The sequence below is a fragment of the Carassius gibelio genome, chromosome B14 (genome assembly GCF_023724105.1).
Source record: "Carassius gibelio isolate Cgi1373 ecotype wild population from Czech Republic chromosome B14, carGib1.2-hapl.c, whole genome shotgun sequence".
Lineage (NCBI taxonomy): Eukaryota > Metazoa > Chordata > Actinopteri > Cypriniformes > Cyprinidae > Carassius > Carassius gibelio.
The window spans coordinates 1463872-1535960 of record NC_068409.1 but is presented as its reverse complement, the minus strand read 5'-3'; the positions used below and the strand labels follow the sequence as shown (position 1 = coordinate 1535960).

The 72089-nt window shown below is 36.8% G+C and overlaps 1 long non-coding RNA gene across 2 annotated transcripts; it reads left to right on the top strand.

Moving 5' to 3' along the window:
• Nucleotides 1-36123: 36123 nt before the first annotated feature.
• On the top strand, nucleotides 36124-41337 carry LOC127971122 (uncharacterized). Of its 2 annotated transcripts, XR_008156749.1 has the most exons (4): nucleotides 36124-36947; nucleotides 37941-38376; nucleotides 40377-40497; nucleotides 41040-41337. It is a non-coding gene; the product is annotated as an uncharacterized LOC127971122 (long non-coding RNA). The 2 variants fall into 2 exon arrangements; XR_008156748.1 differs by having other exon boundaries at nucleotides 36145-38376; nucleotides 41040-41304.
• Nucleotides 41338-72089: the final 30752 nt, after the last annotated feature.

Sequence of the window (72089 nt, the reverse complement as noted above, 5' to 3'; positions counted from 1 at the left end):
CTGTGCCCTGCAGCTTTCAGAAGCAAACTTAGGATCCAGCATGCTAATGTGTGCTATTAATTTAATGCTGTCTTATAATTCTATACAAAATCACTTTGAGATTATGAAATTTAGTCAGTTCTCCATGTATATCTATATAGTGTAGCTGTTTCATTAACTATTTACATTTTGTAGCTTGTATCTTGACAAGGTACTGTAGGCTATAGTTTCTGCTTGGAGTGTGACAAAGGGGTGAAGTAAACCCACCCGCTCTGTGAAACTGATAAGCACAGCCAGGCATCCATACATCTGCATGTGTACGATACAGTCGGAGCTGTGAAAGTGCAGCATTATGGATTGAGGCCATTTGTCAGGTAAAGAGAATCATCCGTCCAACTGCTGTCTTTGAAGCGAGACAGGGAGAAGGATTAGATGTATCCCTGTCTACTGCAAAACCCACTTATTTCATGCTCCCTTACAGCCACCTTGAACACATTGCTGCATAACAAATGGCCAAGTCACTGGGTAAATGTGAAGAGGATTTAATGGTTTTTATGAGTATTTACTGAAGGGCAAACAGGAAACAATGTGAAAAGTTCAAGGTAATGTTGCAAATTCAAGTGTGGACTTGTGACAGATGGGGTGTGATTGCCTATTAAACAGACTTGCATGTCCACTGATAACTTTTAACTCAGTGGAAATATATGTGCAACATATAAACATAAACATATAAAGGGTATGTATTACTTATTTTCACTGAGGTAAAAGCTTAGCATATATAATATGGTATAATATTGTGATTCCAGTGTCACATGATTCTTCATCAATCATTCTAATATGATGATTCACTGCTCAATTCCTGTTTTCAGTTGAAAACAATTGTGCTGCTTCATATTTTTGTAGAAAGCATTTAGACAGACAAAGTCACAGATACTATCACAGGGTACGTTTACATGGACACTTTTTGCTTCCTTTCAAACGTAGCATTTACATGAACGCTGAATAAGTGATCGGGTCAATATGTTTGTTTATGTATCTTCTGATTGAATTTAAACTTTTGACGTTATTGATGAATATGCAGTTTCCTTCTGTTGTCGCATACTGTTTTAAAAAGCACACGTGATATTCATCTACATCAGGTTATAATTAGGTGACGGCAAGCACATTAACTGTTGTGCAGAGCTACTTACATTATAAAACTGTAAAAGTGCCCCTTCCTGCACCCAAAACCAGTCTGTTGATGAGAGTCTTAAACAAGGACTGGTGGGATGTTGTCCTGCTCCACTTCACAGACGCTGATTGAAAGAAGAGTTTTATGATGATAAAATACTTATGACACTTTATTCACCAGGACGAAACAGCTTGTTCCACCCGACCTACGCATTGTGGCATAGAAACTTTAAAACTAACCAAACCCATAGCAGGCTAAGACATGTGGGTTTACACTGAAGACGTGTCACACTGAACCATTGCACATGATGGGACATCTATATTGTTCCATTTCACAAGCTTAGCAAGAACCAAAATTTTCATAAGGTGTGCAAAGATACATCAGACAGTGCTGTAACAGAAGATGATGGCAACGGTCAACAGAAAGTTTCTCAACACGCTCACCCTGCAGCCACAATCCAAACACCCGTCCCCACACAGGTGTGCACACATGCGTTAATACAGACACCACACCCCAGTGACACCCACAGTAACCAATAATGTCACTATGTGCAATACTTTCTAGTTTTGGTTTCCAATCCGATCAAGTGTTTACATGCCCTCTGACTCAGATTACAAAAGAAATAAACCAACCCTTACAATCCAATCTAAAATTTTGTCGGATCTGGCCAATTCAAAACGATTGACAGGTTTACATGTGACTTTTTTATCTGATTGTGTTTCTAGTCCTATTACAATCAGATTAGTAGGGTCCATGTAAACACAGCTACAGACAGATAGATAGATAGATAGATAGATAGATAGATAGATAGATAGATAGATAGATAGATAGATAGATAGATAGATAGATAGATAGAAAGAATATGTATTAGAATACTTTTAGATTATTACAGTATGACTTTACATAATATTGTCAGAGTGATAAAATATTATGCAAATTATTACACCTCAGGTGCAAATACACAGTCAGTGACCAAATAGTGAGCAGATTGTTTGGAATAATTCCCAGATATTTACAATGAGAAACACTATTGGAGTTTTTACATACTATATCACTCTCTCTTATTACATCTTGTAAGAACAGTGTTGGTAAGTAACATTTAATTTTCTTATGAATGATTGAACATCACCAAGTGATCCCCCTAACATCCCGAATTAGTGCCTCAAGGTATATTTGCAGGCACGTCCAACATATTGTGTTGACCCTGGAACAACATTTTACTCAAAAAATGTAGTCTTGACCATATCCCTACACCTAAACCTAACCTTAACCATGAGTCATCCTTAAAGTCAGAGGAATTGATAGATGAATGACACTGATGTACAAGCACCTAACAGTGATGGTAAGCATAAACTTCACAAAATCTATAAACGTGTTCTTCAAACTGATTGGTTATTCACAATGTTGTTCCAGGGTCAACAAAGATGTTGTCCCAGGAACATGTCTCACTTGGTAAAATCAGGTTCTGCATATTTGCAGATTTGGCACATCCATCACAGTTAAGTATAAACTATTATTTTTTTTCATGATAATTTGGCAATCGTGCTCCCACGTCTTCTGTCCATTCCTTCCTTTTGTTTTCTACTATCCTTATTAATGAAAGTGTTAGAAAAGGCTCAATTAAATGAGTTGAATTTGCTCTGTGAAAGTTGGCGAAAGAAATACCCCACCCCCACCTATTTTCCAGAGGTCAGGTTCCCCTCTGAACTGACATGAGATATACTGATAGAGGACTATTTCCCTGGTCGTGCAAATGTCATCACATGCCCATCATTGTTTTTCAAGCAGCTTCAGCCACCTGAACCTACAGTGACATTTGGCAGCGGCTCAGATCGCCCTGCTGTCTTTTGCCAGGCTTATCGGCATGCTTCACTCGCCGCAACCAATTATAGTGACACAAGTGACTTTCACGACCTAGTGCGCCCAGCATGTTGAACACTAAATTTAAATTATTCACCCAGTAAGAGCTTGATTGACTCGTCTTTGGCCGTATGCCTTGCAGAGTAATGTTCCTCCCACTGCTCTTGCTTTCGGGCTGGGATTAGCTTTTCAGATGTGTCTGTTAGCTGTTGTCACCCACTTGTTGATTTTGTTGTGCATGTTTTACTTGCTCTTCAAGTGGGGCCAACGCATAGCAGCATGGGAACCCAGCAAGAAATTGGCCAAACTTCGGCCTGCTCATGGGATTCACTGTGACATTAACCACTAATTAGAGTCCGTCCTGGTAATTACAGACAGCTTTTAGCCTAACTGAAAATATATATATATATATATATATATATATATATATATATATATATATATATATATATATATATATACACACACACACACACACACACACAAACCCGATTCCAAAATGTTTGGACACTACAAATTATGATAAAAGAGGAATGGAATAATTTACAAATCTCATAAACTTTTATTTTATCCACATTAGAATATATAAATAACATATCAAATGTTGAAAGTGAGACATTTTGAAATGTCATGCCAAATATTGGCTCATTTTGGATTTCTTGAGAGGTTTTTTTTTTTTTTTTTTTTTTTTTTTTTGACAGGTCACAATTAGAGGCCGAAAAAGTTAAATGTACATCAATGGAACATTAGGAGGACCCATTTGCAACTTATTAGGTCAATTGGCAACATGATTGGTTATAAAAAGAGCCTCTCAGAGTGGCATTGTCTCTCAGAAGTCATGATGGGCAGAGGATCACCAATTTCCCCAATGCTGCGGTAAAAAATAGTGGAGCCATATCAGAAAGGAGTTTCTCAGAGAAAAACTGCATCTACAGTACATAATATCTTCCAAAGATTCAGAGAATCTGGAGCAATCTCTGTGCGCAAGGGTCAAGGACGGAAAACCATACTGGATGACCGTGATCTTCGGGCCCTTAGATGGCACTGCATCACATACAGGAATGATACTGTAATGGAAATCACAACATGGGCTCAGGAATACTTCCAGAAAACATTGTCGATGTACACAATCCACCATGCCATTTGCCGTTGCTGGCTCAAAAATAGGTAAAAAAAGAAGCCATATTCAAACATGATCCAGAAGTACGGTGTTTTCTCTGGGCCAAGGGTCATTTAAAATGGACTGTGGCAAAGTGGAAAACTGTTCTGTGATCGGATGAATCAAAATTTGAAGTTCTTTTTGAGAAGCTGGGGACGCCATGTCATCCGGACTAAAGAGGACAAGGACAACCCAAGTTGTTATCAGCGCTCAGTTCAGAAGCCTGCATCTCTGATGGTAAGGGGTTGCATGAGTGTGTGTGTGGCATTTAATGCTTGCACATCTGGAAAGGCGCCATCAATGTTGAAAGGTATATCCAAGTTCTAGAACAACATATGCTCTCATCCATACGTCGTCTCTTTCAGGGAAGACCTTGCATTTTCCAACATGACAATGCCAGACCACATACTGCATCAATTACAACATCATAGCTGCGTAGAAGAAGGATCCCGGTACTGAAATGGCCAGCCTGCAGTCCAGATCTTATATATATGTATATAAAGTCTCGAAAGTCTCCTCGCATAAAAAATGGTTTAAAGTTTAGCATGGCATTTTATAATATTACATACATATTACAAATACAGTTGATGCATGTACACAGGCATCTTGAAGAAAGGGGGGGAAAAAAAGTGTATTCATGCATTTGGCAGATGCTATAACCTTGGCATCGGTAGCAACATGCTCTGCTGTCTAACCCCTTCAGACCTGAATTGTTTCAAGTTTCTGAAAAATATAAAAGGAAATTTCCCCAGCTCATGAGGCTTCTATAAATGAGACCGAATACAAATATTACAAATTTCAATACTCTTTAATTGTAATTTCTTTTTTGTCCATTTCTATGGATGTCAGGTCAAAACAGGGGTACTCTAAATGTACAAAAATGTACCATTATGAATTACAATTATAAACATACAAATTGTTGGTCTATACTTTAAGCTTCTTCTCAAGGTCAAAAACTTTCAGTATAACATTTCAACCTTCATTTTGAGGTTTTTGTTCCTAATGAACCTAGGAATAAATCAAGTCACGTTACAGTCATTTCCTGTGTGCATCTTTGAAACAATTTCTCTGTGACACAAATCAGTAGTGCACCTTGCACTTATCACAGAAGACGTGTGTTTAAAAAAAAAAAAAAAAAAAAAAGATCTCAAGACATGGTTTCCTTGAAAACTCCAACACTGATACTGGAGGACCAGGACATTCTCACTCTTGGAAGACCAAGAACTCCCATTGGTCATTGACTCCCATTGGTCTTTGTGCTCCTCAGCTCAAACATCTGACTTGAAACGTACTGCTTGAAGTAGCCGTATGGTGTTAGTGGCTCAGGGGCGTCAGTGGTGGGAGTTTCCCATGTTGTTTTTTACTGGAATAAAGCAGGTGTGACGACGCCACTGAATATCACTCTTTTTTGTGATATTTGTAAAAGGATCATCACCACGTACTGGTTCTACATCTGCCTCATGATCACAATCTTCACTGTCTTCTTGATTCTGACTTTCCTCTGCCTCAATCTCAATTTCTTCCCGTACTACTGATGGTGGCTCATCTCTGCCCTCCCCTGAAATTATTACCAAAACTGTCCCTTACAAAACAACTTCATACAAGTGTATATCCAGTAAAATTATATTCAATACATTTAACGACATCTAATTGTATGACAAGTTTTAACTAACTATCCCTAATTTTCACTCTACACTCACCAATTGTTGGCGATCTAGTATCATCTGCATTTGCCATCTCCATCTTCCTCATCACTCCACATAAAATCAACATCTGAGATATTTCCATCAGCTATATGTTCAAGCACTTCAAGAACTGTATATTCTGCTTATGAAATAGTAAAAAAATGTATTAGTACTGTGATATATATAAGTCCTGCCATGCTTCTCTTTAATGTAGTGTTTTTTTTTTTTTTTTTTTATTACTAAATGTAGAGCTTTACTGCCATTTGATTGGAAGACAAACTTCCAATCTCATGTACTGTAGGCTTTAAACTAAGTAAAGTAATTTATGCCTGTCTTGGCAAATCAAAATTTTCAGCAGCCGTTACTTCAGCTTTCAGTGTCACATGTCCTTCAGAAATCTGTTTCAGGTACTGTATGCTGATCTGCTGCTCAATAAATGTGTATTTATTATTATTATTATTATTATTATCATTATTATTATTATTATTATTATTATTATTATTATTATTATGTTAAAACTGTTTTTTTTTTTCAGTATTCCTTAATGAATATAAAGTTCAAAAGAACATTTGTTTGACCAAATTTATATTTTTCTTTTATTAATTGCCTTTATACTTTTAAACAATTGCACCCTGAATAATATTGCTGATGTTCATGATGCAACTACACTATACCAAAAGATTGTAGCATGCAGTGATTTGCTCAACATTACAGTATGTCAGTGATATTAGCAGTGGAATTGCTATAGGAATTATGGGCCCTGTGTACTGAATTTGCTATGGGGCCCTGACAAAGTAACATTCAGTGGGGTGAGGTAGTCAACCTCTGGCCCTGTGCACTCTATCACCCTTTCACCCCACTAACAGCACCCCTGTATTACATTATTTCATGACATTTCTTTCATCTCATTAATTATTTACTGACTTATTTAATTAATAAAATATGCAAAGTTCAGTCTGGTGCACATGTCCGTATGTGTGATTCCACAGACATCTCTCATCATCTTGTTGCTGGATTGCTTGAAAGAAGACTGCAGTAAACACAAGCTTTTTTTATTCATATGGCTAGCGAAGCGTAACACCTTTTTTTTTTTTTTTTTTTTTTTTTTTTTTTTTTTTTTTATGAAAAACAAAACTTTTTGATCTGAATCTATCCGAAAGTCCCTCAATTTATTATTTCAGAAAAAAAAAAGTCAGTTTTATTCTGATAGAAAAATGCATAAACCGTGCAATGCTTTCCGCTCGGCTCGTTCCATCACATTCAGTAATCGGCATGCATTTTAGTTGTTTTGTATGAAAAAGAGCAGCTTTGATATTTTATGTTTTACAGGAAAGTCAAAGTTTGGAACTTGGAGCCACATGTCAAGGTTGTAATGAAGACAGCATTTTCCATTTAAAGAAACTTAATCTATAGAAGGCGTGATTCAACTGTACTTACACAATCAGCTTCTAAATGAGCCTTTTAGAAAATGCTAAAATGACAAGAACTTGTCAATGAAAAGATGACCCTGTTATTTATTACACATTTCAACTCTGGCTTATTGAATCATCCTGTTCGTGGCTGTCATTATGTAATCCTGGCGAGTGATGAGACAACCTGTGCAAATAAGAACTGTCTGACCTGAATATGTTCAGCAGGAGTCTGCCAAACTCTGGAAAGCCTGATTCATGCTCACAGCTGACAGAGCATACAGCTGCACAGGTGGAGCAAGCTGGGGCATACAGTTCTGTTTATTTTAGGAGCTCCAGCCCAAACAAAATGATCGCCAGCTGCATGCAATCTCAGACACATTTACTTAGATTGTAAAAACAGGCAGTGTAAGGGCTAAATTCAGGCTGTCTGGTGGTTATTATTACATTACTTATGCTGATCCTGAATGAAGGTACAGATCTGATTTGGATCACTGATGCTTAAGTAGCTACATTATTAATAGCAGAGAATCATAAGATAAAATGACAAATGATTAAAACACAAAGTATTTAATCATTAAACAGAGGTGAAGGATGGCTATAAATACAGGCCTTTGGGGGGGGAGGGGGGTGGTGTTTCCATTACATTGATGTAACTCACTGCTTAACCACCATACTGTAGTGCAATGCATCATTGTAGAAACTAAATAGCTAGTCATGGCTTTTTTTTTTTTTCTGAATATGGTCATATCTCCTCCGTTTGAACCACAGTGGTTCAACAATATACATACAGTTGTTAATGATGTCATGTAGAGGTGGAATAACAACGTCTACCAATTAATTGATTTGAGATATCCGGTATGCTGCTGTAATGAACATGGTACCTGATGACTATGGTTTGTTTTGTTCCTTGCCATTTTGCTTTATTCTATGTTTGAATAATCATGGTTCCCTATATATATATATATATATAATGCAACCTAAAAACTGAACTGAATCTTATACGGGGGGTGAAATGCTCATTTTCACTCAATATCCTGTTAATCTTGAGTACCTATAGAGTAGTACTGCATCCTTCATATCACCAAAATGTCATTAGTTCTATTATATTTATAAGAGAAAAATAGTCTTTGCCGATTTTTTTCGGAAAAACACGAGCGTCTGGAGGCGTGACGTGTGGGCGGAGCTAAAGAATCACGAGCGCGCGTAAGCTTTTGCGTTGAGAGCGTTTGGAAGTTGTGACATTACCGTGAGAAAAAAAAAAAAAAAAACATTATCCATGGCTAACATTCAGATTCAGCCGTTTATTTATGATCCAGAATAAGATCCCAAGGCTGAAACTGAACGAGAGCAGCAGCAGCAACGACTACAGCAGGACATCTCTATGTGGTATGTATTGAAACTGTATATATTTGCTTAGCGGTTTTGGAAAATGACTAAGTTCCACTTTATGTCGTCTTTTTTTTTTTTCTTTAAAGGTGTACAAGGTTTACTTGATGTGCTTACGCGTCGATAGCTAAGTTAACAACACAGAGATATTTGAAGCAGTTTTACTCACCGCCTGCGGTTCCAACACACGATCGTGACCCTTTTTCGTTTGGACTGCATCATCCTTAACAAATAAACGATACGCAAATGCGGCGTCAAACTGGGCCTTGTTAGTAAAACAAGCATCTTCGAAATGCAGGGGAACAAACACAAACACTTGCACAACTCCGTCGATACTCTGTAAAAATACACTCCGTCCACTGGTCCCTTAATGTTTTTTTTTTTTTTTTTTGGTAATCTGTGCAGGGTTGTCTTGCCCTCGCAACCAAAAACACACTTCTTTTGTGACATTTCGCAATGCTCTCGCTCTGCTCAGTGAATGTCTCTGCTCTCAGTGCTCTGCTATATATGGTAAAGGGAAGAAGAGGTAACTAAAACAGGTATGATCATAAAATAAATATAAAAAAAAAAAAAAAAAAAATTAATTTCTACTGGCAGATTATTAATTCCTATTCATAATCAGTTTATATATATATATATATATATATATATATATATATATATATATATATATATATATATATATATATACACATTTGATATTTTTTTGTAGGTCTCACCAATAGCATTATGACAATTTGACAACACTATGACAACTATCACAGGTATGACAGCAAAAGCAACAGACAGAGAAAAATCAATTTCACGCTTTAAAGAGCTCTCCTAAATATTGGACACTGGCAAAACATCTACAATATTATAATGAATATTTGCATTTTTGGAATAGTTACAGAGGTAGAGGCAAACTGGACCAAGCTAAATAGCCAAACCCTGACCTAGCGCTGCTCTGATTCATTTAGTCTCAAAACAGACTTACAGTTTAGCATATCTTAGAATAGCATGTAGCATATTTGTGGGTAGGCCCAACCGATGACATGCCCCTTCACTGACCTCACTTGAATGCTATTCACTTTTGTTACAGTCAGCCACCGAAGCCGTCACATGTGTCATAACGGCCAAACTGAGAAAACAGTGACAGAAAATCTGAGTCAGTGCATGTAAACTGAACTTTTTTTCTTTTTTTAAGTAAATGTTTTACCCAAACTATCACAAACTATGCACACTACAGTAAACTATTATGCTGATTCTAAGGCATGATATAAAGGCATATATGAAATGCCTGTTTTATTCCATCTGATATATTGACCTTTACAGTCGTAATGAGAGTGTGCATCATCTCACTGACTCAGGAAAGCAAATATTATTGAGAAACTTGGTTTGGCTTGTTAGCAAAAGTGGGTTTGGGGTGAAATACTCATCCATCAGTGTTGGGGTTGACACATGACTCCAGCTAACTGAGAAACGTGCACACAAGATCCACTTAAGAGATATTAATAAATATTTTAATAAATAGCTTTTTTTTACATTTGGAGCACATCTGCTCCATAAGAATGCATAATACACATGCACCATAAAAGGTACCCAAATGGGTGTGATAAGAACACAAAGTCATTCCGATTCTTCCATAATGGTTCAAGAGGGATGCATTTGGACAGTTTGAGTGGCAGCTACAAATAACTTGGTTAAGTCAGACTTGAGCAAGTCAGGATGTGCAAACAATCCATGAAAATGTTTTGACAGCTCCATATATCTGCATTGTTTACACATTGCTTCAGTAACTCAACCTGCTAATGGCTTATTTATAATTGTTTCTGCAAATGTTAATTGGCATAGGAGAAAAAAATAACATAAAACAAGTGAATTAAAAACATCACAATTCACAGACTACATTGCTTTGGATTGGACCACAGGGATGATCTGACGTGAGACATAATAACCTGTTCACTGGAGAATATATCTTTGTTAATAAACTATACCCACAAACTTACAGGACTGGAACAATAGGACAGAATTGTATATATATTTTTTGGGGGGTGTACTATCCCTTTAAAAATAGACATGCAGGTAGACAGGTCTTGGCTCAGAAATGAGACGACGAGACTGAATGTTCTGGTGACCGGCAACTTGTCTATCATTCACAGGAAGAAAATAAAATAAACGATATGCTGTATAAAAGCATACATATTGTAAAATGTTGTATAGGTTGCACATGGAAAAGGAGTATCTGTGGGTAATCCAAACATTCAAAATGCTGTAAAAATAACAAAAGGAGTGCAAGAGATTTACAATCTGCATTTTTTAAAGTCACTGTAAAGTAGCTGCATTGACTCAGTGTGCAGTATGATGAAATTAAAGTTGGCCAGGGTGAATTGCACCCATTTAAAATGTGATATATTTACATGAGCGGGACTGTTTAAGCTTATTTATTTGAGCCCTTTTTTTGCTTCATAACAGAGATAACCCAAAAACCACCCCCAGCAATTGTCCCCTATTCATTAACAAAACTTTCATGCGAATAATTTATGTTGTAATGTAACTCTTCTTATAATGCAAAAGAGGTTGATAGCAAAAAAGTAATTGCTTGTTATTAATCTGCCCAAACAAGATCAATGTTCAATCATCATGGGTTCCTATCAAGACCAGGACATGACAGCATAAACAGAAGCTAGAATCCATTGTGGCAGCATGAATGCATTACTCAGAAGTAACTTTTGAAGCCAGTTAGGTTTCACCATCACTTGTCTGTTTTGTGGAGACAACTCTCAACTCTCAAACTCAGCCAAAATATCTATGGAATACTGATGACTGAAGGACATACAGTAGAGTTGGTTGGAGTTTTTCATTGCAAAGGATGTTATGTATGGAAGTTTCTCTCCACCCATTGATTTGCTATTTAATTGCTTATGTATATCGCCATTTAATTGTTATGAATAAACTGATCTTTTGTTTTGTGTCTAAAAAGTTCCAAAATAAATGCAGCTTACTGATACTCTTATGATTTTGAGAGAAACAGCTGCTTACCTCAATACAGTGACAGTTCTTCCGGCATTTCTCCACCGATCCATCTGCTGCCTTCTTCTGTACGTTAATTACTAACCTCTTCATTAAAAAGTGCAGGAGGAGCAAAGTCTTGTGCTTTATATTATTCCAGTGCTAAAATGATAAAGAAGTCAGTCCAATCACACATGCAGAACTTTGTATTTTTTATTACAGATAAATGAAGTCCGTAAATAAAAAAAATAAGATGAAGTAAATGTCATTAAATTACTTATCACTAAAATAATTTACACCAGAACTTTTTCTTTTTTTCTTCGTATTATTATTCTAGACTTTTGACCAGTACATTAAATGCATTTTCCCCTGCATTTACCCAACTGTTATAATCATATACAATGAATTATGATGATTTTCGTCCTGCTCTCCACCCTAAAGAGTTAAAGAGTAATTTAGTAAAGTCAAGAGTGTGGGTTTATTAACTGTTACTGAACTTCCAGAAGTCCATCATGAACTCAGTTTTCCTCTATTTTCAATGAACTATGACTCAATGTTTTGCTCTTCTTCTGTGTTGGCTGAATCATCATCGTTGTTAATTAGCCCAACCACTGTGGTATCATCTGTGTACTTGGTAATGGAGTTCAAGCTGTGGGCGGCAAGCAGTCATAGGTGAATGAAGAACACAGGAGGGTCTCAGCATGCAGCTCTTTGTTGCTTCAGTGTTAAGAGTTTTAGAGAGGTGTTGATTGTCTGTTCTGGTATGTGGTTTATTAATTGGTAAATGCAAGATCCTGAGTCAGGACTTAATTAAAGTAATCACATTGGAGTGGAAGATCATGGTGAAGGCGGAGCAGAAATACCTATGAGGTGACTTTGTTGGGAATAATGAATGTAATGCCTTTTTTTGTGTGAAGAAAAGCACTTCACAAAAGTAAGTTTTTAGACATGATTTAATTGAAATGAGAATTTAATTAGACATCAAAATTAAAATGAACTATTTGGGACCTTGGTAAAAAAAAGTTATCAAACATTTGTGGAAAATTGCCATATAAAGTAGGCCACGCATAGGTTCCATTTTGAACATAGCTGAAGAATTTTGAATAAACTGAGTCAGTACACTTTGCTCTGTCCACAGTGTAAATGTTGTGTCTGCACAGATGCGAATGATGGAATACTCAAAATGTCCACTTGTTAGTGCACATGTGGCGAAACATGGTCAGTACAAAGCCTAAGCCTATACTTTGCAAGGCTTTAAAAGGCTTGCACTATTAGGCAAAACACAAGAACACAGTATACTTGTGTGACCAGTTGCATAACTTGCTTAAACTAGATTTACAGGTTCCTCAAGTGTCAGATTCTGGCTTTTTGAAGTCAGTTAGCTAAACAGGTAATTATGTCAAATTTTAATCTGAAAAGTAATAACTAACTGATATGCCCCATTGAGTTACTGCTTGCTGGTCAACCAGTTTTATTCTACCTTGGAGTCCTTAATACAGTGATTATGTATATTCAACCAGAAAAAAATATAGAAAGAAATATGTTTATGTCTTGCATAATTAGGATGTAAATTAATTTCAGTACATTTGTGGTCAGTGTACTTTTCCCCTGTGTGTGTTAAATGGTGCTGGTCAGCTTTTTAATTGTCTTTGTATGTCTTATCAAGTCAGACTCAACGTTAAATGTTACTCAGCAACTGAAGTCTTTGTTACACTCTGCTCTTTCTCATTTTTAAAGAGGCAACAAACTTTTTTTTTTTTATCTCTCTCTTATGCCAGATCCATTAAGATACCTATGTGAATTTAAAGTTACTTCATACAGTGCATCCACTAAAAATCACCCTGGGACCAGTTGGATGGAAGTCATTGCATAAGTTTCAAAGCTAGTTGATAAATGGTCTAGCATCACATGTCCTAGCTGACTTGGTGTGATATTTTATCTAATTTTAAGTGTGGCATACTATTTAAATCTGTTTTAGGTGGACCATTGACACTCTATCTACAATCTCATTTAGGAGTGTCCAGTGTTCCACTTGAGAGATAGATGGTGGTAATGCACTTATAAGGCGATTCACCATAAAGCAAGAAGAAGAAGAAGACACCTCACGCGCCTGCTTGAGAATGTGCACAACAGGACGCGCTCAGGAGAGTTCAAACAGTTTGCACATTGATAAACATCAAATTTTCATTTTTGGGTGAACTATCACCCTAAACTTTTTTTTTTTTTTTTTTTTTTTTTGGTTGGTTGGTTGCCTGATTCTGATATGGTGCATACTGTTCTCTTGTGATTTAATTGCTAATGTCATCAATGAAAATAAACAGACATGGAGGCAAGACCAATGTCAACAACCTTTTGGCAGCAATAGAATATTCTATGTTTGAATGTCTCAGTAATTAGACTAAGAACTGACATCAAACAAAACACATCACGTTGCCTCAGGAGGCACAAACACTCCATCTGTCTATGCCTAACTGGCTGGAAATAAACGGAAAACTAGCAAAGATAAAAAAATAAAAAATAAAAAAAATAGCAGGGTACTGCCATTTTCTTCTTGCCTTTGACCATATGATCTAGCAAAACACATTCTTATTGGAAAAACAATTTTTTTTTGTTTGTGGCAAAATATCACGCTGCCTCTTACACATTTCAAAGTGAAATGTTTAATGGGTGGCGTTAAAAGCGGATTCAGATAAAAAAATAATAATAAAAAAAAATAATATTAAAGGGTTAATTCACCTAAAGATGAAAATTATGTCATTAATGACTCACCCTCATGTCATTCCAAACATCGTAACACCTCCTTTCATCTTTGGAACACAGTTTAAGATATTTTTGATTTAGACCGAGAGCTTTCTGTCCCTCGATTGAAAATGTATGTATGGTATACTGTTCATGTCCAGAGAGGTAAAAAAACATCATCAAAGTAGTCCATGCGACATACAGTAAGAGCGTCAGTTAGAATTTGTTTAAGCTTTGAAAATACATTTTGGTCCAAAAAAAAAAAAAAAAAACTACGACTTTATTAAGCATTGTCTTCTCTTCCAGGTCTGTTGTGAACGCGTTCACAAAACTGCAGTGTAGTGATGTCTGGTCTGGTTCGTCATTCGATTTAACCGGTTCTTCTTGAACCAGTTCACCAAATCAAACTGAATCGTTTGAAACGGTCCGCGTTTCCAATAAGCATTAATCCACAAATGACTTAAGCTGTTAACTTTTTTAATATACACTGACTGAACTGCTTTGAAGAAAGAACTGAAGATGAACATCGAGCAGAGCCAGATTACAAATGAAAGATTGACTACTTCTCGAGTCAAGAACCGGTTGCATCGGTTTTCGGATTACCAGTACACTGAGCCGAGAACCGTTTCTGTCAGACGCGTCCGATTCGAGAAACGAGGAGCTGATGATACTGCACATGCGTGGTTCAGCGTGAAGCAGACCCACACACAGTGCTTCTGAACCCAACTGGTTATTTTGGTGATTGATTCTGAACTTATTCCATTCTAATGTTATGAGCACGGGTAAACTGAAGGCATGAATCAAGGACAATCATTGGCAATGACGTCATTACATCGAGCCCAAAAGAGCCGGTGAACCGTTTTTTTCAGCTGGTTTAATGAATCGAACTGTCCGAAAAAACTGGATCATGGAAAAGAACTGAACTTCCCATCACTAGTGGTGATCCAAAAACCGATGCAACCGGTTGTGAACGCAGTCACAACAGACCCGGAAGAGAAGACAATGCTGAATAAAGTCATAGTTTTGGTTTTGTTTTTTGAACAAAATGTATTTCCAATGCTTAAACAATTTCTAATTGCCACATGGACTACTTTGATTATGTTTTTATTACCTTTCTGGACATAGACAGTATGCCAAACATACATTTTCAATGGAGGGACAGCTTTCATGCATACTGAGTGTTTTACACTGTTAAAGAGTTGGATTCCCATGCTAAACATGGACAAAGTTTCAAAAATTAAGTTGTACGTTTGAAGGAGTATTTCTGTTCCAAAAACATGCGATGTTGTCATCAAACTGCACTTTCCGCATGTACAGCTTAAAAAAATAAAAAAAAAATAAAAAAAAAAACACACTGAATCCTACCCTAAGCCTAACCTAGTTTTAACGAAAGCAAACATGACAAATAAAACACATTTGCTAAAGCAACCATGTCAGTTTATCTTGTTTTAACAACTCGGTGAGCTTTTTTTAATCTTGACTTGTGTTTACTGGAGCACTCCGCATAACAAGAGCAATCCAGTACCAGATGAGCTACCAAAAAAGTTTACTATGTCATAAAAGTCATTCAAATGCAGCTGGTTGTGTAGATTGCAAAATCTGAAATATTTAACCCTATCAAATCAGTGCGATCACCCCAGCACACCCGCATGCTTCCGTTACCCAGTTGTTATGCAGGTGTAGAAAGCCAAACATCCCCATTCGTAGCAATGTGGAGGTGTAATAGTTTTCCCTCCACAGCTTCAACTGCAATTATTTTCATATATATGTTTTACTGCTGAGTAACCTGCTTTTAGACATGTGGTCTGTCAGAAAATATGAATAACTAGAATCTTATGTTTTTTAGGGTTTTTTTTTTTATGCTGCCTGCTTGTGCAGAATGTGCTGCCATAATGCAGGAGTATTGTTAGTGGCAGTATTATTTTGTGGTTGTTAAGGTTTTCTGTGTGGCTATTGTGGCTATGGTGTTGCTAGGTCGCTTTTTTCTCAGATTTCACTAGATGTATCTAAGGGCTCTTTCTTGGATGATTGTCTAGTTGTATGCCTTAGTCTGCTGTTGCTAAGGTGGTCTGAGTCGATAACAGTTAAAGAGTCCAATTTTAAGTCTCTATAAATCCATCAAATACGATTTTTATTTATTTAGCCAATTTTAATCATCTGCCAGGTGGAAATGGTATGACAGTGACGGGACATACAGCCATCCGAATCTGTGCTCTGCATTTAACCCATCCAAAGTGCACACACACAGCAGTGAACACACACCCAGAGCAGTAGGCAACCATTTATGCTGCTGTGCCCGGGGAGCATTTGGGGGTTCAGTGCCTTGCTCAAGGGCACCTAAGTCGTGGTATTGTCGGCCCGAGATTCAAACCCACAAACCTAGGGTTAGGAGTCAAACTATCTACTAACACTAGGCCACTAGGCCTCTACAAACACCAGGCCACGACTTCCCATATTTGATTGCTTAGGAAAGTAATAGCACACTCTTTATTTATAAGCCCCATAATTTGAAATATCATCCATGTTTTTAGCACAGATGATGTGGGACGAGATATGCACAACATTATATTGCTTGGGGTTAGAAGCCTGTTCAAATGCCTGACCCTAAATATGAGGAATCAGCACTAATTACATAATAGCACATGCACAGTGAGAGCTCTCTCAGGAATTAAATGAGCTGCTTCCAGTATTTATTAATGTTTGCCTGCAATGGTGTCATCCAAGTCTGTTTGGTGTCATTTTATGTAATTCCGAATTTGACTTGATATTGACGAATGGATGCAGTCTGCAGTGCAAAACAAAGCCCCCGCAGTCCCATTGTACAGGAAGTAAACAATTTACTGTTCATCTAGGCTTCTTCCCTTCAGCTCTTTCAAAGAGCAATTTTAGGATAACTGTTACTTTTCTTTATTTGAAAGAGTGACAGACGATAGTTCACTGTGATTGCTTGTTTAATAAGACTAAAGTCTAGGTTTGGTCTTTTTTTGGACTATTGGCAAAAGCTTCAGTTAAATGAGCAGACACACATTAAAGAACTGCTGTCCTCTAATAGTCGCTCATTCAGATTGCAGTAAGCCGATAAAACAGATGTTGCTGAGTCTTCAGTGTTTGCAGAAAGAGCTTTTTCAGGCAAATCTTTGAAACTTTATGTTTGTTTAAAGAGCTGGAAGGAAAAGCTTCTTAATTGAGCTTCACTGTTGGCTTCAAATGGTTTTGCAATAAATAAATAAAGGAAAAGGAGAGGTTTACGTTTTAATGATTTCAAAAATGTGTATATTTTCACACCTTAAACATACAGCTTCTGAATGTATAAACCTAAATTAGTTTCTAAATATTACATATAACATTTGTACAAGGTAAAGACACATCTTCCAAGGTAAAATGATCAATTATTAATCCATAACCTTAACAAAACAAAGGTCAATTTACCTGACATTGTTAGACTTTCTATGGGTCAACACGTCACCTAAGAATAGCATGTGTTTCTACATATATTTGCACACCGAGTACCATGTTGATCAAAAATAAATAAACACATTGCATTCATTCAATAATTCATTAATTCATTAATTAAATTTTTTGGTAGGTAGGTAGTAAAGCAGTTATATTATATAATAATTAAAGATTATTCTAAATTTTCAATAATTACATTGCTTATTTTAAAGAGGATAAATAAAGCCAATCTGTATATGATATCAAGGCAGGAGTATATATATAAAAAAAAAAAAAAAAAAATCAAAGAAATTATATGACAGATATTTGCAATGGCATATGTAGTTAAGTCATTGTGTGTAGTGTATATATAGTGTTCCTATGGCTCAAGTGGGAGAGCTTTGCGTTAGCAGTGCAAGGTCAAGGGTTTGATTCCCAGGGAACACATGTTAGGTAAAAACTGTTAGCCTGATTGCACTGTAAGTTGCTTTGGATAAAAGTGTCTGCTAAATGCATATAAATATATATTTACAGGACAGACCAAAAGTTTGGACACACCTTCTCATTCAAAGATTTTTCTTTATTTTCATGACTATGAAAATTGTAGATTCACACTTAAGGCATCAAAACTATGAATTAACACATGTGGAATTATATATGGAATTATGTATGTGACCTTGGACCACAAAACCAGTCTTAAGTGTTGAGAGGTGTATATATAAATATTGAGAAAATCACCTTTAAAATGATCCAGCTGAAGTCCTTAACAATGCATACTACTAATTAAAACTTAGGTTTTGATATATTTATGGTAGGAAATTTACAAAATATCTTCAAGGAACATGATCTTTATTATATATGGTAAATCTTTATTATTGATCTTTATTACACATGATCTAACAATAATCCAGGCATAGAACAAGCATGACAGATCACTCCCATTAAAAGGCCCCTGGGATAATCCACACTTGAGATCTGATGGAAAGCTTCTGAACAGCCCACTAAAGAAATGCATACCCTGGTATCTACTGCACTTTCCCAGCTTACTACCTTTGCCATCTTTCATTTTAACTATAATTTGAATTAAGCAGATGTAGTAGCTTTATGAATATTCTCTGTAGCTAATAGATCACCGAGGGAGATGGAGAGATGGCTGTTCATCAAAGAGGCTAATTAAGCATTAAAGAGGTTCCAATAGTTTGCCAGGCTTTTTATTGATCTTTGCGGCGGCAGATCTTTAATCTACACCGCTCCTGGTGTGTCTGGTGGGAGGAAGTATTTGGTCCCTCTGGTAATTTGTTTTGAGGTGCTGACCTTTGGGTAAATCTTATCTAAGAGTCATTTCTTCCTTGAGATTTCTTTCTTGCACCATCATGCATTGGGCCGACTCCAATTCATCCAATTTGGAATCTGCAGCGTCTGTACAGGAACAGAGTTTTATGAGAAAATGATGAGGATATTTGTCAGTAAACGCATTTATTCCAGTAAACAGGTTTATTCCAGCATCCGACACATTTTCTAAAAGATGATAAAGGATGGTGGGGGAGATTTAGAGTTAATGGGAGAGCACAGATATTTACCATTGGTGCTCCTTGTCTTTTTTATTTAATTATAAAGAGAAACTTTCAAATTATTACCCAGCTTGTTTTCAATAATATATTGTTAATTAGTGATCCAAACGGCATCTTCTCTCAGAAAGTTTCAAAAATGCCCAAATTCTGCCCACAAAGTTGTGTACAGAGTTTAGAGAACGACACCCAAGGATTCTCATCTTCACATCCTAACTTAATCCTCTTTTATTTATGTTTGTTCATTCACTTGAGTTACTATAATTATCTCTCTGCATACCTGCCCAGAACTCACGCTAGTGTAATACACTGGCAGCTACTTTTATAGGTGACATTAAATAGTTAGTGCATGATTATATTTAAGTGAAGTTGCCGCAGAAAAGGCCAAGTGTACTGCGGCTTTGAGGTCAAGTAAATCAAGTTAATGAAATCGCTAACTGTAATGGAACCAAATTACACCCCGCTTCTGTTAATACATCCACTGGCATAGAAGTGCAATTTTAGTCGATTACAAAAGGATAAATTAAGTAAGTGATAATGTACATCCAGCTGATCGTTATCGCGAAATTAACCCCAGGGTATTGTATCACTCTGAAGGATTATATATAAATATATATATATATATATATTATAACAACCATCTGAATGCACATTATCCAGCTTATTACACAGCTACTTGCCACAAAAGTAATTAACTGAACACAGAATATTGATATGAAAACACATTGAATGATGTGATTAAATAAAAGCACAGTTTGTCTGGTGGAATTTGCTAATTTGGGATGTCTTTTTGTGAGAAGATTAATTTTGGGCGCAGATGGGCGTGAGGAAAATGATCTGAAGTTTTCATGAAATAGCATTTCACCCCCCCCTTTAAATAGCTCAGACCTCAGAATGTCACAACCGGCCAATTAGAATTAGGTATTTTGGTACAATTACGTATTATAACTTGGGAAGGATTTGTATTGTAGCTACTGTAAGTAAGCCATTGACTGTACATAATAAAATAAATTAAAATAAAAAATAAAATAAAATGGTAAGATATTGTCTTGACAAGGTATATTTAATATAAGTTAAGTAGTGAATAAGCTTTATTTTATTTTATTTTTTTATAACAGAATTGATTTATTCATTTGCTTTTACATTATCAACCCCCTGCTTCACTTACAAAAAAAAAAAAAAAAAAAAAGTGGAGGAGGACCCTGAAGAGCTCTTACAAAGTTCGAACACTCACCAAATCCAAATAAAGAAGTCACACCTTCAGTCGTGAAACAGATTTGTAACCCTTCTTGAACCTTCTTGAAAGATTTGTTGAGAAATACTGCTGGGAACACAAAACTTCAGATCATCTTCCTGACGCCCATCTGCGCCCAAAATTAATCTTCTCACAAAAAGACATCCCAAATTAGCAAATTCCACCAGACAAACTGTGCTTTTATTTAATCACCTCATTCAATGTGTTTTCAAAATATCTCAGTGCCAACAGTGCCTTAGTGACACACAAATAAATAAATAAGACTTGCATAAAAGCTTCCCACAGGCCGTAATTCCATGTAGAGCCCTTTTATCTAGCTTGTTCCTTTCAAAGAGTCTCCTGGAGCTTTTTGCTTGTGCATTCTCTGTGTGTGGCCTCCTCAAACCCAGAGCAACCCAATTCACCCCAACCACGATGTCTCCTCGCTTTCATCTCAGCGGGCCAGATTTACATAATTCCCCCTCCTGCTCCAGATGGACCTTGTTTCTGTAGGGTTTACTGAGATACTGAGCTCAACCCTACATTTTAGGGGCAAAACCAACATTAATTCCACAGCCTGTCCGGGAGCGATCTTCGCAGAAAGTCGGAAAAGAGCTGATTTGTGTGCTAAAGACTCGCTCCCAGTTATTTAAAACACATTTGGACAGTATTTAACTCTATCCATGACTGCTCAAGTATCCAGTCGCAAATGTGGGCAGACTTGCTGCTGAGGCGTACAGTGTGTACTTTGCTAATAATGTTTGTTTGTAATAGCAGGTGAAGAGACACATTTACTTTGCATGATGGATAATGTGAATAAGCAAAACAGGTGTGTGAAAAAAGAGGGCATAGTCATTAGACTGTAATGTGGGGGCAGAGTGACTGATAAATTATATAATGATGGATTTATATTAGAAGGAAACTCAGTGACCACCTTTTCCCATTAAAGGGATACTTCACCCAAAATGAAAATTTTGCCCTCCACTTGTTCCAAACCTGTATTGGCTACAGTCAAATTTTTGGTTACCAACTTTCTTCAAAGAGAGAGAGAGAGAGAGAGTCGGAATATTATATTATGTAATTTGCATATCATGGTCAACTAAGAAACACATTTAATTTCTGCTATTCTCTAGCAGAAGTACAGAAGACATTTACACGGTCCATTTATTATGCTGCATTTTTGCAATTCTCTACGGTAATTTAACCAATTAGTTAATTCTTATTCAAAATGTAGGTCATGACATTATATAGCATCCACATTACACAATTACTTTAATTGAAATTGTGCATTTATTAATGTGAATAGAGTACTGAAAATAGGCTGTTTAGATTTCAAAAAAATTAAAATTATACATACAGCAGCTGTCTCATTTAAAATCATTTTAAAAAAAGCTGTTTTTTGTTTTTGTTTTTTCTTAATCAGGTTATGGCAATTAGATTCATATCTACAGTATTACCAAACTCTGATTAACATAGGCATTTGACAGATGTTTCTTTAGAGTTAATGTGTATACATATTTATACATACTTAGAGCTATAATTTAATTTTGTGTATCTAAACATGCATGTAAACATGTTCCCAAATAGTCCCATATTCTTACATTTGCCCATGTTTAAAATATAAAAAATAGAGGGTAAAAAAAGACCAAAAGTGATGCAAACATTGCTTGCAAACATTTAAATTGCATATAAATCAATATATCAGTGCAGCAACATTGGAAAATATGCCTGTGCAATTACGCAAAATGATGTTATGTTGTTTCTTCCACAGCTTTGCAATACTTTTAGTGAAATGTGCAAAGAGTGATGCTGAAAGTGGATTCAGTTTTATCAGAAACAGATAACCTCGAATCTGTAAACATTTCATTGGTTGCTGGTATCACAGCAGTTTGTAAATTAGTGCTCTATAGTAATTGAAATTCAAAATAAACATAGCTTTGCCAAATGATTAATCGTGATAAATCAATCAAAAATAAAAGTGTTTTTTTTTTTTTTTTTTTTTTTTTTTACATAATATAACATATGTATGTGTACTGTGTATATATATTTTTGTATACATTATATATATATATATATATATATATATATATATATATATATATATATATATATATATATATATATATATATATATATATTTATATATTTTTTTTTCTTCTTTTGTTATATATATTTTTTTTTTTTTTTTTTTTTTTTTTTTTTATATATTTGCATGCATGTATACGACTGCCGTGCACAAACAAAAACCAGACACAAAATAAAGCCCAGGCTTGGTCCTTTCCCGTCCTTCACTATCGTGCTCCTCTTCTGTATCCTTCCGTTCTCAACCGTGGGACTCGAGACAGGTATCACTCGTTTCCAAATCACTCCACTGGCGTAGCTCTGTTCCCACGGCTCTCGGCCCCACCCCACTCGTCAAAACTATACTTTGCCTCTACAAGTAAAAATATATTGTATTGTGATTTGTGCTTCATGGAACTCACAACTGAGCACTCAGCTTCCAGGTGTGTTGTACCATGTGAGCTTCTGAGCAAATTTACATTGCAAAATTGTACATATATCTAGAGCTGTTATGTCATGCAAAATGCAAATCAAAATTATGTATAATGTTAAAAGTGTTTTGAGGGTAAGTTGTGCAAAGAACTGCACAAAAATATGCATAATAAAACCTGTATCGTAATTTGTACTCGCTTCAGAGTTTTGCAAAAATGTGGGTGGAAGCATGTTTTTCCAATGAGTTGTAATGTACAGATTAGTGAACGCATTGCAATCTCGTGGCCTACATTTCACAGTCCCACATGCTTTTGTGTGCAGATGTTAAGGAAATTGGAATTTATTTGTTCATCATATTATTCTGCAGAATTGCTAAAAATGTAGCATAATGTAAGGCAAAAACAGGCATCTCCAGTTGTTCTAAGAATTCCAGAAAGAGAATAGCTGGAAAAATGTTGCATGTCTTTTATTCAGTGCAAGCTATTTAATATTCAAACGCAATACGAGTATAGAGCATGAAGACTTGTTTTGAATAATAAAAGCAGAATAACATGTAATTGAAGTCATAAGATAGTGTGAAAATAAACATGGTCAGCATTTAACCAAGCATTCTACTTTGGTTTTACACATTTTATCTAACCACGATTTCTACCTACATTCCATAACCACATAGTGTGCAGTATTAACATAACCCAGATTGAACTAATTATGTAAATGAATGCATGAGAGTTACCCGGGATTGGTTTATTTGCAGGTTCATCAAGCAGACGCTCCAAAGACGGAATATTTACACATTAACAATACATTGAAAATCACTTTTTCAGCGTCAAGATTTCAAATCAAGTATCGGGCCAAGGCGATGAATAAATTAAAGATAAGCACATCTGTTTAATTCATAATTGATTGTGTTTGCACTGTAAGACTCTAGCTCCAAGGACTTCTCACATCAAAACTGACAAGACAAGAGAAGAAAGAAACACACAACTCTTTGTGTTAGATGTTGATTTGTATTACTCTCCTTTACCACACTGAAACTTTACAACTGTCAGCACATACTTCCACAAGATGCTTTCATATAATGGATGAGCTACGATCTTCTTTTCCTTTCTGTTTCTCTTCTTATCAGTGTGTACTGCTTTGTATGCATTAGCCATCACCTCCACAACCGTTTGGTTAGAAATATATGCATTACCCTTTAAAACATGGAGCCTTCTGGTGGGTTTTTGTTGTATAATGACTCATTCGACATCCGACTGCAGTGACATCAAACAGTCCCAAACGTAATCCAGGGCCACAAATGACATCAATCTGATCCTAATTCATTTGATCTTGGGCAAATCAGTGCAGTGTGAACAATCTATCTTGAGGTCTTCTGTCCAAGAATGCCATACCTCTCATAAGAGATGATACTCGGTACCTGCTCTATATTCTGAAAGTCGAGTGATGCCATTTCCTCCCGAGTTCGTTCTTTATTATCGCTGCCATGGCAACCCAATGCATGGATTACAAGGGCACAATGAGTTGTCTCCTAATGCCCCATTCTATAATTATCTCTCTGACAAATGCTAGTTTACATTTCAGCTTAAACCAAGCATGTAATCAGAGAGCAAAGTACTCACCCTTGTTCAAGGCTGTGCTAGGCAAGCCTTCTTTCAAAAGCCACTGCTGTTATGGCCTTCGGTTATCTGTTCAACAGTTAGCGCTGTCACCAGATAATTAATACAGTGACAACTTAATCATTAATTATGCTGGGACCCCATTAGGAGAAGAAAATGACATCCACATTTAGACATGCCACGTTTTCACTGCGGTTATCCAGCCACTTTCAAATCCACAATGAATTGTGAAATTGACATTTCAATAATTTCCATTGAATTAATGGAAGCTAATTTAGTAAACGAATTGGATGGTTGCTCTATTTTTCCTTTCTTAAAGATCTTACCAATAATGACCCAGTCATCATTTATTCGTTAAGGTTCCAAGCCTGCATGACTTTCTTTCTTCAGTGGAACACAAAAGGGAACTTTTTGGAGAATATTCATGCTGCTCTTTTCTATATGTGACCCGGGAGCATAAAATCAGTCTTGAGTCGCTGGGGTATATTTCTAGCAATAGCTAAAAATACATTTTATAGGTCAAAATTATAAATTTCTCTTTTATGCCAAAAATCATAAGGATTTTAAGTAAAGATCATTAAGCTATTTGGAAATTTCTTACCGCAAATGTATAAAAAACTTATTTTTTTTAAATTAGAAATATGCATTGCTAAGAATTCATTTGGACAACTTCAAAGGCGATTTTCTCAATATTTAGATTTTTTCACCCTCAGATTCCAGATTTTCAAATAGTTCTATCTCGATCATAATAATGAAAAAATTGAAATGCAAAGCTTATTTATTCAGCTTTCAGATGAAAAAAAGAAAAAAAAAGAAAATACATTACACTGAAGATTGGCTTCGTGGTCCAGGGTCACATTAATTTAAAGCATGCCAACAAATGGTTCCTAAAAGTATCATAAACCATTCATATCATACATTATATTGTATTTCTGAAAACTTCTGAAACCATATTTGTTTGTTTGCTATTTTGCTATCATTCTTTATACAGAACACAATGCCCTTGTTATTATATATATATATATATTGTAAAGGAAACAGGTCAATTTAGCTCAAAGGGAATCATTTAAGATTTTAAAGGGAATTTGAACAGAATCACTGTTTCACGGCTGATCACGGAGACGCCCTGCGATTCAGTGAACTAGCCGTTTAACATCAAATCTGCGCTGGATACTAATATCCAAACTATAGTGAAACACTATCAATTAGCACAGTAACAAAATCGACAGTTTAAGACATTAACTTGTAAGCACAAAACACAAGATACTTCTCTTTTCAATATGAATAAGGCTTTATTAGATAAATCTAAGACATATAAACTAATCTAACACATAAACGCACGCACACACACATTCACACAAGTTGCAGGAAGGTCGAAAGTTAGGGAAAGATGAGTTTAAGAGAATGGAAATATGGAATCCCAAGTTAACAGCAATACTTTAAATTGCATAAACATGAACAACCATCAATCACGTAATTAGCGCTCGCATTGAGTTCCTCAATGAGGTTAAAATTATATTAGATACACCAGTAAAGGTCACAGTCTGGAGGTAAAGTTACTTGCATCTCCTGTGAAGAAGGAGCCTCGGTGAAAGGGCTATCCCGAGGTCGTTGATTGGCTGGAAGTTCAGTCTCTGAAGTGACGTCTTGGGAAGCCCGTGGTTGTTGGGCGTTGGCTGAAAGTGCAGAGTCGTGTTCGCTGGTTGAAGTTGAATGGACGTTACAAAACTTAACTCAGAACACGAAACTCTCAAACGGAAAAGAAAAGAAATAAAGTTTGACGAGACTAGGTTGTGTTCCTTCTCATTGTGGCATAAGTAGCAGTAGGCAGGCACGCTGGAACCGCGCTCAAAGAACCATGGTGACTAACCGCATGGCTAGATGCTACAAGCTAAAGCTAGGTAGCAAAGCTACAAGCTAAGAGCAGGCATGACTGATAGCACGAGCAAGGCTGGAACTAAAAGCCGACATGGCTAATAGCAGCAGCTAGACTAGAACTAAAAGCCAAATTTAATCGTGTCCAAAGTTTTTAAACTTCCTTGTTGGCCACCCCTCAAATGTTGCCTTGACCAATCAGATATGTTCTTGGGGTGGGTATCATAAATCATTTGTTTATCTTACCAAGCATGTGGTTCTTGCCTCACAGGGTCTAATTTTGGACATGATTCCTATAACATGATTATGATATATTTTACAAATAAATGATTGTCAGGACAATATCAAGCAAGAAAATGCGATTATTTCACTACTAGACATGACTATGTATCCTATAGTTATCAAAAGACATAGACAATAAGTGATTATACATGATAGTCAAATGTGTGGGTTACACATAAATGAATATGGAGTTAAGCAATGGAATGATTCATTCATAAGTCTTTTTTGAGTTCATTCTGGTCCATATATAATGTGTAAAAAGCAGTTTCTTTGCCATTCTCTGGCAAAGGACTTTTCTGTGAAGACAAAGGTTTAAAGCCCTTCCCCCTTAGGAATTTCAGTCTGGTTTCACTGGCTGGGGGGGGGGGGGGGGAGTCAATGCAAGTATTTAACTTGATCTCCTGGGTTTACATGTGATGTCCAGCGTTGCATTCCAATCACGAACAATAAATTTGACAATCTCTTCTTCGAATTAAAATTGTCAATAATTGTTCTATTGGTGTTAATGTTGAAAGCTGTTGTGTGAACAAGTTGGTTGGTTGGTTATCTTGCTTGGTTCTTGTGGCACTAGAACTGATTTATGACTTCCTGAGGAATTCAGCTCATGTTTCAATGCACACAGCTCTGATAGACTCTTTGTCTGATTTGACTCATTTCTGCTACATATATCCCCCTTTCGATCGGCGAGGTGTTTAGGTGAAGACATCGTCGATCGCTGGAGAAACAAAGGCAGAAGAAGCAGACAAACACAGCAAACAGCAAGACAACACCTCCATGACAGTTACTGTACTGGTGCAGGCATCAGGTTATTTAGGTACAAGTGGTTAAGTTCAATTAGTCAATGTAGTTTAGCACATTGAGGATAGTTTAGATCGTCTTGGAAATTGTTTTTATTTTGATTCATCAATCAAATTTGTGGTTAACTTTGTTTGGTTCTTCTAGGTTGTCTTACTTTACATGTTTACCATTAGTTTTCTAGTAATTTCATTTTCAATTCAATGAATTGACCTATCATGCATGGAGCTCTCTGGCTTCCATTCAGTTTAGAGTGGCTGGCAGATATTAGGTGTTGCGAGTCAATCCTAATATCAGACCTTCGACCCTCGCAGGGTGTCTAGGCATTTCACCTACTCAGGAAAGAGGGGAAGGAGAAGGATAGGTAGAAGAAGAACAAAACAAAACAAGGCTGCTGTGGGTTTTCCTAGCATGGGTTACAACTACTATTGAGCTAGGATGTCAGGTGCAGCTAGTGTGTCATGAACCTTAACTTAGTGTCAGGTGTTCTACCTATTGTGAGGATGGCTGCACGTTTCTTCATGGTGGGTATGTGTAACTTTGTTACACTAGAAGTTGGATATTCTACCTGTGGGAAGAATATGTTTGTTGACTGTGTTATCAGTAGATGTGTTTACCTCTGGGTGTAGGTAATGTTGTGTGTTACTGGTGTAGTGCATGTGTGGTCAGATCTGTTCAAGTCTGTGTTGTCTCCCCCTTTTTCTAGCATGTCACTGAAGACTGGCTCTCTGCATCCTTGGCTTGGATGAGGGCGTGTCCATGGTCTAATGAGGGGTCAGTCCAGCAAGGCAGGAGGTTCTTTGGCAGACAGTCGGAGGCAGTTTGGCATGGCTGTGTGAAGCTGAGTTGCAAAACTTGTCTCCTATGTTGCATTCTTCTTGTGATGCCTTCTGGCTGTAGCAGACTTTCTGACCTTCTGTGCTCTGGTGGTTGCTGTTGCACAGACAGGGAATTTGGAACTTGGAGTTGGAGTTCATTTGACAGTTTGTTAGTGACTGAGGTGATGTCCTTTAGTACCTCAGATTTTTCATCAACAGTTGGCCGTGAAAGACTTGTTCATTCTGGGTTGTTGTTGAACAGGTGCTTGTCATCTCTGATGTGGTGCACCAGGTGATCACCGGCCTTCCGTTCTGTCGCTGGTCACAGCGAGCATGACTCAACTTTGTGGTCATATGCATGTAAATTGTCTTGAAGGAACTCTCTTAGTTGTTCCATGACTTGTTCCGTGTCTTCTAATGGTAAGCGGTTATGTTCTTGTGCATACTCAGCACTGTGCATGTCTGAGTGGTGCTGAGGTGGGTTTTGTTGTCGCTTACCCACACGAGTTGCTCTTGGATGAGTCAGGTGATTACCTTTGGATCTCTGGTTAGGTTTCCAGATGTTATCCTTTTGGTTTCTTGAGAAGCGTGGCTGGTCCCATGGATTTTTCCAGCAGTTGGGCTGAAAGCGGTCGTGGATATGGGCGTCACGTTCTCTGTGCTCTTGATGGAAGACTCTGGTGTTGTGATGCCACTGGGTGTCGTCCAGTGCAAGGCTTGAGTCTTTGTTGACAGAGTTCAAGAGTGTGGAGGTTTTGTTACCTTTCTTTGAGGCCAACTTCTGCTTGTTATAGGCCTTCTGTGTTAGGTCACGCAACTGTTGGATGGTCATGGAGTTCGGACAGGCCATGACACCTAGATGGTGACTGACTCCAGGGTGCAGATTCTTTAGGAAGAGGGTTTTGAAGTTCACATCCTCTTCAAGGTCAGAGTTGTTGTGTGCACCAAAGTAGGATTGTCGGAGTCGGTTGTAGTAAGCTTGTGGAGTCTCTTGACGACCTTGTTTGGTTTCCAAGGCAGTTAACAGTCCATGTTCAGACTCTGGGTCTGTAAACTCTTTAATCAGGACCTCACGAAGTCGCTGGTAGTTTGACTTGGTTTGACTGGGCTGTCGATCTAGAAAGTTTCGTACCTCGGAGCTGGACGTGGCTCTAAGGAGGTATAACCAGTCTCTGTCAGTCACATGAGGTCTCACTTCCAGATGGAATTCGATATCTCGCAGGTAAGCTTGGATGTCGGGGCTCTCTGTGGAGTTCGGGTTGAACCTGCTGATGTTTTTAGACAGCTTGTTGAGGTCTTTGATGGTCATCCCGTGTGCAGCTTCAAGGCCTTGGACGGGAGGTTTTCTTTCGTTGGCAGGAAAGGGTTGTGTGGCGAAGGCAGGTGAGGTTTTGGGTTGTGGCCCTTCGCTCCTTTCGTCATATGCCAGTTCTTGGACGTGGGACTCTGCTCTGCTCAGCAGTGATGAGGCTAAGAGATGTTTCTCTTTTCTTGGCTCTAGTTTGTGCTTGTAAGCATTTTGGAGTTCTTTTCTGACCATGTAGAGCTCATCGTTGGTATCGTCTAGTTGTTGGGTCAGATTGTCCATTTCAGTTCTGTACCTTTCAAGGTGGTCTTTCAAAGCACTGATTTCAGAATTCTTGTTTCTGATGTCTATCTTGGCCTTCTCTAGTAGCTGTTCGGCATACTGGAGTCTGTTTACCAGGTCTTTCTGAGCAGCCGTTGTATGTTGCTGGTCGAGCTGAGCTGCTGCCAGGGCTGCTTGGAGCTTCATAACTTGTTCTGTTGTATCCTGCTCCCTCTCGCTGGGTGCTTTGAGTTGATTTTGAACTTTCACTTCCAGCTTGTCTATGCGACGTTGAGCACGTGTCAGCTCCTCTTGAAGGTGGGTGATGTGCTTGTCGCTCAGTTTCAGCTGGGTTGTGAAGGCATAGCTTAGTGAGCTTGTGATCTTGACTAGCTCCTCGTGGTTGTTGTTCTGGCTTGAATCTTGTGTCAGGAATCTTCTCAGGATTAGGATTATTATTAAAAATAATAACAGTTCAAATGTCTTTGGAGTGAGGCTGTCTGTTATGCCTCTCAGCCAAATGTTCACATCTTCCCCATGGGAAATGGGGTCTGCAGTCTGCGGCATGTTGGCACGCTGGGGAGAAGAGAGACTGACACAGATCTGTGTGGAGTAAAAGCCTATGTGTGGTGGGACAACTAAGTGTTGTATCAGTGATTGTGAACCACTAGTGAAATGTGGTGATGACTGTGCTGGTCTCAGGGTGTCTAAGTAGACTAGAGATGCGAAGACTTTGTCACTCTAATGAGGAAGAGGAAAAGAGAGACAGAGGTGAAAAACAAATTCAAATGACAAGCAAAATTTCTGTTTTTCAAATGAGGAAAATTATTTTTTCCAATTAAATGTTATCAAAAACGTAAATAATATTATTATATTTCTTGCTTTGGACAAAAGAATACAATAATAATTCTGATATCTCTTTTCTTAGTCTGACAGGATTGACACCGTACACCTTTCAGTTGGACCGCTCACCAGGGAGTCAGCGAAGGCGACAGTTGCTCTATTAAATTGATCTCAACGTTGGATGAGATGCTAAAACTTGGATTGCGTTTCCAAATGTAGGGAGTTTCGGAAGAACAAATGAGAGGATGATTACAATCAAATTCATAAGGATGATTCGTCGTCTTTGGCACGATTGTGTATTTACTTCACTCAGAATTGATTGATGGTTCTTACATGTCCTACAAATGTAAAAAGAGAAGAGGAAAGTAAAGGAGAGAGAGGACGGAGATGGTAAGTCTCAGAAGCGGTTACCTCAACTACAGGGAGAGCGTTGTGTTAGTTGCTGCACAACTAATCAAACAAAATAAACTTTAAGTGAAAGAGAGTTGTCTTTCTAATTTATTTGAACTCGTAGTGAGGGATAACAATGTCTCCTTTTAGGGCTCAGGTTTGTCGTTCCCAGGCTAGGATACACAAAAGAAATGGTAAGAAATAGGAAAATTAAAAAATTAATAAATGGGCAAAATATGCAAAAATGAAATTAAAAAAAGGAAATCAATACGTAAAACAATAGTGGTTAAGTGTATAACCAAAACAGGAAGAGGGGTAAAACGCATTCAAATAAGTAAAGGTCTGAATAGCATATATTCAGATGGGTAATAAATAAATTAGGAAGAATAAGTTTACTTTAACTTCCAAAGTTCAAGGCTTATTCATTCCTAAAATAATTAGACCCAAAAGAGAATACTAGAAATAAAAGATCATATGAAATGATCTGAGAGGGAAATTTTAAATGATTCAAAATAAATTTAATGTTTCAATTAAATTTCAAATTGACAATTAATAATTGTGAGTCAGTATTTCCCTTTCTAGTAAAATGAAAATAAGTGGTCTAGTGAGAAAAGAGAGCGATAAAAAGAAAGGGACTAACAAGTGTTAGTTAAGATGTTCAAAATGGTTAAATCACGTCAGCGTTGCCCAAACACACATTATTCTACCACTGGATGGTGATGCTAACGGCTAACCTTTGAGGCTAGTGGCTTTAGTATAGACTTCAATGTAAATGCAATGGTTTCGTTAGCTTAGCGACACCGTGGAGTTTGTGCGCTGCGCGTGCACAGTTCAGAGTTGCTCCGGAAGTACGTTAGGCTTCCTGGTCACGGTCGTCACTATGGCAACCAAAACACATTCTAGTGGATTAGCACATGAATCGTTGCATTGTTGCAAATACAGTTAAGCATGTTACATGAAATGTCGGCTCATTTCAACACTGTACAAATAACAACACCGCCTTTCAGTTGGTTTTGCGATGTGGCACTTAAACTCTCAGTTTGTATAGAGTTAAATTTATCTTAATTCAAATAGCAGCTTCCTGCTGTAGTTATTATATCAATCTCAGCAATTTGATTCTCCGTGCCAGTTTTTCTGGACACAAACATAAAGGTTTTCCTTCGCTGTTGGTACACAGTTAAAATTTACTTGATCAAGCTTTTAAAACACTCCCATTCAAATTACTCTCGGACACACGCCGTGTTACGCGAGATTGCATTCACTTTGTGAACGGATACAAATGGGCAAACATTGTTCTCTAATGTTTAACGTTAACTTAGGGGAGTCGAATATCAAATTTGATTCGGCAGTGGAACACGCACTGGCAATCAAACTATATGAAATATGAATACGGGGACTTTGATAAATAGATTGAGGAACCCGCTCAAAACTATTCTTTATTCACCGATTTATATCCCTTTTGAAACACTAACAGTTTAGCTCCGTTCAGCAAACAGTGACTGAGATAGCGTTTGAGACACTGGAACACGCAGTGAAATCAAATCCGCTATAAAACAAGGCATTACACAAATGAGGAACACGCTCAATTTCTACCTTATTGTACGATCTCAGATGTTTACTTTTAAGTTCACTTACTGCTGTTAACAAAGGGGAGACGGACTCGAGTTAAAGTCTCCTCTAGCTCCTTTCATTCAAGCGGGAGGGCGCGCGCTGCTTACGTCACGCAAACACACACACATACTCAGGTCTCGGAAGCTTTTCATCCGTCATTCCTTTAGCAAAATCAAAGATTAAATAACTTGGTTTATGCTCACAATTTAGGTTAAACTGCCCGCAATCATTCTCCACCATTATAAATGTAAAGGAAACAGGTCAATTTAGCTCAAAGGGAATCATTTAAGATTTTAAAGGGAATTTGAACAGAATCACTGTTTCACGGCTGATCACGGAGACGCCCTGCGATTCAGTGAACTAGCCGTTTAACATCAAATCTGCGCTGGATACTAATATCCAAACTATAGTGAAACACTATCAATTAGCACAGTAACAAAATCGACAGTTTAAGACATTAACTTGTAAGCACAAAACACAAGATACTTCTCTTTTCAATATGAATAAGGCTTTATTAGATAAATCTAAGACATATAAACTAATCTAACACATAAACGCACGCACACACACATTCACACAAGTTGCAGGAAGGTCGAAAGTTAGGGAAAGATGAGTTTAAGAGAATGGAAATATGGAATCCCAAGTTAACAGCAATACTTTAAATTGCATAAACATGAACAACCATCAATCACGTAATTAGCGCTCGCATTGAGTTCCTCAATGAGGTTAAAATTATATTAGATACACCAGTAAAGGTCACAGTCTGGAGGTAAAGTTACTTGCATCTCCTGTGAAGAAGGAGCCTCGGTGAAAGGGCTATCCCGAGGTCGTTGATTGGCTGGAAGTTCAGTCTCTGAAGTGACCCCTGCTGAAAAAAACAATAGAAACCATTACAGAATTTGTAATGGTTTTAATGGTTCTTATTGGAATTCTAATGGTTTTAATGGACACTGTAATGGTCTCTGTGGGTCTCTATTGGTAATTTGCTTTCTTCTATTGGTGGCGTGTATTGTCTATTGGATACCATTAAGGACCAATAGAACACCTTTAGAAACTTCTAGTGGTATCTACTGGACACCAGTAGAAACCATTACGACTCCAATAAATTTAGTGGTTTCTTTGGAAAACTGTAATGGTCTTAGTGGGTAGGCTACTGCTGAAAAAAAATGAACACACAAACAATAGAAACTATTACAAAATTTGTAATGGTTTTAATGGTTATAATGGGAATTATGTTGGTTGTAATGGTCACAGTAATGGTCCCTGTGGGTCTCTATTGGTAAATTGCTTTCTTCTATTGGTGGCATGTATTGTCTTGGATTGCCACCATACGTCATTTGGAAAGGTTATTTTTAATTCATTTAATTTTTTTTTTTTTTTTTTCTGGTCATGGCCTTCAAAATTGACTTGAAAAGTTGGTCTTTGTTTTGTCTGTCGGATTTGGTCCAAATTTAGCCCAAAAATAGATGTGAAATAACAGTGAAATTCTGCATGACTTCCACGTGCTGTAATGTGCGCGCGCGCAGAACTGGAGCGAGGACGTCACCATGGAAACGAGGCGGCAGCCCAACCGTCAAGAAGCTGATCGCTGACACTCAATGTGGTTTCACTTTTTTTTTTAGGTAAGTTTAGTCTATTAAATTACACAAATAGTACATTAAAGTGTTCCTGACACTTTATTTCATGTAAATTATACACTTTCGTTTAATATTTACTTCATAGAAATGGTTTAGCGTCGTCAGAAAAAGTCCGTTAGCATCTCAAAGGTAAGGCTAACTACAAGAGGTAACGATAGACATGAGCTCTTATTTATTAAGCTTGGGCTTTTAATGTCATCTTGTGTGTAGATGAGCTCTCTCTCTCTCTCCATATAGATCAATGGATGAATGGAAGTAACCAAATTAATTTAACCCTAAAAGTATGCACTGTTTAATCCTAAAATGTGCACTAACGTAACCGGATAACTTTACATCACTTACATAGAGCGTGAAAATGGACTGAAACCTTCAGGTTTTGATATTTCATGGTAAACACATAAATACAAACTTGTTCTGTGATTTCAGAAGTGCCAGAAAAAAAACCTCTATGACGCAGGAGAAGTTCCTGATTTTAACATTTCTGAAGGGAGCTGCTGACAGAGAGGATGAAAACATACACATTTTGATGTCCACGCTGTAGGAGCATTACTAAATAAGTAAAACTAAAATATATATATTTATTGTAAATGATTATATAAATTATATATTCTGTGAATTATTATTTTTCTTTTCTGCATTTCACCTCTGCTATAGTATATGCCTTATACCTGGCATTGTATAATAAATATTGTTGTCTCTGTGAAAGTGTGCTTATGTTCCTAGGTTCTTCCATGCTGATGGCTGTGCTCTAGTCATATCTCCTGTCGAAGAACATTTTTAGAAATTATACACCATGAATAGTAAGCAATTGAATTGGTCAAACATACACCATTCAAAAATGTAAGGGTCAGATTTGTCATGTATTTCAAAGACATCTTTTATGCTCACCACTGCTGCATTTATTTGTTTAAAATACAGTTAAATTGTGAAATTACCATTTTTTTAATAACTATTTTCTATTTAAGTTTGTTTTAACCCCTTACTAGTAACCCCCCTTTTTTGGCATGGAGACCGAAATTACATACCCAAAATAAAAAGGTTTCTGCTCATGATTCTTTCTGACTAGATACATAATCAACCTTTGTTCACAAAGCTGACACTTTAAAGTTTACTGTTCAGGAATCAGAATCACTCAGACTGTTATGATAATAGAGATATATAAGCTCAAACATAAAAACAAAAATAAAAATATTAAAAACATATGTTTTAAATGTATTTAAAAAAATGTTGATGTAGGAAATGAGTTTGAAAACACAGTGTAGCTAAGGCCACAAGTCTTCCAAGACTTCATAAAAAATTTCATAATCGAATCTGTAAAACTGTGAATTTTATGAAATATTTTCTAAGGCCATGTCATGTGTGTTTTTAGAGAAGGCTAATCAGATTGATTTATGGCCCTTGTCATCTCTGTAAGATCTCACATGTAAACTTTCCTGTGCCCTTTGTGTATGTTTCACTGTTGAAAACTGCCCGAATCATGATTGTATTGTTCTCACCAAACGGTTCTTTCACACCTCCGCCAAGTATGACACATTATCCGCATTATTCTTTTATCATTATTCTTTTGTTTTTATTCCACCTTTATTAGCCTTGATTGTGGTTTTTCAGGCTTTACAAAGCAACAAAGCAGCGATCTCACTTCAGTCTCTTTGCATTTAGCCCTTATTTATCAAAAGTCTTACTATAAAAATACAACAAAACATTTTCTTACGACCTTACGTGAATTATTGAGACAAAAATGCATTATGAAGAAGAAAAGCACCTGCTATTAGTAGCATTGGTGCTAACGTTAGCATCAAGCTACATCTGACAATTTATGAAATTATTAGTACACTTTTACTCAAAACTCACTTTAAACCCCGATCGAGTGTTTATAATAACTTCCTTTAGCGATCAGGGGTGGAATTTGGTCGTTTACTGTTGTAAAAATATGTTATTTGTAGCCTTTTTCATCGCTGCACAAGTTAGCATTTCCGATGTACATTTTCGATTTTTTTTATAAAAACGCCCCAGATCTCAAGAAATTCTCATACCAAGCTTTACTATCGTAATCGCGGGTTTATTATTCGGATATTTTGTGTGTACAGAGGTGTTTCAGTGTTGTTTTGGCCAGATAACTACCAGGAAGTGTGCAGGAAGCATGTGACACGATGGGGCAGTGTCCAGATATGAAACTCTAAGATTGATGTTTGAAAGACCCAATCAGAGTCTGAGTCACACACCGCACGAGCTGTGACTACTGCACGCACACAGAGATCGCTGGGAGAGGCTGTTTATCATCTGATCGCGTAAATCCGTGGAAAATCTCCGCAGATATGCATCTTTGGTCTGTAAATCCTTATTGACGCTGTTCAGTGAGTCTATGTGAACACAAATAAACCGCTCTTGACGTGACTGAATAGGAGTGAGTTGTGAATTTCTATTCAAAATGTGGCATAATACGGATTTATTATTTTGCACTCCTGACATAAATCACTAAATATCTGTCACTGCAACAATGTTTTATCAAAATATTGGTCAAATATCGAAGCTTGAGTCTTTAAACTTTCCATTGATGCACAGTTTGTCCAGATGAAGTAAGACAGTGATGTTTAATGTGCTGTGAAAGTGAAACAATAATAAACTGGGGCCGTCAGCGATGTTTGCACGCAAAGGGGTTTTAATAAGTGTTCAAAGCTGAATTTTCAGCATCAGTCTCCAGTGTCACACAATCCTTCAGAAATCATGCTTTGTGAAAACAAGAATAAAATTGTACAAAATATTCACATATAAAGCAGTTATTTGAAATTGTACTAATATTTCACAACATTACCATTTTTATTTATGATCGAATAAATGCAGTTTTCTTAGTGTACATGAGACTTATTTCAGAAACATAAAAAAATCTCTATCTCCAAGCTACACACTCTCACACCAAAGTGACTGTTAAAAATCATTTAAACTTTGTGTCAGTACATCATAAATAGGAAAAGGCATCAGATCACCGTCTGTGATTTGTTGTTTGGTGCCGCATCCAGTGTAGAGAACATCATTGATTATAAAAGGCTCTGTTGTATTTTGTTGTTCTGTCCAGTGACGACACAGTGTTAGAACTCTTGTTAAATATCATTACATATGATGTATGTATGATCCCATTCAGCACTGATAGATCTTTTCTATTTCAGAGACTGAAAATCATTGCTAAAGCACAAGGTTACTGTAACATATTTAAACAAAATTAATAAGAATTAATAAAAATGCATCTGTGACTTAATATTGCTTCTTATTCTTCAGTGGAAAGTTATCATTAAACACATAGCTTTCTTCTCATCTTTGTGCATTTTCAAACGTTGTGCATATTTCTGAATCATTTTTTTTTTTTTTACTTCATAATATTGGTTGTCTTCTCTTGTTTCAGAGTTTAGCTCCAACCCCAGTTAAGCAGACCTGAGCAGCTGATCAAGGATCAGCAGAAACTCTGCAGAACGGTGCTCCTCCAGCCCAGGACTAGGCACGTCCTGATTTTGCCAAGTTCGATGTGTTCCTAGGTCAACATATTTTGTTGACCCTGGAACAACATTTTACTCCAAAAATATATTCTTAACCATATCCCTACACCTAAACCTAACCTTAACCATGAGTAATCCCTAAAATCAGAGGAAATGATAGATGAATGACACTGATGTACAAGCACCAAACACTGATTTTAAGCGTAAACTTCACAAAATCTAAAAACTGGTTCTTCAAATCTGATTGGTTAATCACAATGTTGTTCCAGGGTCAACAACGATGTTGTCCCAGGAATATGTCTCACTTGGTAAAATCAGGTTCTGCCAGGACTAGACACCAGTGTTGTAAGTCATTCTGTCTCTTTATAGTGCATGCTCAGAACATATTGCAGGAGATCTCAACATTGTCTCTCAAGGTCCACTTACATGCAGAGTTTTGCTCCAACCTGCAGTGCACCTGAGCACATTAATCGAGGTCTAACTATTAGTGTTGTCACAGTACCAATTTCAGTACAAAAGCAAAACACAAAAACATGCTAATTATTATTATTAGCCGCACTTATGCTAACAATTAACTACTCTAATAACAGTGTTCATTTCAATCCGACATTCAAATTACAGTTATATATATATATATATATATATATATCCTGATAAATACAGGTGCTGGTCATATAATTAAAATATTATCCAAAAGTTGATTTCACTAATTCCATTCAAAAAGTGAAACTTGTATATTATATTCATTCATTACACACAGACTGATATATTCCAAATCTTTATTTCTTTTAATTTTGATGTTTATAACTGACAACTAAGGAAAATCCCAAATTCAGTATCCCAGAAAATTTGAATATTGTGAAAAGGTTCAATATTGAAGAAACCTGGTGCCACACTCTAATCAGCTAATTAACTCAAAACAACTGCAAATCCTTTAAATGGTCTCTCAGTCTCGTTCTGTAGGCTACACAATCATGGGGAAGACTGCTGACTTAACTGTTGTCCAAAAGACGACCATTGACACTTTGCACAAGGAGGGGAAGACACAAAAGGTCATTGCTAAAGAGGCTGGCTGTTCACAGAGCTCTGCGTCCAAGCACATTAATAGAGAGGAGAAGGGAAGGAAAAGATGTAGTAGAAAATAAGTGTAGAAGCAATAGGGATAACTGCACCCTGGAGAGGATTGTGAAACAAAACCCATTCAAAAATGTGGGGGAGATTCACAAAGAGTGGACTGCAGCTGGAGTCAGTGCTTCAAGAACCACTACACACAGACGTATGCAAGACATGGGTTTCAGCTTCGCATTCCTTGTGTCAAGCCACTCTTGAACAACAGACAGAACCAGAAGTGTCTCGCTTCAAAAAGGACTGTACTGCTGCTGAGTAGTGATATATCAGACCCAAGAATACAGAAGAGCTGAAGGTCACTATCAGAGACACCTGGGCTCTCATAACACCTGAGCAGTGCCACAGACTGATCGACTCCATGCCACACCACACTGCTGCAGTCATTCAGGGGAAAGGAGCCTCAACTAAGTATTGAGTGCTGTACATACTCATACTTTTCATGTTCATACTTTTCAGTTGGCCAAGATTTCTAAAAATCCTTTCTTTGTATTGGTCTTAAGTTATACTCTAATTTTCTAAGATAATGAATTTGGGATTTTCCTTAGTTGTCAGATATAAATAAATATATCAGTCTGTGTAATGAATGAATATAATATACAGGTTTCACTTTTTGAATTGAAATTATGATATTCTAATTATATGACGAGCACCTGTATACACAGAATGACTAATTGAACTGCTTTTATAGTTTTAATAATTAATTTATTTGTAATGAATAAAGGGATTTTACATTTGATTATTAGTTTTTCTTACTTGAATGCTTTTGTTCGGATGTAAAATAAAAAAGTGAATTATTATTAAGAAAAGAACTGCAGGAAAAGATGCAATGTTGCTCAGTGATTTTGGTTTGGAACCTTTAGAAAATAGAAAAGAGTTGACTTTGCCAACTCTTTCAACTTCAAACGGGTGTAGCTCAGTCATTTATATATATATATATATATATATATATATATATATATATATATATATATATATATACAGTTATACATCATTTTGAAGGACTTTTTAATGAGAAAATAACCTCAACTGATTTTTGCTCATTGTGACTAACTTTGCCAGCACAGGTCACATATGCTACTTAATTTCCACTTGAGAGTGGTCAGATTTAAAGTCTGAGATTAGTCCATCAGTTCTTGAATTTCAATTTTTGTTTATGTGTGTGCGTGTGTGTGTGTGTGTGTGTGCGTGTGTATGTGTGTGTGTGTGTTCAAAACAAGAGTGTCTGTCTCAGAAGCTGAAGAAAAAAGGTCACACCTTATAGGAAATAAACGCCTCCTAAGTGTATGGAAATACCTGGCTGAGGAGATCAGTGACATAAACCAGATAAAACTGTCAGTGGTAAGTGTTTGCATATCCATATCCGAATGGAATTGCTACAACCTCTTATCTAATATGACTCGAAGTGAATAGAGACTATGTACCATAAAAAGTAGATAATGTAATTATTCAAGCCTATTTGTGAAACTGGACCACAAAACCAGTTACAAGGGTAATTGTTTTTATTTTATTTTTTAGATTTTTATTTCAATAATAATACTAAATAAGTTTTCCATTGATGTATGGTTTGTTAGGAGGACAATATTTGTCTGAGATACAACTATTTGCTAAAAAATCTAAATATTGTGAAAAATATTTCAAATCCAGGGCAAAGCATTTTATTAATAAAAAATTAAGTTGATACATTTATGGTAGGGAATTTACAAAATATATTTATGGAACATTTTCTTTTTTTAAATCCTAATGATTTTAGGCATGAAAGAAAAATCAATAACTTTTTTGAGACTGCCATATAAATATATGTATGGATAATCTCACATACTGGTAATGTGGTACATTGTCCTAATGAATTGTCCCTTTTTTTTTTCTTTTTTTTTTTGCAGGTCTGAGACAGCTACAAGCCACAAAAACAGTTCATAGTTCCTGCATTTCTATAATGCATTAATGAATAACAATAATTAAAATAAAATGTAATGTCAAGGTTTTGTGTTAATTCCAGCTATGTTGAGTATTCTGTGAATAATTTTGATTTTAGGTGCATATTCTTAATTCTTTGCAAAACAACCTGAACTGTTTGCTATTGAAAGGTTGGTATGAAGTTTAAATAAATAAAAACATTATATTCTTGACAAAACCTGTGTACAGTTTGTATTAATAATTTAAATTATTTACTTATTAATGGCCTAATTACCAGCTATCAGTTAAACATTCAAATCAGAACCAATATAAAACTGCAACGAAAACTATTAAATATATGCAAATAAAGACCAGTACAAACTTGCAATGGAACCATCAGAACCATTACAAAACTGACGGAAACCATTAAATTTGTTTTAATAAAGACCAATACAAACTTGTAATTGAACCATCAGAACCATTACAAAACCAACAGAAACCATTAAATTTGTTTTAATAAAGACCAATACAAACTTGTAATGGAACCATCAGAACCAATACAAAACTGACGGAAACCATTAAATTTGTTTTAATAAAGACCAATACAAACTTGTAATGGAACCATTACAAAACCAACAGAAACCATTAAATTTGTTTTAATAAAGACCAATACAAACTTGTAATGGAACCATTACAAAACCAACAGAAACCATTAAATTTGTTTTAATAAAGACCAATACAAACTTGTAATGGAACCATTACAAAACCAACAGAAACCATTACATTTGTTTTAATAAAGACCAATACAAACTTGTAATGGAACCATCAGAACCATTACAAAACCAACAGAAACCATTAAATTTGTTTTAATAAAGACCAATACAAACTTGTAATGGAACCATCAGAACCATTACAAAAACAACAGAAACCATTAAATTTGTTTTAATAAAGACCAATACAAACTTGTAATGGAACCATCAGAACCAATACAAAACTGTGATGGAAACCATTATGTGCAAATCGTGACCAATACAAACTTGTAATGGAAACCAATAAATCCTAATGGAATATGCCCAAAACACACTACGTAATGGAAACCATTTGGTAATGGTTTTAATGGTTAATTGCTGATGGTTTGTAATGGTTTTGTAATGGAAACCATTAGAATTTCTGTAATGGTTTCTATTGTTTTTTTCAGCAGGGACGTCTTGGGAAGCCCGTGGTTGTTGGGCGTTGGCTGAAAGTGCAGAGTCGTGTTCGCTGGTTGAAGTTGAATGGACGTTACAAAACTTAACTCAGAACACGAAACTCTCAAACGGAAAAGAAAAGAAATAAAGTTTGACGAGACTAGGTTGTGTTCCTTCTCATTGTGGCATAAGTAGCAGTAGGCAGGCACGCTGGAACCGCGCTCAAAGAACCATGGTGACTAACCGCATGGCTAGATGCTACAAGCTAAAGCTAGGTAGCAAAGCTACAAGCTAAGAGCAGGCATGACTGATAGCACGAGCAAGGCTGGAACTAAAAGCCGACATGGCTAATAGCAGCAGCTAGACTAGAACTAAAAGCCAAATTTAATCGTGTCCAAAGTTTTTAAACTTCCTTGTTGGCCACCCCTCAAATGTTGCCTTGACCAATCAGATATGTTCTTGGGGTGGGTATCATAAATCATTTGTTTATCTTACCAAGCATGTGGTTCTTGCCTCACAGGGTCTAATTTTGGACATGATTCCTATAACATGATTATGATATATTTTACAAATAAATGATTGTCAGGACAATATCAAGCAAGAAAATGCGATTATTTCACTACTAGACATGACTATGTATCCTATAGTTATCAAAAGACATAGACAATAAGTGATTATACATGATAGTCAAATGTGTGGGTTACACATAAATGAATATGGAGTTAAGCAATGGAATGATTCATTCATAAGTCTTTTTTGAGTTCATTCTGGTCCATATATAATGTGTAAAAAGCAGTTTATTTGCCATTCTCTGGCAAAGGACTTTTCTGTGAAGACAAAGGTTTAAAGCCCTTCCCCCTTAGGAATTTCAGTCTGGTTTCACTGGCTGGGGGGGGGGGGGGGGGGAGGGGGTTGGAGTCAATGCAAGTATTTAACTTGATCTCCTGGGTTTACATGTGATGTCCAGCGTTGCATTCCAATCACGAACAATAAATTTGACAATCTCTTCTTCGAATTAAAATTGTCAATAATTGTTCTATTGGTGTTAATGTTGAAAGCTGTTGTGTGAACAAGTTGGTTGGTTGGTTATCTTGCTTGGTTCTTGTGGCACTAGAACTGATTTATGACTTCCTGAGGAATTCAGCTCATGTTTCAATGCACACAGCTCTGATAGACTCTTTGTCTGATTTGACTCATTTCTGCTATATATATATATATATATATATATATATATATATATATATATATATATATATATATATATATATATATATATATATATATATATATATATATATTATGAAACAAACATCCACTGTAGTTACTGCTCATATGCACCAATTTATGCATGGCAAAAGGAATATTTATAATTTAAACATATTTATGTGATGGAAGTTACAGATAGACATACTGTGTGTCTGTGGTCCCTTTAATTTAGTGAAAATTTGAAATTAGACATCTCACTAAAACTACAAATTAATTGTGCCAGATGGTGCTTTTAGCATGAGACCTTTCATTTTTATATTGAATGTAAAGTTTTATGTGCCAAAGTTCATAATAGTGTGATAGGGTTGAATATTGTAACTGTTTAAGGGACATGTTCACCTTTACTTAATTACCTTGAATTAAATCTGAGTCATGTTATTTTCCAAATTATGCGATACAGTAGCTTTGACTGATAAAATATTGACCTCTTCTATAGTTCTCAAATGTCATATATTATTTTATTTTTTTTTTATATGGGGAAGAGCAATGTGATCATTACTTAAAATGTATCCTTCCGTTTCACAGAACATTTTGTTGTTGTTTTTTAAGGTGGATTATACCTTTTTTTTTATATAATGGCTTTGCTTTTATTTTCTGAACATTGTAACAGGGCAGTTTGTGTAGCTTCAATCGTAGTATTGCTTATCTGGCTCAGAATTGCTTCACAATGATTGAGCCAAGAAACTCAGGTCTTGAGGGACTTAAACATTCAGCACTTGCCAAGCTAATAACAGCACGTTATACTCCCAGCATTCTTGGCTATAGAACCTCTGACCACAGCAATTTGGTTGGTGCTGATGCAACCAAACAGATCAATACAGAGGCTATGAGACCAGAGAGTGTCACGCAGGTCTAGGTAGCCCATTAGGACTAAGGGATTTGTGCAGAGAGCTCCCAAAGTTCTGCGATTAAACATCATATTTATTTGCAGTCATTACTTAGCATACATTCCTTAAATATGATCTGTGGCATGTATTTATTATTATTATTATTATTATTATTATTTTTAATTATAGTTATAAATCTAGTTTATACTTAATTATCTCTGTACATTGTAAAAAAAAAAAAAAAAAACTCATTCAAGTAAATAAATTAAAATTGAGAAGTAAAATCAAATGTTAAGACTTGAGAATTGAAAATATACAGTAAATTCCCTGGATTATTTAAACTGTATTTAACTACAGGCCTATTATTAATTTTTCAAAATATTTAGGATTATCCTAAGAAACAGTGTAATAAAAACACTACCTATATTTAAATCATTTTGTACTTTAATTGTACATTTTTTGTCTTGTATTTTTAGCATAAATTTAACAGTAATGTGGTTTATGCTTCAGTGCAATTGTCACACTTCCCTATGGAGAGGGGCTAGTAACGAGGAGAACACAAACAATAATCTTATAATCCAAAATACCCATGAAGTAACACTTGGCAGACGTGAACACAGGAAACACAGAGGTTAACGTTCAATCTCCGACAAATACAAACTGAAAGGACTGGGGCTTTTAAACACAGGATAATGGGGAAGAACGAGACACACCTGGGAATCAAATTAAGAAGCAGGGAAAACACAGGTGCATGTGATGACTAGTTAACAGGGACATGGAACACATGGGAAGCAAAGCCACAACAAAAACAGTCCAAGGGCATGACCTTAACCGCAATGGCCGCCGACTCCAGGGGGCCGACCAATGGTGGTGAAGCAGGTGGTGGAGGAGCCCCGAGGCAGATATGGAGAGCTGATGAGCCAGAACAACCTGGAGGATCAGTAGATCCTAGGCTGAGCAGGTGGTGCCAGCGACTGGCACGAAGATGTGAATCCGGGAGGCCACAGTGGAGTCATAGTAACAGAAGACTGAGGTGGAGCTGAGGGGATGAAAGAGCCTGACAGAGCCGGAGGGATGAGGTGAAGCAAGAGGAGTGGAGTCCTGTGGCACAGGATGGTTGAAACCAGACCAAGGTGGAATAGAGGGACGAGGGAGCCTGGCGGAGCTTGTGGACTGCCGGGCCACGACGGAGATGAGGGAGCTAGGAGTCATGGTGGAGCCAACAGGTCAACAGGCTGAGGCAACATCCAGGCTTCAGAGCCTGGCGACGCTATGCGATGGCAGTCCGGTAGAACTCGCAGATGGTGGGCCGAGGGCAAGCAAAGGGGCTGTCAGACAAGAGTGGTGGAGGAGGCTGGGAGGGCATGCATTTTTGAGAAGCGGGCACTGGAGGGCACTTCCTAGGAGCAGGCACTGAAGGGTGCTTTCTAGGAGCGGGCACTTGAGGGTGCTTTCTAGGAGCAGGCACTTGAGGGTGCTTTCTAGGAGCGGGCACTTGAGGGTGCTTTCTAGGAGCGGGCACTTGAGGGTGCTTTCTAGGAGAGGGCACTTGAGGGTGCTTTCTAGGAGCGGGCACTTGAGGGTGCTTTCTAGGAGCAGGCACTTGAGGGTGCTTTCTAGGAGCGGGCACTTGAGGGTGCTTTCTAGGAGAGGGCACTTGAGGGTGCTTTCTAGGAGTGGGCACTTGAGGGTGCTTTCTAGGAGAGGGCACTTAAGGGTGCTTTCTAGAAGCGGGCACTTGAGGGTGCTTTCTAGGAGCAGGCACTTGAGGGTGCTTTCTAGGAGCGGGCTCTTAAGGCCGCTTTCTAGAAGCGGGCACTTGAGGGTGCTTTCTAGGAGTGGGCACTTGAGGGTGCTTTCTAGGAGCGGGCATTTGAGGGTGCTTTCTAGGAGAGGGCACTTGAGGGTGCTTTCTAGTAGCAGGCTCTTAAGGCCGCTTTCTAGGAGCGGGCACTTGAGGGTGCTTTCTAGGAGTGGGCACTTGAGGGTGCTTTCTAGGAGCGGGCACTTGAGGGTGCTTTCTAGGAGCGGACACTTGAGGGTGCTTTCTAGGAGCAGGCACTTGAGGGTGCTTTCTAGGAGCAGGCTCTTAAGGCCGCTTTCTAGGAGCGGGCACTTGAGGGTGCTTTCTAGGAGTGGGCACTTGAGGGTGCTTTCTAGGAGCGGGCACTTGAGGGTGCTTTCTAGGAGAGGGCACTTGAGGGTGCTTTCTAGGAGCAGGCTCTTAAGGCCGCTTTCTAGGAGCGGGTACTTGAGGGTGCATTCTAGGAGCGGGCACTTGAGGCTGCTTTCTAGGAGCGGGCACTTGAGGGTGCTTTTTTAGGAGCGGGCACTTGAGGATGCTTTCTAGGAGCGGGCACTTGAGGGTGCTTTCTAGGAGCGGGCACTTGAGGGTGCTTTCTAGGAGCGGACAGTTGAGGGTGCTTTCTAGGAACGGGCACTTGAGGGTGCTTTCTAGGAACGGACACTTGAGGGTGCTTTCTAGGAACGGACACTTGAGGGTGATCTGAACTGGATTCAGGGGATGGAACCCTCTCTTCGACCTTTAGACACTTTCGCCCTGCCATACTCGCAGCTCTCCATCATCTGTGGACTCTTGAGTGTGCTCTGCACATCGAGGAGATGGGCTCTGGGTCAGGAGTGGCACTAGGGATTAACTCCTGGGAACCGATGGGGAATGATATTCGGACGACCGCACTCTGCACACGGTATTGAGGCTGCTGTCATAGAATGCGCAGAGTGCGTTGTCTGGATAGTTGGTGATATGGGCTACAGCCAGAAACAGTCTGGTATGGCCAGAGCAAATTTTCCCCGTGCTTCAGAAGGAGGGGGTCCATAGGGCACAGTGGAAATAAAAACGGCAAGGAAACACGCAATAAACTGTTTTGGTCAGAGATTCCTTCACACTTCCCTATGGCGAGGAGAACAGGAGTACACAAACAACAATAGTCTTTTAACCCAGAAAATATCCAGGACGTAACACTTGACAACACAGGTGTTGACATTTGATATCCAACAAACACAAACTGAAAGGACTGGGGATTTTAAACACAGGATAATGGGGAAGAACGAGACACACCTGGGAATCAAATTAACAATCAGGAACACAGGTGCATGGAATGACTAATTAACAAGGACACTGAAAACATGGAGAGCAAAATCACAAAAAGAACAGTCCTGGGGCATGACAGCAATTGAGTAAGAAAAATATACTTAATTTAACATATTCTGTGAAGTGTCTTTATCTTGTGCAATTTTTTTTATTTATTTTTTTTTTTATTTATTTACTGGAAACGTTACTGTAAAGCAAAATAAATTCAGATAAATTAATGAAGTGAAACAAGATTAATTTAGCAAAACAAAAATAATAATAATATTAAATTACCATGTAATACACAATATTTATTTATTTTTTTATTTGTTTGTTTGTTTGCTTAAGTTTATTTATTAATTTATGGTGCAATAAAATCTTGGGTTGCATAAAGTACATTTTTTGCCACATGCCAGACTCATTGCCATTATTTTAGGCAACTTGGACAGCAGGTCGACAGGTGGACAGACATATCCAGACCTGTTTTATGCATTATTACCTGTCTACATTGCCACTGTACTGATGGTCTAACTCATATTATATGAAACGTGGGTGACTTGTGCATTAAGTTTGGCATTTTAGAAATGTCTCAGAGCATACAATGCACTGTCTCTTTCACTCTCTGCATGTCTTTCAGTGTCTTTAGACAAAGCTGTTACATGTTCATTTCTTTGTCTGTAGCAAGATGAATATCCAATTACTTTGAGCAGTAATGATTTCACACGGCAACAATCAATAAATGTGAACAACAGATCCCATTCGTAAATCAGCCTCATAGTGCTGCTCATATATTCTCATCTGCTCATGTGGCACAAAGAAGATAAGACATCAAATAAGGCCATTAACTGCATTCATCATCATGGTCTGAATCATGATACGCTGCTTTCCCAAAATGTCTACCAAATGTCATTAGCCTCCATAAGCAACAGAGAAGCTGATAAGAATTGGTGTGATATATAATGTCACTGTCTTCTAGGTCATTTGAACAGTCTTAGTGATGAGTTGAACAATGACAGATGTTACAGCATTACCAGAGGTTAAATTAGGTTTCACAGATAGGGGGCTCCTAAAATTCATAATAATATACAGATATCACAGTAGTCTTCAGTGCTATGAATCTTGCTTTAGACGGGTGAGTCCTTAATCAAAACTTTTTTTTGCTAAATGAATTACAAAGTATTTAAAATAGGGCTGAAAGTCTCCACTGTGAAACATTGAGTTTTGCATTAAAAAGTACATGAAGTATCTTATAAGCTCCCAGTTTCACTAGATAAAATGTCCCGTCTTTCATCATAAACTATTTTAGTGTCGTTGCAATCACAGATAAAATGTCTTGCCAAGTATTCAGATCCTTAACCAGTTCCTACATTTTACTGAATTACAAATCCTGGAAACTTCTCATCAATGCATATCTCTAAAATAATTAGCTGTGAGTTCCAGTGATTTAATGTTGGATTGTAAAATCTTAGAAAATGGTCATATTACAACTTTTATTTAAATATATGTAATTGTATTATGATAATAAATAATGAATAAATAAAAGTACAATAGATAAAAGGTACAGTTGAACATACTGTCTTTAAAATGTATTATTATTATTATTATTATTATTATATTTTAATGTTGTTTCATGTCATTAACACTCACACATAGCTCCCAAATCATATAAGAGGTCACATATTTTGCAACAATGAAAAATAATCATAATCTAAAAATCATTCTGTCTGCTTTGCTAGTCAGTTTGATATTTTAATCTGTTGCTCTCCATAAACATAATCTGGTCTTCTGTTCTGCTTTCTCTTCTGAAACTAAACAGATGAGAGGAAATCTGCACAACATAACAGAAAAGCGAAAGAGGTGAAAAACAACCAAATGCATTTCTCTTGATTATCAGACAAGAAATTAGATCATCAAATGCATGAGAACAGAGATAAAACATGAAAGGAGAGTATTAGCACCGAAGAGCAGGAATAAAAGGAAGTAATTAAAGATCAGACATACAACAACAGTCGATAGATAAATGACAGACATTTCATCAGTCAGGTAAAAAAGAAAGAAAGTTGTGTTGACAAAAATGCAACTTTTTTACAGTTGACTTCTTCATGTGATGCATTAACAGGACAGTTGTGAAGACTGAAGCGTATTCCAGCAGTTACTGAGCTGTACTGTTTCAAGTAACGCACACAGGCTGTTGGTGAGTTCACGTATCACGATGTGGCAGCAATGCGTGAGCTTGTCACAACATGTGGCTTCAGAGACATGGTAAGTGAAAATGGTACATGACCAGACTGCAGTCTGGAGTCTGATTTAACACTTGAGAAGACAATTTGAGCCTGCGAATGTTGACGCAAAGGACGTGGCAGAAAGTAAAAATGCAGTTGCTGCATGAAAGCATTGCAAGAAGCAAACATATTCAGACAAAAACAAGAAAACACAAGCTGAGGGGAATATAGAACTTGAGAGAATAAGATATTGGCCTTAATTTTACACTCAAAAATTAAAAAAAATAATTAATAAATACAAGTATCTATGGCTTTTACACATTGTTTTTGTCGTATATGAATACAATAGACATAAATAATGTATAGTTGATGCTACATGTATGCTACATGGGAAGTAAGTTCAAAATTAGATCACTAGTAATTTGATTACAGCAGCGGTTCTCTACTCCAGTCCACACGACTCCTGCTCTGCACATCTTCTATGTCTCTCTTATGGATTCAGACGTTTGTTCTATTCAAACGTAAGTGCACTGTGAAGTGGACATCACAGGATATCCCACCATGATTCCAGTTCAAGGAGAAACTGTTCCATTCAAATTTCATTGAAGTGTGCGAGAATTGTATTTTATTTACAGAGGTACACTGTAAATATGATTGTGATTTTAACAGTAAAATGCTATTAAAATGCTTCATTATATTTAATGTAATTTTAAATTATTGCTAATATTGAACATGTTTATTGCATTATTTCAGTTTAATGTGTGTTACTATGATGGGGTTTAGTGTTTGAGTGAATGACACTCACCTTCTATATATATATATATATATATATATATATATATATATATATATATATATATGTGTGTATGTGTGTGTGTGAGAGAATTTAAGTTATGTTTTTAAAACCTAATATGTTGCTACCATATTTGTTATATTATTTTTTTAAGTGTATGATTTCACAGTTGTCTGTGTGTGAAGACGTTGCACTGTGCAAATCTGTGAATGAATGTTCTGAAGTGAGGTCAACTTCAACAGATTTCCCCGGCTCAGGCAGTAGGGAGCAATGAACACTTTTGACAGCATTTCTTTAGCTTGGTAACGTGATTATACAACCTAGTAAATGTGGACATGAGTGTTGGGAATTAATGTTTTGACTGGTCTTAAACTGCAGGTTTCAGGTTGTCAGGTGTTATCTGATGCTTTAAATGGAATAAAGAGGATGCTTTGTTGAAATGAATGTAAAATGAGTAGCTTACGCTTGGTGAGAGATCACTTGTACAGAAGACTCCACTACACGATTTTCAAAGTGCATCCTGAGGTGAAACCAGTGTGATTCCCGTCTGTTCAGTGTTATTTATTTTTCAGTTTAATTAAATTTGATTTAATTAAAACATAGCCTACTGTTACGTTATACATGACAACAAATAATTGCAAGATATTAGCAAAACACAGTGGTTTTATAAGAAAGATAAATCTGAAATAATTAATTTTATAATCCTGCAAGTATATTAGGGACTGACCAGCTTGAGCTTTCCAGCAGTGAACTGCTTTTCTTGTGGGATAATGAGATTAAACATAACCTATGAATAAGATTAATCAGATACCACTACATAAATGTTATATTACAACTTACATATATGTACGTGCAATGATGTGAATGCACATATTATCTCTAAAAAGATTGGAGAAAACATAAATAATAGACATTCAGGCTCTGAATGGCTGTACTCTACTGCTGTCACAAAGAAGACAGGTGGCACACACATTTGCAGACCTTAAGGACCCTAATAAGAGGGGTTGTCCATTGTTGCCTAGACAACAGGATCATTTAAGCAGCATCACCTTATCTACACAATGCTGACCTGTATGCTGGGCTGAGCAAGAGTAATGAGGCTGGACTGAACCTCAATAAAGACGAATGTCAGTTTCACTAGACAAGTCTGAGCTTCAAGGTCTATGTCCAGCTCATACTCATTATAACATTCTCAAAATCATCCCTTTGTGTTTGCATTTAGATGTATTTAAACTGCTTGTTCAATGCAATAAAAAATGGCTTTAATGCATTTATGCTGCATTTACAAATTGCATACATGATGTGAAATTATTATTTTAAATATTTTTTTTTTTTCCTAAAGTCACACTTTATTTCAAAGTCCAGTTCTCACTAATAATTAACTTAACTAAGACTTTTGCCTCAGTAAACAGACTAGTTGGTTACAAAAACAAACAAACAAACTTTCTAACTTTCAATGCTTTTAATAAAGCAATATAAAATTATGGGGGGGGGGGGTTACATCTAATTAATATTTGTATATGAAACTAAAACCTCCAGGTAGGCGACAACAATGTCTTTATAGTGAGTCATTGATTCATTTATTCAACTAGTTCCATCAAAGTGTCTGATTCATTCAGAAATGAAAGCACAAAACTGTCTTTAAAAATGGATCACCGAATCATACGTTTTGCAATGACAATTCAGTCTGTAACAAAACATATCACTTTGTGCCACTTCAAGATGTGCAATGGTTCTGCCGGGTTTTTCAATTTTTTTTTTTTTATTATATTTATGTTTTTGTTTTTGGGAATAGTGTGCCTAATAAAATGAAACTAACAATACTAAAGTAGTGCTTCGGTACATGAGCAAAAACGTGTACATATATGCTTGTTTGTTTCTGTGTGTGTAGTATTGTTAGTAGATAGCTAAATATCAAGTATGTTATGTGTGGCAGCCCTGAGAACGGCGTGAGATGTGTAAGTCCAGTAAGGAAGCTACATGTGACAGCGGTGACATTGTCAATAGCACAGTAGTGAGTTGCTATTATTCATGGTATTTTTATTTTAATGTAGAGGACAGTTAGATAGCAGGAAATGGTGAGAGAGAGAGAGAGAGAGAGAGGGAGCTGGGAACAGGACATGATGTATGCTGGATTGAAACCTGTGTTATGTAAAGATGTGCACACAGTGTCACTGCTCTGGTCACACACTAATAGTTTTTAATCATAAACTGCTTCCTGTTGTCTGAACTCTCCTGACCATGGAGTAATCCTTTCCTAAATAACAACTTGGAATAGATCAAGCTGTTGAATACAGAAATTAAATACTTCATCATAGAGAGGAAGCACTTGTGTGCATCTGGGCTGCTGGGTAATACTGTAGCTTATAGGACTTCACACTGATCACCAGAATCACTGGAAACAATATGCTATGGGTTTCGGATAACTAATAGTCTGCTTGCTAATATGCTGTTCACTAAAAGTCACATAAAACAATAAAAAATAAAAAATAAATAAATAAAACTGTGAGGTACAATATTTACAGAAAGGTCATTAAGTCATTTTATAGTCTATTGTGACAGAACCCTTAATTACCCAAAATGTTATGATTTATCCCAGATAATTCAAAATGATTTTACAATCTACAAATGTATCAATATCTGATGCCTGTTAATTGGGGGGATAATATTATTATAGATATTGGAAATATACTAATTATGGGCATAATTAGTCAAAATTATTAATTATTAGTAGTATTTAATTATTTGTTTATTTTCAAAACAAATAGTGCTGTTGGTGGTTTCAATGCAATGCAATTCAATGAATTCAACTTTCCAGTTCAGCTTCCTGTGGAGTGTGGCCAAAACCAACTTATAAAAAGAATCTGTGTAGATGAAATGCAAAACTTTGTCTGACTGCCACTTCCATGTGGAGACACTGCTTGTGCTGAAACTGTTGAGTCATTTACTGCAACGTACACCTACAGTACACCAGATCTGGGAAAGAAAATGCCATACAGGTTGTATTCCACTCCTGTGATGAACTTGTCATCATTAATGATTTAGTTGTCTGAGGGTCTTTTTTCCAACTCATTGGAATTTTTTTTTTTTTTTTTTTTTTGCAGAATAGCAATGTTAATGTTATATGTGTTTTAAAATAGCATACAAACTACTCTAAGCATAACAATATTGTTAACAAAAGCATAGGCTTTCCTGAAGCATCCATGATATTTTATTTTGCTTTTATAATTTGTTACAATAAGGGACTCACAAATGCAATGCTGTACCAGGTGAGCTACTGAGCAAGTTTACTTTGCCAAAGCCATACATATGGAGTTGGTTATGCGATGCAAATATCAAAATGTTTTGGGAGTTTTGCAAAAAAAAAAAAAAAAAAAAAAAAAAAAAAAAAAAAAAAAAATAGAGACACATTTTCCAGTGACCATATATATAGAGAACTGATCATATCTGATGTGGTTTTTCAAGCCTGTATGGTCTGAATGTAGCTATATGCTTTGATACCTGTGGATTACTGTAGAATTTACATCTCAATTGGATGCGACATGCCTTTCTACAGACTCTTTAACAAAGGTTATCTTGGAATGCTTGTAACACATTTTTATGTGTCTTGAGTTTGTCATAAAAAATAAAATTAAAAAAAAAAAAAAAAAAAAAACACCTTTGAAGATCTCAGTTGAGCGTTGGAGCCAAATACCACATACTGACCGCATTGATCCAAGGTTGGCCCTACATTACTTCTTTTATTTTTTTGATAGACAACACTTTGCTCTACAATTACATTTACACATCCAGTAGGAGTCGTGGCCTGGACTGCAAATCCTCAACTGAACATACAGAAACGGATTATGTCTTCTAGAGCGGCAGGGAGGATGAAAATCTAATTCGTGTTGGATGATGGCAACACATGGAAAGCTTCACATCTTGCTGTAGTTGACCTTTTATGGTACACTATAGTGTGACAAGGCTTAATCTTCTGTGCATGCAAGTGAAAAAAATAATAAAAATAAAAAAAAAAAAATATATATATATATATATATATATATATATATATATATATATATATATAAGCCTATTTGGAGACTATGTAATATAGTAGTACAGTTGAAAAAAATCTACCAAAGCCTGAGCTTGCATAGTAATCAGGAATCCATACATTGTATGGAACTAAAGTATATGAACCAAGTTCAGCTCAAGACTTCAATCCCACGGTGTAATCAAATAGACTGTGAATCTAATTTGATAAATCCATTCAGCCTATGAAATCTAATCATGCTGCTTGTATAATTGTCAACAACTGTTTTATTTATTTATTTATGTACTTGAATGATGTACTTATCTGTCTTTAAAATGTATTTAGAGAGACTGACACATTTGAAAATGTCATTTTGATTTTCACACTTGAGCTTCTTTATTGGACAAGTCAAGTCACCTTTATTTACAGTATATAGAGCTCTATACAGTACAGGTTGTGTCAAAGCAGCTTTAATGTTAAACAGGGAAATTGTGTGAAGATAATGCAGGAGGGAAATAGTAAACAGTCAATATTTCAGTTCAAGTCAGTTCATCATCGATTCAGTGATGTCATCATCCATCAGAGTTCACTTCTCTTCAAATAGTGTCAGTGCAATCAAGTCAACACTATTTAGATCCCAATTAAACAAGCCAGACGAAACCAGCATGATGTGAAAAAAATAAATAAATAAAGTAAAAGGTGTAAAACAAAGATAGTAAAAATATAGCAATTATGCATTCCTTATATATGTGTGTGTGTGTGTGTGTGTGTGTGTGTGTCTGAGAGAGTGATTACCTGCATATGCCCTGCTGCTAAGCCGTATAGATGACTTACAGTCGCATTATGACATGCTATTACAGTATTTTTGGCAGGACAGTCACTCCCATCAGCTTTCAGCCAGCTGCTGAAATTGCTGTGGTTTCCATAGGTACTAAAAGTAATTTCAGAAAATCTCATCATTGTTTGTCATTTGTATTCAGTCTGCTTGATCAGTCTCTTATTTTGGCTATTCCCCTATAGGAGATGAAACAATACAGAACTATAAAGTTGACCACAAACATTGAAGTAATGCATAACTGTTCAGTTATATAAGATAATCTAAGACCTCTGTGAACCAATCAGAGTGAAAAAAAATTAACAATGGCACATGCAAAATCATTTATAATGTCTATGAGAGATCATTAACAGTGTTGTATCAGGATATGGAGAAATCTTATTCTTCTATTGGCATATAGTATATATGGCAATGTGAAAATAGCATGGATATCTATCAGGAATATAAAACAGCTAGCGCTACAGAATTGGTTCAGTTTACTCCAACTAATAATAAGGTCAGAAACCCCTATTGTAAATGATCATGATTTTGGTTTGACCTTGGTCTGCCGCGGCTTGCTCTCACAAAATGCATTGACAGGTTGTTTACTATTGCACCGCAGCTGTTTCAAGACATTCCCTACTGTCTTCATTTGCAGTCCTACACCAGTATTAAATATTGTATTAAACGAATAGCAATTCTCAGTTGAGTGGCAGAATTCTGCTGAGAGAAAATTAGGAATAACTCCTCAAGGCCACGGTTGAGTCGCTAAAATGAACACTGTAGTGTCTAACATGACAACGGAGTGCAGATTATCATATTCTAAATATGTAGGAGTAGGATGAATTAATGTTAGCATATGGATATTATGTTGGGAGTAATTAGGGGCACATTTCCTTACAGGAGTGCATTTGACCTTTGCATTGTTTTAATTCCCTTGGCCAACTGGTGCTGTTCAACACAAGACACCTTGTGAACGTGCACCTTTCCGTGTAATTAACCGCAGTCTCTTGAGGTGGGAGTGTGTATGAGAGTTGAGCATGTGTGAACTATGGATGAAAAATGTATTCTTTAATGAAGAAACTTAGATCTGGTTAGAAATTATATATGGCAAAAGCAGACAGTTCTTTGAAATGTAACTGGCTTAAAGTCATAGATGGTATAAAACACCCTCTGTGCAGTAAATTATGATGTGGACAGTGCCATGGATCTGTGCTTGTTAACAGACTTGTGTCTGTCAGTATAAGAGATTTTGCTGTTGTGATGATTTATATAATTACTACTATAACGTGCTGGCATGCATTACGTACTGAAATGACACATAAACATATACTGAAAAACATATACTTTTGCTTAAATATGTGCACTGCTTGCACAAGTAACAAAAATAAAGAAATCTGTTGTTTCTATAACCAAAATAAAACAGCTTTTCTTTGACATGCTCAGTTAAACCATCTAATGCCCCTTGTCATATAAACATAACAAAAATCACAGAACATAACATGGCAATGGCATGTATACTGCGAATCAGATGTTTAAGGTCAGTTACAGTAATTTTTTAGAATATCTGCTGATTATCAACATTGATTATTATAAGAAATGTGTTCTTGAGCATCGGGTAATGATCCTGAAAATTCAGCTTTGCATCAGTGTGTGTGTGTGTGTGTGTTATCACTGCACTTTGGCTAAGACAGAATGTTCACATTGTTAAAAATTAATCCTCGGAAACTTTTATAATGCCATGAAATATGTTCTTTACTTTGACCAGTTGAGCTGGGATTCAGCATTCAAAATGTAATCACTCTGACATACTTGACCAGATGCTCTTTAATCTTTGATAATGTTTCATCTTTCATGTTACGTGTTTTATTATTTATTTATTTATTTATTTATTTATTTTAATTCAGCTAAATAATAGATTCAAACCCCTTTACTAATACATATAAATGCGGTTTAATTAAAATGCTGCCTATTTGATCTTCAGTTGTTTCAAGGGGTAGTATTTTAATGCCTAACATTCTGAATTAGTTGTGTTCATTAATCTGATTAAATCCACATTTGATGTGTGCCTTTAAAGTGACTGCATAAAGAGGTAATGTATTGAAAACTTGATGCACCGTAATGTACCAATACACAGACACTTCAGATTTTGTCACGAACAAGCCCTGTGTGGGCCACTGGTTACTTCATGTCTGAAATTCTGAACTAATGATCTAAGAAGACCCATTCAGATACAAGCAATACTGCTAGGATCACTAGATAATGGGTTGATTAATTAGTGATGTAATTCAGTGGAACTAGCCGTATTGCACTCATGTGGCTCAGAAGTACTTAATAACATATGGTGGCCCATCCTCAACTAAAACCCACCCATTACTGGGGTTAATGCGCCATCACTGCCTTTTAACCACAGTGATTACCTGCATGATTTTTCTGAACCTGATTTATTGCTTTTAACTCATGCCAGCAGTCATTTACCTCTTGACAGGCAGATGCTATCAAATGCCTCAAGCAAATATTTATTGCTCAAAGATTTTTTTTTTTTCTCCTTTTTTCGCAGATGCTTCTTCTAAGATTATTTAAATACACAAATTGTCAAATTGTCACAAATTCACAAAGTTAATAATACTTAAGATTAAGTGCCAGATTTACTGAGCTGTGCTTTAAGTGCTACTTAGATTAGATTAGATTAGATTCAACTTTATTGTCATTATGCAGAGTACAAGTACAGAGCTAATGAAATGCAGTTAGCATCTAACCAGAAGTGCAAGAATATAGTGTTTTATATACATAAAAGTGCAGAGTAAGTAAAGCTATGATATACAGAATGTACAGTGGAGTTGCTATATACAATATTGAGCAGAGTATATACAGAGTATAAATATGAATGCAATGTAGATATTGTATGTACATTATGAACAGAGCAATGAAGGATTATATATACATTATGAATAGCAGGAACGTGAGAACAGTGGTAATAAATACAGTTGAATGAGTGTGCAAAGTATTGTTGAACAATCTATTATATGCAAAATAACAGTAGTGCAATGATTTTTTGTAGAAATAGTCTACTGTGCTTGTACAGTAACCACTTAGACAGTTTATAGTGTAATGGATTTAACCATGTGCAGTCTGTGCAAAATATGAGTAGTGCAATACATGTATGTAAAGTACTGTGACCAGTGCAGTAAAAGAGCAGGTGCAGGTTAGATAGGTGGTGCGGCATTCAGAAGTGTCACAGCCTCAGGAAAGAAGCTCTTCCTGAGCCTACTAGTTCGAGAGCGTAGGCTTCTGTAACGCCTGCCGGATGGAAGGAGGGTGAAAAGTCCATGGTTAGGGTGAGAGGCATCCTTGATGATGTTTCTTGCCCTGCCCAGACAGCGCTTCTGATAAATGTTCTCGATGGATGTTAACTGGGTGCCGGTGATCCGTTGAGCAGTTTTCACCACCCGCTGGAGTGCTTTGCGGTCAGATGCGGAGCAATTGCTGTACCACACTGAGATGCAGTTTGTGAGTATGCTCTCAATGGTACAGCGGTAGAATTCAGCAAGGATCCTGGGACTGAGGTGAACTTTTTTAAGGCTCCGTAAGAAGTAAAGGCGCTGCTGAGCCTTTTTGACCAGGGTGGAGGTGTTTAGGGACCAGGTGAGGTCATCTGAGATGTTGATGCCAAGGAACTTGAAACTTGACACACGCTCCACTACAGCTCCGTTGATGTAGATGGGTGTGTGTGCATGATTCCTAGTCCGCCTGAAGTCCACAATGATCTCTTTTGTCTTCTGGGTGTTTAGTTCCAGGTTGTTGGTGGCACACCACACAGCCAGGTGCTGCACCTCATCCCTGTAGGCTGACTCATCGTCATCCTTGATCAGACCTACCACCGTGGTGTCATCTGCAAATTTGATTATGGTGTTGGAGCCATAAACAGGAACGCAGTCATGGGTGAATAGGGAGTACAGGAGAGGGCTCAGTACGCAGCCTTGTGGCACTCCAGTGTTCAGGGTGATGATGGAGGATGAGAGGTTATCTAACTTAACAGACTGAGGTCTGTTAGTCAGAAAATCTAGAATCCAGTTGCAGATGGGTGTGCTGATTCCAAGATGGCTGAGTTTGGAGATTAGCTTGGAGGGGATTACCGTATTAAATGCAGAACTGAAGTCTATGAACAGCATTCTCACATGTGTGTTCTGACTGTCCAGGTGGGTGAGGGCAGAGTGAAGTGCCGTTGAGATGGCGTCCTCAGTTGACCTATTGTTGCGATAGGCAAATTGGAATGGGTCTAATGTAGCAGGGAGACAGGATTTTAAGTGGGATGCGACCAGTTTCTCAAAGCACTTGGCAATGATGGGGGTGAGTGCAACAGGACGGAAGTCGTTAGGGACCGATGCAGTGGAGTGCTTCGGTACCGGCACGATGGTGGAGGTTTTGAAGCAAGTGGGGACAGTTGCTTGGGCCAGGGACAGATTGAAAATGTCCGTGAAGACCTCAGCCAGCTGCTCTGCACAGGCTTTAAGCACACGACCAGGTATTCCGTCAGGGCCGGCTGCTTTCCGTCCATTCACTTTACGCAAAGTGGAGTAAACATCTGATGTGGAGAGTGTGAGAGGCAGTTCACTGGGTTGATGCTCAGTTTTGAGTGAGATCTCCTTATTATTTTTATCAAAACGAGCATAAAAGTGATTGAGCTCGTCTGGGAGGGAGGCAGAGCTGGAGGGGGGCACAGAGTTAGGTAGTTTGTAATCTGTGATAGATTGTATGCCTTGCCACATACGCCGGGGGTCTGAAGAATTGAAGTGTTCTTCAATCCTCTGTTTGTGTGTGAGTTTGGCCTGGCAGATACCCTTCCTCAGGTTGGCTCTGGCTGAGCTGTAAGCCTCCTGGTCTCCAGACCTGAAGGCTGCATCTCTTGCTTTGAGCAGGAGGCGAACCTCTCTGTTCATCCAGGGCTTCTGATTAGGGAAAATTTTTATTTTTTTGTGTGTGGTCACTCTGCTCACACATGTGTTGATGTGCTCCAGGACAGAGTTGGTGTAATTGTCAATGTTGATCCGAGAGTTTGTGGTGGCCTGGGCAGCAAACTCACTCCAGTCTGTGTGCTGGAACTGATGTTGAAGAGTGGAGTCTGCACCTTCCAGCCAGATTTTAACAGTCCTTATTGTAGGTTTCACACATTTGATAACCGGGGTATACTTGGGGAGCAGGAACAAAGAGAGGTGGTCAGACTGACCCAGATGGGGGAGGGGTGTGACTTTGTAGGCATCAGTCACATTAGTATAAACATGGTCCAGTGTTTTATGTCCCCTTGTAGTGCAGGAGACATTTTGATGAAATTTGGGCAGAACAGATCTTAAAGTGCAGTGATTGAAGTCCCCAGCAACAATAAAGGCACCATCCGGGTGCAGGGTTTGTAGTTTGCTAATAGCAGCACAGAGTTCTTTCATAGCCACGTTCGCATTAGCGTCCGGAGGTACATAAACTGCAGCTGCAACAATGCAAGTAAACTCACGTGGTAGATAGAATGGCCTGCACTTGATAATCAGGAACTCCAGATCAGCAGAGCAGTGGGTATCAACAATGACAGAGTCTTTACACCATGATTTGTTAACATAAATGCAAACTCCACCACCTTTGTTTTTACCAGAGGTTGCTGCTACTCTGTCAGCCCTGAAGAAAGAGCGTCCATCCAAATGCACCACGCTGCTTGGGACATTGTTGCAGAGCCATGTTTCAGTGAAAAACATAACATTACAGTCCATAAGCCATTTTTGTGTAAGGGTCCATATCTTTAGTTCGTCCATCTTGTTCATCAGAGACCGTACATTGGCAAGGAAGATGCTGGGCAGAGCTGGTCGATGTGGGTTTAGCCTTAGCTTAGCACGCAGCCCACCACGCTTTCCCCGTCTTTGTTTACGGTCTCGACGCCGACGCCGAGAACTTCCGGTCGGTACGAGTGATCCGCTTGTCCGCGGTGATCTCAGTAGCTCCGGCGGGAGTTCGCTGAAGTCGAAAGGATGATCTAAAACTATGTTGGAACACTGTTTGTTGATGTCCAAAAGTGACTGTTTAGTATAGATGTAGTTCGCATAACTGAATCGCGCGAACACGAATGAAATAACCAGGTAGATTAACACTAATTTCCGAAATCTGGTAAGACGCTGAGCCTCGCGATGTGGTCGCGCCGCCATCTTGATCATCATTAGGAGTTGCTATCCGTTTGTCAAGTGCTGAAATGTCACCTATTAGAATGACTCTTAATTGTAGTACATGATCGTTGAAATGTTAACATAATGCTGTGTTGGATATAATAACGATAATACAATACAGTATTATATTATATTATATTACAGTGTATAATAGTATACTTTAAATACTAATATATAATGGACTTTATATACAGTAGAGAGAGAGAGAGAGAGAGAGAGAGAGAGAGAGAGATGTTATTTCCGGGTCCAATACATAGCTGGTTTTCGTGCACTTCAGCAAATCATTGACATATTTTCCCCCAGTCTTTGAAGCATTTCCTACATTACTTCTTTTGTTCAGACATTTAATTTAGATGTGTATTTCTATGTTTTCTGCCCTTTTTAATTATTTCATTTATAAATTAATAAAAATAAATAAATAAATAAATAAGAAAACGAGTCATAAAGTGTACAGTAAAGCACAATCAAATCCTTATATCACACATTGCACTTGAATCAAGTTAAAGGTGTAATCTGCCGATTGTCCTGCAGGTGACCACATAAATCTGTCTTCTTACGATGCACTTAGGGCTTTACGATTATTCCAGAGCACCCATAGATCTACAATGATTTTCAAGTGCTACTTAAGTTACGATGCTTTTGGGAAACAGACCGTAATATTAAGATAAGTCGTACGATCGTTTTTTACGAACTTGTTAGGCTTACAAAGTTTTTGGGAATCTCAGCCCAGGGCAAATTAGCGTGAAACCATAATCAAATAAAAGCACCAATGGGGAAAAATTCTGATTCTACTGACAATGTGCGAATTAGAGAACAGACGCAGCCAGATAATTTCCATTACACATTCAACCATGCAAGAGTAGCACAAATGAATATTAACATAATTGAAATTAACTGCTTTATATTTAAATGTATTGTGAAACATAATTATGTGATGTAAAAGCTAAATTGTCAGCATTTTATATTATTATTATTATTATTATTATTATTGTTATTATTATTATTATTATTATTATTATTATTATTATTATTATCATCAATGCTGAAAAAAGTTCTTACTGCTTAATATTTGCATAATATTAAATATTTTAATAACACTTCCACTGAAAGGTTTGGGAAAAGTAAGTTCTGTTTTTAGAAAAAAAAAATTAAATTAAAAAATAAAATTAAGGAGATAATTTTAATTATATGAATCATTATTAACAATTGAACACCAGTTATTTTTACATGTATTTGATCAAATAAATGCAGCCTTGGTGAGTATGGGAGGCTTCTTAATTATCTTAATTATAAATATGTCTCTTATATGATTTTAATTATCTTAAAATCATAATTATGATAGTGTGGCCAAGTATGGATTCCCATACTCTGAATTTGTGCTCTGGATTTAACCCATCCAATTGCACACACACACACACACACACACTGTGGACACATTCCCCTCACTCCACCACCTACAATTCCTGCCAGACCTGAAACTCAAACCCACGACCTTCAGGTGACCAGTCTATCCTTCAATTATGTAATGACTGCCACCATGATTATTATTAATAATATGATGAATTAAAATAATTATTAACATAATTGATTATTGTAAATATACATATATATATATATATATATATATATATATATATATATATATATATATATATATATATATATATATATATATATATATTAAGAAGACATAGTTTTCAAAAAAATGTAAATGGATTGTAAAGTATGATGTAAGGAAGCATTTTTTTTTGGCTGGGACACCAGCCCATATGGAGCTCAAATGAGAACACTACAGATGGGAGATGACTTTTTCACTTTACAGTAAATCACATCTTTGTGGACCATATTGTGCCTCACACATTTCTATGTATTTTGCCTATACCTACAGTGTATGTTGACATTAATATAGTGTTGAAGCCCCCAAAAATGCTAGCATACAGAAAGAGTGTCTCTGTAATTCTCTTTGACAACACCATATGTGAGGCCAACATGGATCAGAATGCAGATTATACAGCAGTGATGTGGGACTGGGGCATAGAAGAGAGCAGTCCTCTATTACTACATGCAAATTCATCATACTAAAAGAGAAATAAATTAAATCATCCAAGGTATGTCCTATACTTTTCTCCTACCACTCAATCACAAGACAAAGCAGAAAACTAATGCTGAAAGAATTTTGTGGCAAAATATTGAGGTATGAGGGGCGGTAAAGTTAATTTGATTGATCTGTCTATGGACCTTAGTCAGGGTAGATGCCATATTTAATTTGACAGGAATGAAAACGAGACTCTGAGGAACAGAAGTAAGGGAGACTGGGATAAATTGTAACCGGGTGTAATTGTAGAACAATACATTTTGTCAGTCACAATTAAGATACTGTGATGAACACATTTTAGTGTGGCTGTGAGCTTAGTTTCATAAGTCTATGTCTTATTTAAAATTGAGGGGAAAACACCTTCAAAAAAATGTGCACACTTTTTTGTATCTGTTGCGGTTTCATAGTGGTCAGCTGTTGTTATCAATGGTGTGTTTTATGAATAAATATGTCTAAAGGTTTGTAAAAAATAATGTGAACACATGTAAAATAGACAAAATTCTTCTGAATAGTCTCCAGTTGCTTGCTGTCTACATAGATATGTATAGGTAGGTGACACAAGCACACTGATATGTCCACCATCGTGGAATGATGAATGTGTCGTCACTCACAATAAAAATCAGTGAGTTGAAAGATGCCACAACACTGAGAGGCCTCTGGATACAAAAACTGCCAAACATTTAAATTCCTAAATAAATTGGATAAACTTACACAGGTAAGGATGTGTCGGTTTGTGTATTTAATGTGTATACTCAAAATTACAGTTTTTTTTTAAACTACACTGTAAAAAATTTCCTGTAGAAATTACAGTAACTTACTGGCAGCAGTTTGCCAGTAACTTACTGTAAATTAAACTTACAGTAAAAATACTGTATTCATATTTACAGTACCATTTAACTTGCTGTAAATGTATTTGCAGTAATATATTTTTTTACTGTAAAACACAATTATGTTTTTTTTCTCCTTTTATATATTTTAATACAATAAAATATTACTTTACACTGTGAAATTTACTGTAATTGGTTCACTTTTATTATATATTGTAAAACTTTACAAATTATTGTATTTCAACAGGTCTCATGTCTCAGTAGTAAAAACTATAAAAAGAAACAAAAGACTGTTTAACTTCTTTTATTGGTTTAATAGTTAAATTGTAATACTTGAAATAACATTTTAATATTCTTGCAGATTGTACTTTCAGTTTTCCAAAAACTTGAATACATTTCATTTATACATAAAAGTTTCATATTAAGAGCATTTTAAAACAACAGACATGAACAGATTCAGTCATAAGAACAATCTTAAAAATTTACTAATTCAGAAAACTCCTGTGTAGAATGTATTTGCTCTTAGTAGCTTAATAGTTTTGCCAGCTGAAATCCAGAAACTCCTTAAAGGGATAGTTCACCCAAAAATCTTAATTAGGTCATTAATAACTCACCCTCATGTCGTTCCAAACCCGTGAGACTTCCGTTTATCTTCAGAACACAGTTTAAGATATTTTAGATTTAGTCCGAGAGCTCTCAGTCCCTCCATTGAAGCTGTGTGTGTGGTATACTGCCCATGTCCAGAAAGGTAAGAAAAACATCATCAAAGTAGACCATGTGACATCACAGGGTCGGTTAGAATTTTTTGAAGCGTCGAAAATACATTTTGGTCCAAAAATAGCAAAAACGACGACTTTATTCAGCATTGTCTTCTCTTCCGGGTCTGTTGTGAGACAGTTCAAAACAAAGCAGTTTGTGATATCCAGTTCATGAATCATTCGATGTAACCGGATCTTTTTGAACCAGTTCACCAAATCAAACTGAATCGTTTTATACTGTTCGCGTCTCCAATACGCATTAATTCACAAATTACTTAAGCTGTTAACTTTTTTAATGTGGCTGACTCGTGAACTAGTCAGTATTTTGTTCGTTATCTGGCTCAGCTCGGTGTTCATCTTCAGTTCTCTCCTCACAGCAGTTCACCGGGATATTGGTTTGTTTGAACTCAGAAGTGTCAGCCACATTAAAAAAAGTTAACAGTTTAAGTAATTTGTGGATTAATGCGTATTGGAGATGCGAACCGTTTAAAATGATTCAGTTCGATTTGGTGAACTGGTTCAAAAGGATCCAATTACATGGAGTGATTCGTTCGCGAACCGGATATCACAAACTGCTTTGTTTTGAACTCTCTCTCACAACAGACACGGAAGAGAAGACAATGCTGAATAAAGTCGTAGTTTTTGCTATTTTTGGACCAAAACGTATTTTCGATGCTTCAAAAAATTCTAACTGACCCTCTGATGTCACATGGACTACTTTGATGATGTTTTTCTTACCTTTCTGGACATGGACAGCAGACCGAACACACAGCTTCAATGGAGGGACAGAGGAGATAAATGGAGGTCTCACGGGTTTGGAACGACATGAGGGTGAGTTATTAATGGGTGAATTAATTTTTTGGGTGAACTATCCCTTTAATGAAGGAGGATACATGAGGGTTCAGACCAGAGTTCTTCCTTTGCACCATCTTCCCACTTCTTTTGATGACGTGGAACTTTGAGGAGCACTTGCTGTTCTCAGGGTTATCATTTAACCTTTACATAACAGAAAAAAAAGTTAGATCATTTGATGTGAAAAATGTCTAACAAAACAACCAAATACTCACAACACAACCAAATACAGAAATGCACTGCAAATGGCACAGAACACAACGGAAATATTTCCAGGGGACCCAATATGTGACGAACCCGGATGGAGCATGTTTAGTACTCAATGTCTACTTTTGTTTTCTTGCAAAAAATACAGAGATTACATATTTATGACATACAACTTTATATACAATATAAAAAATGTAAAAAGAACATGAGGGTGAGATATTAATCTATACATTAGTAACATTGTAAAAAAAAAATTAATGTTATGTTTAAATAAGTTTCATAGGTAAGAAATGTAAGGTAATGTAGGGTCCAAAGATGAAACAGCTAATTTTAAAGTTGAGACACACACAGATAAATAAAGCATATTACGAAAACTTTTTTTGTATAAAATGTATTTATTTGCAACAGTTATGTTAACAGCAATAATAAGACATTTATGTCCTAAGTACAGCTATTAAGCTGATAGACACCATGCTGCTTTGTCACGAGAACATCCCAGGTTAAAATAATGAGGAAATTACGTTGGCTAAATCCGAAATCGCCCCCTTAACACTCATTCACTCATTTCTACATTAGTCCACTAATACGGTTCACTTGAAGCTGTGAATGAATTCGGACAGCCGTTGATCGCGCATTGGATGTACACACAGTCGGGTTCGTCACTTATTGGGGTCCCCTGAAAACATTTCCATTGTGTTCTGTGCCATTTGCGGCGCATTTTCGCGAACGAGATTATGTTATTCTCCCGATGCTGATGTACAGAACAAATGTTACATTTGAAGTAGACATATTTTTCTCTTGGTTGTTTAGTTTCCTTAACTTTATGTGTTTGCGGTAACGTTAAATGTGAGACTGAGGGGCGGAGAGGCTTTGGAAAGTGTATGAGCATTCAGGAACTGCACACGAAAACCTTAAGTTCGCCGTGTTTTTATGCCCTTTGGCATGATTAATAAAGGCGTATAATGTCTCCACAGAGACGCCAGTGTTTGCACACGACACGAACATTGCGGGTTTTACTCTAGCACTACAAGCATGACGTGCATTTATATGGGGTAATCAGTTAACAGCAAGCGATAATAGCGGGAAAAAATCCGACTGACTTTAAGCTAAATCCACGAAAGCTTTGTTGTTCGGCTAACAGTTCACATGAACACTCACCAGCTCCTGGAGTGGTCAAACCCAAGGCAGAGACCCGTTAATGTCCATATTTTGACGGTGAAACGTTCAGTAAAGGGAAAGAAAGGAAATAAATATGAATGTTTGCACAGTGTCACCACAACTCTCTCTAGCTCTCTTCACAGCATAAATGTGAGGTGACTGCGCGCCATACAGTGGCAGCGTTTTTTTTATTTATATTTTTGTTTTAGTTAAACCAAAGATATAATATATTTAAAGTAAAAGAAGTAATATTTGTACCCACCTTTGCATCTGACTGGTTCTTTTCGCATCTGTGTGTCTTGTTTTCTTCTTTCTCCAAGTGGGATATAAAACTTGATCTGTGATTGGTCAGGTTTCGCGCTCATTTTTTCTTTACTGTATTTAAATTTACAGTAAATTAAAAATACTGTAATTTAGTGTCGCCAAGAGGGTATTCCCCAAAATGTTACTTTAAAATACAGTAATATGCTGTATAACTGTCCTACAGTAAAATACAGTTCATTTTACAGTTAAATACTGTTAAATTTACAGACATTTCTAACAGTGTATAGGACCTTGAAATGGTGTCTTAGCTAACAGCTTTGTGCTGCTGTATTGTGCTAGTTTAAAAGACTCTTTCAGATATAGACACTTTATTCATACATGCGTACAACTACAGTATGTTGCAGACACACTTGCTCTTGAGTGTTCACAGACCAGCATTGACCATTCTAATATGGCAGACAGATTACGTATAGTGGCCCGTAGAAACTGCTGATGATATGGCATCTACCTACACGTATTTATGGTTTTCTATCAGAAAATCTGCCAAATATATCAGAAATGTTAAAGAATGGAAGTGGATTGTTACTGTCTAAAATTATTAATTGTGGTTTGATAATATTCAAGTCAGTTGATTGATCTGGTCGGGGAAGAAGTTTCTTTTGGTCAAAGCCATCCTGAATATCTTGGTCTTGGTGATCTTTTTGCAATAGGAACTCTTTCATGGAAGTTGACTTTGTGAAGTTCTCTTTGGTTGGTTTTATTGAAAGAAGGCTATTAAAGGTGAAAATTGAACTTTGCTGTAACTTTGCTGGAGTACTTGCTGTTTTCGTTGGACACAGTATTTCTTACTGTTTGACAGACAATATCATTCACGTTTTCTTGTTTTTATTATTATTATTATTTTTTTTTTGCCATGCTTTGTGTGTGTTTCTCTATCAAGAAACCTCTTCTAGCCAAGGCAGAATGAAATATTATATATATATATATATATATATATATATATATATATATATATTATAATTTCTTTTTAATTATTATTTTCTGAGCCCCACAGTACAAATTTGAGGTATCCAGTTTGAAAACCCTTCATATACAGTCTATGAAGGCAATTAAGCTAGTTTTGACTCATGATCTGATCAGAATGGTTTAGCAAAAGGATTTAACTTATTTCATTAAAATAATTATTAAAGCAGCTAAAATAATTACAGCCATATTTATTTAAGTGAATAGCTTCGACTTTTAAAAAGTATTAGCACAATGGAATATTAAAGTGTTCTCTTATTAAACAAACAGTGCTGTTGCCATTAAAATAAAATAACACTACGATTTCTTGTGTTACATTCTATAGAGTGATTATAAGTGTATTATTGATAGAGTTCCAAATATAACAAAAAGGCAGGTAGATTTATAACAATCTGTAAGTTGATGTTATATATTTTTTTTTTTCAATGATCAAAACCAAGGTAGTGAAATGTTTGCATTACAGTGCTGTATGTATCCACAATTAAATGCGGTATGTGCCCAGAAAAAAATCAATCTTGTGTGAAATCTTGCTATGAAATACCTGAATAAACCAGTAACAAATGTGCTCTGAGTAAGCATTAGTACCACATCAAACAAAATGTATATCAGTCAAGTACATCTTGTTGGTTCAGTGACTAACGGAAACTTGAGTTTATTTACTTCAGTGGGGAGAGATGATCCCTAATCAAAATGCACAAGAACTTTAGGATGTAATTCCCTCAATTAGTTCATAAGGACTTTTTTGTGGCAAGTTTTTATACCCCATCCCATGTGCCAGAGAGAGAGAGAAAAAATGCAGTAAAATACTCATTAAGCAAAGCTGTTTTCAGCGCTAAACTGCGTCTCTTTGAAATCAGATGAAAGCGCCCATATTTCCATATGAATCTTCAGTTAATAATGCAGTGCGCTGAAAAGAAAATACGAGAGCATTGTGTTCTCGTCATCTTGGAGGAAACAGCGGATAGAGATTTCATACAGGGGACGGATGCCAATTGAAGTAATGACAGACGTACGGGTTCCACATTTACAAAGAGTTGCAAGGGCAAGGCGTCTCTGAGAGCTAGAAGCTAATTTCCATGGTTTTTGTATCGTCACCTTGCACAGCACAAATGTCAAAATGAATTCTGAAGCAGGCCTAATTAGAACGGAGCAGAGGGAGTCTTGCAAAATCAGTAAAGCGTGTGCGATGCGCTTTTACTCAATGTCACTCTCTCTTTCCTTCTTTCTCGCTGGCTCTCTGGAACACCTGCCACTGAAGGAGAAATCTGGGCTCTCCTGCAGAATGCTTCATTACCTGTATTGTATCATTTTCCATTAGTATTCCCATCACAGGCTCGTGCTTCTCTCTCGGAGAGCTCCTCTTGGCAGGCGGCGGTACCCACTGTGTCCCGGTGCGAGCCTGGCTTCCGGTTGGCCCGTGCGGCAGGCGGCTAATTGGTTTATTCAGCGCCGTTCCATTCGTACCCTGATTTGCTTTATGTCACTTGTCAATATCCGAAGCCTCATCAAGCATTCAAGTGTCCAATTCATTCGGATGTAAGAGCCTTTTTAGCGCAGATCTCTCCATGCCACATTTGACTAGCGGTGGATGTGAAGAGTGCCGAGGCGGAGCCAGAATTGGCACCCTGTTAACATGCGAAATGCCACAAAGCAGCTTTTTGATTTTATATCATTAATAAAGTTGACTAGCGTGGGGAGGCGCTTTCCTGCCAAGCTGGTGTGTTTAAATCAATATGGCAGCTTATTATGCAAAGACTTGATTCCAGTGAGGGAAAACAACAGCAAAAGAGCAGCAAATCAGTTTTTGGCGAAAGAAGCTGGTCATAACTGCTCAAGGAAGACTTATCTACATGCATCAGTAATCGATGTAGATTTCCCACCGCAAAGTTAATAACCTAAAGCTTCCCTCCCAACCACTTGCCAGGAATAATTTGAATTTAAAATCAGGTTTTGCTCTGAGCAAGATTAGATTTGTGACGCTTAATTCCCCAGCTACGAATTTATAATTGGTGTCAGTTCTCTCACCTGTAGTTCATAAATTATGTCCAGATCAGTTTGGATTGACATGTTTTCAAGCTTGGAAATGGAACTTGATTGTTCTTACTCTGAGGAAATATAAAATGTTTATTGATTAAAATGTTTATATGTGGGTGTGTGTGTGTGTGTGTATTTTGGGAATAACGTCAGTTACATCAGTGTATCATCTCCTATTCCCTTTAAGAGCCATCTGCGCTTGCGCCATATCTATTTTACTATTATCACAGCAGAATCACAGAAAGTTATTAGTAAGGAGATTTTTTTGTTATTTACTAATAAACTAGGGTTTTCTGAGTCCGTGGTTCTTTTTTTTTTTTTTTTTTTAGTAGTAGTAATTGAATGCTTTCTATAGATATATTTATCATGTATGTGAGGCATGTATTCACTGAGTTTCTGTTCATTTTTGGGAAGCTCTCCTGTTCAAGACTGAGCTTGCAGAAAGCACATCATGTTTGTTTTCTTTATTTCATAAAAGCACAACATTTTGTTGATATTGTAAGTGCACACAAACAAAAGTAGACCCTTTAAAATTCCAAATTATGTTTTCCTCTTACCTTCATGAGCTAAAATGATGGCATATTTTAAATTGTTTCAACTGAAATTTTAAAAAAAAATAAATAAATAAATACTAATCACATTAGCGCCTCCATGATCTGCGAAGTGTCCTTTAGCTTCTACTCTCCTCACAAACTACTGGATGTAGCACACAATTTTCTTTTTTTTTTTTTTTTTTTTTCTTTTTTTAATGTTTAGGTTTAATGTTTAAACATTATTATATGCTTGAAATGTTGTTGTTGTTTTTTTTTTTTTTTAGCTAAAAAAAAAATATTTTAGGCAAGCCCTGGTGATCTGAGAAGGATAAATAGACTAAATAGAATAGGCTATTTTGAGGCAAATTAAATAGACTTTACCATTTACCAACTAAAACCTGGTCTAAAGTCATTGGCATAGTAGTTATTTATTTATTTATTTATTTTCATACATGTTTGATAGGGCCCATAGTTTGAAGGGCTGTCACGATTTCTCAATTCAAATTGAGTACTCGATAAAAAAAAAAAAATATATATATATATAATAATAATAATCATTCATTAATAAAGCATAATGCTATTGTGAATCCACAAAAGCAATGTTTCAATAAAAATAAAAAATAAAAATATGCAGTGCAGGTTTAATATACTGTAGCACTTTAATTATTTACATGTGTGTAGCTTACATGCTTCTCGGCGAGGCTACGTTCAAAGTAAATGCTGCTCTATATATATGGAGTGTCTCAAAATCTTGTTGTGAGTTTGGGTTTATTATAACATCAATCTGGGAACACAATGTGTGCAATTTCATCAGATTTGTAAGGTAAATAATTTAGAAACTTTATTCTCAACATAATAACTGCTTATTTAA